The 72089-nt window shown below is 34.3% G+C and overlaps 2 protein-coding genes and 1 long non-coding RNA gene across 5 annotated transcripts; all 3 read left to right on the forward strand.

Annotated features, from left to right (window-relative positions):
- The first annotated feature begins 16732 nt into the window (after positions 1-16732).
- LOC148780138 (uncharacterized) lies at positions 16733-18093 on the forward strand. 3 transcript variants are annotated; one of them, XR_016042588.1, is made up of 2 exons: positions 16733-16819; positions 17588-18093. XR_016042588.1 is itself a non-coding variant. In XM_088849534.1 (2 exons), exons 1-2 carry the CDS (start codon positions 17235-17237, stop codon positions 17899-17901), a joined length of 330 nt encoding a protein of 109 aa, XP_088705660.1. In that variant the 5' UTR covers positions 16733-17234; the 3' UTR covers positions 17902-18093. The 3 variants fall into 3 exon arrangements, 2 of the variants coding, with proteins under 2 accessions (XP_088705660.1, XP_088705659.1); XM_088849534.1 differs by having other exon boundaries at positions 16733-17250; XM_088849533.1 differs by having other exon boundaries at positions 16733-16989.
- Positions 18094-37098: 19005 nt separating this feature from the next.
- On the forward strand, positions 37099-38313 carry LOC148780139 (uncharacterized). The gene is made up of 2 exons (XR_016042590.1): positions 37099-37260; positions 37857-38313. It is a non-coding gene; the product is annotated as an uncharacterized LOC148780139 (long non-coding RNA).
- A 14705-nt stretch (positions 38314-53018) lies between these two features.
- LOC148780140 (uncharacterized) lies at positions 53019-54280 on the forward strand. The gene is made up of 2 exons (XM_088849535.1): positions 53019-53182; positions 53785-54280. The coding sequence occupies exons 1-2, from the start codon at positions 53062-53064 to the stop codon at positions 54084-54086; spliced, it is 423 nt and encodes a 140-aa protein (XP_088705661.1). The 5' UTR covers positions 53019-53061; the 3' UTR covers positions 54087-54280.
- The last annotated feature ends 17809 nt before the right edge of the window (positions 54281-72089 follow it).

The raw sequence follows: 72089 nt of genomic DNA on the forward strand, positions 1-72089 counted from the left end.
AAATTGAGATTTTTTTTATCAGATAAAAAAAAAATTATGAAATTTCCCAAACTACCCCACTTTTTCTTTCTTAGTATTTTCTTTCTTCATATAACCAAAATAAAATCTCAAATTTGGGTACATCCAAACCAACCCTAAACTTATTTAGATAGTTTAGAAAAAACAGGGAAAAAAAAGAAGGCATGATAAGAAATTGAAAATCTACAATCCATTTCATTCCCCCATAGTGATGTAGATTTTTACGATGATGGACACGTGTAATAAAAATATAGAAGAGATTTTTTTTTCTATTGCATGCTAAAAATGGCTTCAAACGTAATTGAGCGATTTACATACAGACACCTTTCTATCCGTATATTACCATTTGATACTATTTCATCCATAAATTATGAGGAGCACCCCCTAGTTGCCCTCTCGTTAGACAATAACAACGCCGGACAGGAGGTGCTATTATTCCGCAAGCCACATGCTCTACCAGATGTTTTTATTATTTACATGTCTGGTGGGGCTGATAGAATATATATATAGAGGAAAACATTACAAACCGCCTATAGGTGACGTTCTACAATACTTCACCTGCAGCTTTATCACCGTTCAAAGTTTATCACACGGTCACAAATGTCTGATAGTATTTTATATTTAATATTTCTTTTACAAATCATAATGATCTAAAATTTTGTAGGTGTATGTGCCTTAGTGAGATGCACATAAATAAAATATAAAACAAATAATTAGAATGATAAAAATTATTTAAAATACCCCTATAAGGTTTCTAAGGTAATTTCATCATTTTATTTTATGACTATTATTTTTTAATATTTCATTTTCATACGACTTGGTTAGATGTACACACATCCCAAATTTTAGATAAATCTGAATATTATAATAATTATAAAAATTCAAATACTACCAGACAACTGTGACCGTGTAATGAACTTTGGACGGTGATGAGAAGTTTGTGAACTACTATAGAACTTTACCTATAGACGTTTTGTAGATGCTTCCATATATATATATAGATATAGAAAATACTATGCAACCCCTATAGGCGAAATGAACAGTGATTTCGTCTACCTCCATCACCGTCCAAAGTTCATCCCGTGGTCACAATTATTTGTTAGTGTTTTATTTTTTATTTTATTTTTACGAATCAAAATGATATGAAATTTAGAGTGTGTATTCAATAAAAATAATGGAATCTTCTAAAATTAAAAAAAAAAATATTTTACATGGAAAACATTGACCAAAATACCCCCAAAAACGTTCGGAGGTATTTTGGTAAATTTATGGTTTGCAGATAATTTTTTTTTTATTTTTATTAGATGCGCCTCAATAAGATATAGATACCCGTCAAATTTCAGATCATTTCGATTTCTAGAAAACAAATTAAAAATAAAACAGTACCGAAAAATTGTGACCGCACGATGAAATTTGGACGGTGATGAAGGTAGACGAAATCACTATTCATTTTTGCCTATAAGTATTGGAAAGACTTTTCCATATATATATATATATATATAATCTTTGGGGTAGCTCTAGCAGCATATGCAAGGTCTTGCTAGTTGATTGTGCTTAATAGTGGGACTTTGCACCAAAGGCATGAACAATAACTTGATAACTAGGAATAATAAGTCATGTTTCCATATCCCGAATCACTGATGATTAGTAGCACTGGTCAGTAAGGTTGTGAGAAATATATGATTTGAGATGTTTTGGAGGCTCGAATATCTTGAACTTTGAAGATTCAAGAGAGTGCGAGATACACGATACACAAAATTTTAATGCATAGCCTTGTGTGAAAATCGTATATATCGAGGTTGTTTACAAGGATTTCACTTCCTTTCAGTATATTCAGCAAATGATCTGATAGCCAACCTCCTTAGAGGAGAAAAGCTAGTTGGAACGACTTACGATATGTAGCCTCACAAATCAGGTACCAACTTGGTCAATAGGAAGTACTAAATAGCATGAGTCCCATTGAGAAAGGAAACAGAGCCCAAGGTCCTTTGTGGGATGGAGGTATGATAAACATGGCTTAAGAATGATCATTTTGCATAATTCACAATATGCAAAGTGCCATGAGCAATGATTAGTTGGGCAATTTGAAAGTTATCCAATATCCAGGTAGATGAGGCAGGCCTTGAAGCTCCAATTCACTAGCACCTCAACTACAAGTTACACATACTCATGTTGGCATTTGACATGAACTAAAACGTCCCCATGACTGAGCATTTTGAGAGAATTCCATGTGTGATTTATGACCTAAGTGCTGCTAGCGATGATTTGAGTGGTGCACAACAGATTTTCATTGATCTTCAGTCACCTCCTCCCTATGAACAGATGAAGATAATGTTGGCCCACAAGAGGTATGCAACAACCTTTTCTAATATCTTCAGTTGGAGGCAAAGTACCACTCTGCTAATTACAACAACACAGCTATGTTTGACAGGCATGGAAGGCCCCAAAGTTAGTAGTAAACCCAAGGGCAACATTCACCAGAAGAAAAAGGAAATGAAGGCTCAAGGTGCCAAAAGGGGATGGAGGCAAGAAAAGCACTATGCTTTAAGAGATGGGAGACTCTTAATCTACTTTGACTGCAGGAAGACAGACCATTTTCCTTATAAGTGCACTAAGCCAAAGCAAGAACAAATGCTTGATCTCATTGTGTTTGCTAATGTATGCATAAGGGTGGAAGTTGCTCACCCGCTTTTTCGAAAGTTGGATTATGTATTTGGGAGCATCAGATCACATAGCAAAGGATTCAAACTGGTCTGTTTGCTTCATCTAGTTACGGTGGGAGGCATGAGCACTTTATAGGAACAACATCATCAAAGATATGGTGGGCATGTGATCCTATTGATCCTTGTTTTGATTTGGTTAGACCATATTACATCATTATATGTTCTATGCTCCTATATGAGGAGGAGCTCACTCCATGTCAAGACTATCTTCTAGGGGATATTTCAATTTGTACCTTAGAGGATTGGGTTCAAACAAACCTTGTGGATGGTCCATTTGTTGGACTTCTTATGTATGAATTATTTACTTTGGTCCTAGTGCTTTATTTTCTGCACTTCCCTCTCTTCTGCTCTATTACACATTCTTTCTTTGTTTGCTCTTTATTTTCAGATGATATTTTCGATTTCTTTTGCATCTAAGTAAGTGCCATATCAGAGAGAGAGAGGAAGTCTAAATTAGAGAAGATATTTTGGAAACATTAACAAAAGCAAAACATAACACATGTGAATATTAATTAATGTGAAATCCAGTACCCTTTCCTAAGGCTAAAAGATTAAATTCCTTCTAAGTTATCATTTTCCAGATACAGGTAACCCTCACAGTGCGAAGGCATGCAACGAACTACAGTCAAATTACACGCGCTGTGGATATGTGTACTGAATTCCACATAAATCTTAGCAGTTGAATAGAGATTTCTGTTGGAGACTGAAAACCGAAGTCTAAAACCGAATTAACTTTCTTAGAATTAAAAGGGCGAGTGCATCTCAATACTATTCATGAATTTCTTTGATGACCATGGAATTCGTCAACAAAAAATAATATCATATGGTGTTGTAGAGAATAGGATCCGTACTTTATTGGACATTGTGAGATCCATGATGGCATATGCAATTTCCCATTGAGCTCTTGGAGAGCTATGACTGTTGTGTGCATTTTGAATAGGGTGCCTTTGAAGATCTATGCTCAAACCCCTTCTAAGTTCTATCCCTTTTGAATCTGTGGGAGTCACTTGTTTTTGTTATCCTAACTAACTATTATACTAGATATAAGTTCCATGGAATCCGTCTTTATTAGAATTGCTGATAACTCTAAAAAGGGTATTTCTTATGAATGTGTATGACGAGAATTGTTTGAGAGAAGTTGAACCCTGCAATGTGGTTTTGATCGACTCGAAGGTACTGAGCAAGAAGAGATCAATGTTGACTTTAGATCCACATGATATATCTAGATCTTAAATTGAAAATGTTGAGGAGATTCCAGCACTAGAGAACAATAGTATTAGTAGTCATATAGCCATCAAAGTCTATAGTCACCACTATTTATTCCTGAATCTCATAGGAGTACACATGGACCATTTTAGCAAAAGATAACGAATATGATTCAAATTGGTGCGAAATCTTTTTTTGAGAATTTTTTTTCTTCGTGCACGGGTCTAGCTCGAAATGCTAGGCGCCAAACTCTATAGTGCAAATCCAAATGATCTGAAGATGAGATTCGACCAGTTCTGAAAAATAAACTTATTTTTTTAAAAGTGATAGAGATTAGGACAATGGTCCCCTATCCAAAATCCAAAGCTTCTCTCTAGGACACTTCTCTCACTCATCAATTAAACTCTCTCTCTCTCTCTCTCTCTCTCTCTCTCTCTCTCTCTCTCTCTCTCTCTCTCTCTCTCTCTCTCTCTCTCAATGGAATGTATTTTACTTTCAATTGATATTTTATCCCAAAAAAAAATCTAAAAAATTCATAAAAAATAAGTAACTTTTAGGTCTCAACCCTAAGATTTCAAATCTTGCTTAGAACTTCTACAACTAATTACACACATATCTAGAACTTCCTAAGCTTCGAGCATATTATCAAATACACATACTTAGAACTTCTTTAATATTACTGCAGGTTGTTAAATACAAACACCTAGAGCTTCTTTGTCATTCCAGCAGGTTATCGAACACTGAAACTCAAAACTTCTTACCGTAACTTATTTCTTCCTGACAAAAAAGAACTTCAAATTTTTAGGAAACATTTACCTTCTAGTTATCAAACAGACCCTTAAAGAGAGAAAGTCACTCGATTACTTTCAAGGTGCTCTCTTTGGTATCGGTATAGCGATAGAAATATGAGGTTGATCGACAGTATTGCTCAATGGGAAGAGCAAGCTTATAAGGGAAAATATGTGAGGCTGGTACTTATTTTTAGAGAAAAGTATTATCTGTTGCAACACAAACTTGTAATTTTCATTGTGAAGGTGGATTTCTATTTGCCAAAGCCGTAAACGTAATCCTACAGGACAAACCACACAAATTGCATGTCCTTATAGTGTGCTTTTTGTTTTTGTTTTATTTTTTGCACTCGATTTATATTTATATTCGCATATTTTCCATTTACACAACTATGTACCTGCTCTTAGGTGGGAGCCCAAAATTTGGGATTCCAAATTCCATAAGCGAGGGATTCCCGGGGACCCTACACAAGCCAACTTCCATTCATGACTATGCACGTGTGCATGTTGAGTGAGCGAGGGACAAAGTCAAATGGGAATTAGTTCCTTGTCAAGTTAGGAAAAAAGGAACCTCAAAAACACAGGAAAAGGTTGGTCGAACACCAGAATACCTTCATTTGATCATCTCGAATTCAATATGCAAGAAAAAAAAAAGGAAAAAAACAATTTCAAATCCTAAAAATAATTTATCTTGTACGACAGAATCTAAATTGTCCATTTTAATAATTCTTTGGTTATCTATAAATACGCTCAACCCATATTATTTTTAGAATTTATCACAATTAGAAATAAAAATAGAATGAAAATTTACGAATAGACTAGGTTTTAGTGCCGTTATAATGAAATGGCCCGAAAATGACTCGTTATTATCTGGAAGGGTGGATCCCCAATTTTTTTTTTTTTTTTAAGTTTGCCCCTGGTCCGATATTGTAAATATCACATCGTTTGGTAACCCCTATATTATCTAACATCATACCGCCTTTTGTTGATTTTGTTTTAGTAAACTAAACGGTCCGATGTTTGAATCATCGGACCGCATTCTATTATTTTTTTTTGGTGAACCATGTGTTCCGATGTTTGAAACATCGGACCACCTTCAGGTGATAGTGAACTAACTAGTCCGATGTTAGAATCGTCAGACCACATTCTACAGATTTTTTTTTTTGAACCATGTGGTCCAATGTATGAAACATCAGACTTCCTTTGTATTGATTTTTTTTGGTGAACCATGCGGTTTCATGTTTGAAACGTCAAACCGTTTTTTGTTGATTTTGTTTGAAATGAACTGAACGGTCAGATGTTAGAACCATCGGACCGCATGTTGTTGATTTTTTTTGGTGAACCAAACAATCGGATGTTTTCAACATATAAGTCTTAGAAGAAGTTTAGCGTTGCAGAACAAGGCATGACTTCACCCTGAATACAATGAAAACTCATGAATGCATCCCGATAGTTTCACAAATGCAAACAAACTCATCGGAGCTCATTTGTTTCTAAACAATGTTCCATTAACTAAAAGGATTTAATACATCAAACTGCATGAATGCAGATATGCATAGGCCCAAAAGCAAACACAAACAAATATTTCCTAGTTCTCAACATGCACCCATTCCAGGACCATTGCCTGGAGATAACAATTAGAATTTACCCAAAAGTCATTCTAGCCTTATCAAATGAATCCAATCCCACATAAAACAATCATCCAATCCCACATAAAACCATATATACAGCATATGATTAGTGACCAAATAAACTGGTAGAGAGACATACATATGTCTCTTAATGGGGAGAGAGAGAGGGGTTTACGGAGGTAAAGCGAGGGAAAGAAAAGGAAATTTTCAGAGAGAAAGAGGGGGAAGGAAATTTATAGAGAGAGAGAGCGAGAGGGAAAAGAAATTTACAGAGAGAGAAGATTGGGGCAGGAAATTCACAGAGAGAGAGAGAGCGAGAGGGGCAGGAAAATTACGCCAAGAGAGAGTGAGACCTAGAGGCAAAGGGCCTTTGGAGAGAAAAAGGTTGGCCAAACTTGGGGGGTTTTGGGCTAAAGAGCAGACGGAGGATAAACTTAAATAAAAAATAGGGGATTCATCATTACAAGTAATAACGATCTATTTTTAGGTCATTTCGTTATAACAGGACTAAAAGCCGGTACATAAATTTCCCAAAATAGAATCATCTTATAAATTCCCAACAAACTAAACAGAAAGGATTTAGATGTGCCCTAAGTATTTGTTAACCTACAAAGTGATATACACATAGAAAACAAGCTTAATCCCCGAATCAGTTTTCCTTGTGCGAAACAAGGTCGTACTGCATTATTGCTTTAAACCCTCTGGAACGCAAACATGTGACAAGCAGTCTCTCTTGTAGGGGCTATTTCAAATATAGGTAAGTGTCCAATAAGTCAAAGGCTAGGCACAATATCAAATATAGGTGGTTGTTACATTTTGGCTCTGCTTTAATAAATATCAGTGCCTACTTTTCTTCGTACTTGTGTCTTGCTCTATCTATGCCAGAAGGTTCTATTTTTACCAACTTCTTTTCGTTTTGTGTCTAATGAATAACAAAACTACAACTAAGTGGACCCTCACACCAAGAAATTGAAGCTTAGAGGATCTCTCTCTCATTTATCAAGACAACAGTATGTCTACCAATATGAACCAAGTGAAAAAAATTTCTCAATAATGTCATTTAGATTGCTCTTCAATAATGTCAAGGTGCATGCCAGGAAAGCTGTTGGGCCCTTGTGCTCTTCTACTTTATCCGATATTGACATCACCAATGACGAACATTGGCTTTGCCAAGTTATCCACACCCACATGTTATGTGACTTTTACTGAAATTTCCTGGTCACAAAGGAACAAGTGCACTGAGATAGTGCCCAAAAAATACAGGGATGGTGTAGGTTTTATGAAACAAAATATCCTTATATCACCATGGATGCATGCATGCATGCATGCACGTCAGTTAATGCACAAATTGTCTAGTTCCTCTTAACGAACCCACCCTTCACTGATGCATGCATGAAAGCTTTTAATATAGGACCCGGTTTCTATGCGACCAAGCCCGCATAGGTAGAAATGTGGGGCTATTAATAAATCTATTTTTAAGATAGATATTTGGGCTTAATTTTTAAGTACATGTAATCTCTAACATTGAGGTCGTGAATATGAAAAAATAAATAAAATTTAAAAACTAAAACCAATAATTCTAATAAGAAAACATTTGAACTGTTAGTTTCTGTTGTTTTTAAATGGAACACCTACTTGAATCCTGTTGTTTTTAAATGGAACACCTACTTGAATCCATATTTAAGATGGATGCTTTACACTTTGTTTTTTACGTATAGTGCATGTGGGTATTATCCATATTAAATGTGGGTTTTATCTTAATATGGAATGGCCAACTCAATGCGCAGAGAAACTATTTGAGTCTAGAGCAACACATTCGTAAGGTAGGGAAATTTGGTTGTGATAATAGCCGAGGAAAAAGAAGAGCGATTTATGTATGGATCTTAAAAAAAACATTTACAATACGAAATGTTTCATTTATATTTATTGGTGAAAATTACAAAGAATATGTCAACCTATGATATTTTAATTTTTCCAGAATTATCTTTTGGTTCGAGGATCCTCGGACCAAATTTCAAGGTTTTTTTTTTAGTTGTTTCGTTAGTTACCGTTTTAATTTTACGTTTTCTACTAACTAAAAAAATAAAAATTCAGTCTACAGATGGAATCCTCCATCCGAGAGGTAATTTTGAAAAAAAAAATTAAGGTTGACCGATCTATGTAATTTTCACCATAAATCGAGTATTTTTGTATTTTAGAAAAAAAATTTAAAGTCCGTATGTAAATCACTCAAACTCAAAAACAAATGTAAGATTGGGATTTGGGTCGAGAGAAGAGTTTTGGAGTTTAGAACTAGTGGTTGTACGAACTGAGAGAATAAAATAAAATATATGGATTTTTTTCCGACAATAGTGACCACAGGCAGAAAATAAAATATATGGATTTTCTGCCGACAATAGTGAACCACAGGCAGAAAATAAAATATATGGATTTTTTGCCGACAATAGTGAACCACAGGCAGATCTTCGAAGCCAAATATCATTAAAACCCCACTTTTAAGTTTTGCTAAAAAGGCGTCAGTAATTTTACGCATCTTTTGTGGCTAGTTTGGAAATTTTTACTTTTACTTATTATTCGTAAAATAATTTTGGATTACAATTCTAGAAAATTTAGATTGGGTGGAAGATCAATAACTTTTTAGTTGGGGGAAAAGATGGGATTAGCCCACTAACTCATATGAACATATAAGCCCAACGTCCCAGATTGATTCTGAGCAGATCTGACGATTACGGATGTCCAGTAGTGTTTGGATTGTAGTTTTTTTTTCTACAAATTTAAATCACTATAAATTTTAAACATGTGTTCATAAAAAATAATTGAATATTGGAAAAATATCAAAAAAATATTTTACATGAAATAAATTGACCAAAATACCCCCCAAAATTTTTTGGGGGTATTTTGGTCATTTTGTTCTTCACGAATAATTTTTTATATATTTTTATTAGGTGCGCCTTAATGAGAAGAACACACAGCTAAAATTTTAAGTGATTTGGAGTTGTAGAAAAAAAAACTAAAATTTAAATACTATCGGACATCCGTAATCATCAGATCGGCCGAGAATCAATTTGGAACATTGGACTCATATGTTCATATAAACTACTGGACTAATATCATCTTTTCCCTTTAGTTGGGTAAATATAATATTTTTTTTGTCTCTATTCTTCCCCACTGGGATTTTTTTTGGATTTGTGTCTTATTGTCTCTATCTTTCCTTATTGGGATTTGTTTGGATTTATGTCTATAAATTACTTAGGCTATAACTGGCTTGGTGATTAAAAAAAAAAAAGGTGTAACTAGATGTCAACTAGATGTCAATCCCGGGATTTGTTCAGATTTGGGTTTCTTACTTAGACAGGAGTATCATTAGCTTGGTGAACAAGTAAGACCTAAATTGAATCACAGTCTTTGTTTATAAAATTTAGGGTGTCCTAAGTGTGACTTTTTACAGGATTAGTGAGATGCACCTCCTTTGTAAGTCCTATAAAACAGTTATATAAATAACATAAAATTGATAGCTATAATTTAAAAAATAATATAGTGAATGAGAATATGGCTATGCTCACTTCGAACAATGTTAGACGTATGCCTAGTGAAATGAGTAAATTATGTATGTGATATTTAAATATAACAAATAAAATGTAACACGTTAAATTGAGTAACACGAAGAGAGCATCAGTGCGAACATAATTATTTAAAATATACCTATATTTATTAGTCAAGAAATAAATTAATTAGTGAAGAGTCACAAAAGATGATAGGTTGTAATCATAGAAAGAGATAGTCACCATATAGTGTACCCATCTATCATTCATAATTAATTAGTGAAGAGTCACAATAAATGATAGGTTATAATCATAAGTAATGAGTGAAGAGTCATTATTGTGAGTCCAAGAATTCTAAGGAGGTGTCTTTTGAGTAAGGGAACAAAATTATATATCTCTGTACCCTACAATCTCTCTATAGTTATATTTGTTAATGTTCTAATACAATATAATATGCTTTATCATCATCATCATCATCATCTAATTATAAAATTGTAGCTATATAATATACTTATAGTATTTAATTAGGATTCTACTTATTTGTGCAATTATTATGATATTCATTAGAATATTACAATGTATTATTAGTATCATTAATGGTATCTATAGCAATCACAATTTTTAATTTTATTTAATTACTAATACAAATAATTATTATATTCAAAATTATTAATTATAACAATTTAAACAATTATAAGTAGAGTAGGATGGAGCACCCTCAAATATGCATCCTCTCATTGTATCTTTTCACTTATAAGTAATCAGTGAAGAGTCATGATATATATGGAGAGTCACTATGGATCAAAATTATTAATTATAACAATTTAAACAATTATAAGTAGAGTAGGATGGAGCACCACTCAAATATGCATCCTCTCATTATACCTTTTCAGTTATAAGTAGTTAGTGAAGAGTCATGATATATATGGAAAGTCACTATGGATGAAATGTTGTATCCTTTATGTAATTAGTGAAGAGCCACCATAAAAGGGGTACCCATATATATTTCAAAAAAAATAGCTAAGAGTCATGATAGAAATGAATGAAAGGCTGTAACCATAAATAATTAGTGGAGGATCAGTATTTTGGATCCCAGATTTGCATGGTGATTTCTTTTGAGTATGTCCTATTAGAAAAGAGCCTACACTAACTCAATATAGGGCCAAGGCCCAAACTACTATTGAAGTTGTTTGGTTTTAATGGTTGCTCCATGGGTGTTACTGCTACCACTCCCACACCATTTTATTGTAATAATAAGAAGAGGATCATCAATATTTTAAAGAATGCAGAGTTCATAGATGCACCAACTCACTTTGTACAATTTCTCTTTCATAGATTGCCTGGTCTGAGCAGCTCGTCGACGTCTTCAACACGAGTATAAATATATGGTAACATATATATGTTATATAATATTTTTGATCCTTTGCGGCATCTAGATACTAGGAAGGTGATTCATCCTGTACATTTCTTTGTAACAACCTGTACAATCTGTACAGGGTTTTGTAACCCTACAAAATTAAAGCCTTAACACAAATTTTTCATAGTCTGAAATGTGGATATTTTTCTCGCTGTACTTTCTTTTCAGACAGGTTTTTCAGGTTTCCATTTGCTTTATATCGTAAATCGTCAACTTTTTTCATCCTAAATGGAATTTGCAATGATATGTTTATAGAATCGCCATCTTTTGAAAGTTTGGCCAGAAAACTAATTGGATTTTTAATTACAAGAGAATGAAAATTGTCTAGAGATCTATAAGAAACCTGCTAAATTTAGGTTCTACTTATTTAAAACAAATTCAGAGATGGAGTAAGAGCGTATACAAGTGTTCATTGTGTTTGGCTTTATGAGAATTACGGCTTTCATCATGCCCGGCCCGAAGCCTGATAAAAGGTTATGATGATAGTGATGATGATGAATTAGATGTCAAATTGAATAGTTAAAAGTTTGTTACGAAATTCGAGATTTTTTATTTTTTTTAAAAGTAACATATCACAACCACTTAATTTTGAAATCTGAAAGACAATAATGATTCGGACCTCCTTTAGCTATCCCTATTTTAGGCTATTAGCTCCCAAGGGTTGCAGGGTACATTAATAATGACGCATACACATGAAATTCAAACAATTGACCAAATGCCCACACACCTATTTCTAGGTAAAACTTTATCTAACTCATAAATGATGTGAACACGTCAATTGTATTCATTGACCATGCCAAGCTTTGGATTGCACTCAAGCCTCATATTTATCAAATGCATTATTGTACGTACCGAACAACACGTTTTAGATATCTATCTCTTATATTGTTGTTGTTGGATTTGATGCTATCCAAAATCACCCACATAAAAAAATCTCATATTTTGTAGGATTGAGATGTTTTTATATTTTGTAGGATTGAAATATTGCCATATTTTGTGAGATTGAGATTTATATTCATAAGTTTCATAAAAGAAATAGAAATCTAAAAAGATTAGGACTCGTGGATTTATCTCTAGGTCTTTTGAGATATATGTAATACAAAGTTTCCTATTTAATATGAATTCTTAATTATATATATGGGATGAAAGTGTAGAGAATTTGTTTACCCAATTTGGGTCACCATATGGGAATGGTGATTCATCTAGAGAGAGTGGGAGGTAGAGCTGCATAAGATGCGATTTCCTCACAGAGAATAAAGTTTCTTTTGGACAAAAATATTGGGATAGTGCATCTTTTAGACTCCCAAAGATTGAGAGGCTTGTTTGTTTCTTGTAGATAAGCGGTTCCCATAGAGATTTTGAGTTGTTTCCTTTTTAGTTAGAGAGAAAGTAAATTTCTCGTTGCTCTCGTATCTCTATCTGGTATTGTTGGTAATGGTTGCCAGAAGTAAAGAGAAGAAATGGAGAGTTGTGATGGTTTGCTTGGCTTGGGGTTTTTTGTCAAGGTTTATTCCAAAATCTTTGATGTAACTTTCATTAGTATATTGGATTTCAATTTGTCCTGCCCGTAGATGTAGCCTTTTAGGGTGAACCACATAAATCATTGTGTTCTTATTGTAAGTGTTTCATGGTTTATTTTTCATGCTGGATTTGCCAAATATTGACCCATCGGGTTTATTGCTTTCGCACGTACAACAAGTGGTATCAGAGCGAGGTTGAACCAAGTAGCCCGGTTTAGGGTTTTCAGTAAGGCAATAAAGGTTTCTATGCAAGGTTCGAGGTAGATAAATTTGATGAATATCATTACTTTTCAACAAGAATGATGAAGAAATTTTATTTGGTAGAAGATGAAGAATCCATGAAGCTATCCAATACATGTTGGCATGGTGAGCAGGTGATTTTGATACCAAGGTAGAGATTGTTAGATTTGAGGCTATCCAAAATCACCCCACATAAGGAAATCTCATACTTTTGGAGTATTGATTGAGATTGATCTATATTATGTGAGATTGAGATATTCCCATATTTGGGATATTCTCATATTTTGTGGGATTGAGCTATTGCCTTATTACTTAGGATTGAGATTGATATTAATAAGTTTCCTAAGGAAAATAGAAATCCAAAAAGATTACGACTCTTAGATTTATCTAATGGTCTTTTGAGTTATATGTTACATCAATAGGAATTTTCTTTTTTTGGGTAGATTCCTAATTATATTTATGGGATGAAAGTGCAGAGATTTCGGTGTGCCCAATTTGGATCACCATAGGGGAATGGTGATTCCCCTAGAGAGATAGGGAGGTAGAGCCTCATGTACATAAGATACGATTTCCTCCTAAAGAATAGAGCTTCCTTTTGACAGAAACATTATGATGGTGCCTCTTTTAGACTCCCGAAGATTGAGATGCTTATTTCTTGTAGAGTAGCGGATCCCATTAAGATTTTTGGGTGGTTTCCTTTTTAGTGAGATAAAGTCTTGTTTGCTCTGATATTTCTCTTCCTTGACAATGGTCTAGTTATTTAATAGAGATAAGAGATCGGCAGTGGTGCCATTTGGGAGAGCAGGTTTAAAAGGGTTTGCTCGACTGTGTTTTTGTTAAGGTTTGTTTCAAAATCTTTGATGTAACTTTCATTGGTATAGTGGATTTATGTTTGTCGTGGTCGTAGATATAACCCTCTTGGGTGAACCACGTAAATCTTTGTGTTCTTGTTGGATGTGTTTCATGCTTTATTTCTTATACTTTATTTGTCAAATATTAACCCATCGAGTTTACAACAAGTGGTATTAGAGCACAACACTTGTATAATATTACTGGCAATGATTTCATGCAATGGTGGTAAAATAGTATAATACAACCACACTTCCTAGAAATCATGTTGTTTGGTATTTGTATGACCCAAAATTTACACACACACTCTCTTCATCTCAATAATAAATCTAAAAAAAATAAAAGTTTGATTTGAACCCTAGATATGGTCAAAATGAGTCCCCCTCCAACAACGAATCTAGACTATTCATTCGGTGAATTTCAAGATCTTAGCCTTTACAAACTCAAAATCATTTTTTTCTTCTTTAAAATTGTTCATCTAATGATAATAAACTTATCTAAAAAAATTAGAAAAGAAAAAAATCCTTCTAAGGCCTAGGTCTAAGCATCTTATCAAAATGGACAGTCTATGTTTACTTAGGCTAAAAAAATATTTTCCAGGTTGTGCTTTCAAAATTTAATTTTTTGTGATTGTTCATTAGAATGAAAAGAGCGTATATTTTAAAATTTGGATCAAAATATTGTTTTTGAAGATTGTTGCATTATACTATGATACAACCATTGCATGAGATTACTACCCTAATATTACATGTTAAATTTTTTTTGGTGAACCCTTCATATATTGTAGAAGTAGCATCTCTAAATTTTGTATGGCGAACTAGTTGTAGTATCAAAAACTTTATGATGGCTTGAAAATCAATTTTCATCCACCTTCAAATATTGAAAATACAGTGTCCAAATAGCCTGTTACAAATCTATTATTTTGAGAACTTGAGATTATTATTTTTTCATATCAATAGATCTTGAGGTCAAGATGATGAATTAGACGGTTTTCCATCATTTGAAAGCTCTCTTCTAGAAGATTTTTAAAATGCACCTTACTTCAATAGTATAAAGTGAACACCTTATATGAACTTCTTCCTTAAAGATATAGTAATAGAGAAATTTTTGTCTCGTAGGACCAAATCATAGATTTAGTCCCATGAGTAAAATACCATGCCGGGAGAATTAGTTTGATCCAAAAATTTTGGATCATCCTTCACTAATGTGAACCTAAAAAGAATATTCTTGATTTGCATTACAGCAAAATTCTCCAATCAATTCTAGCAGTATTCATTTGATGGATGATCACATATAGGGTTTCAAGAGTTCATAGTAGTTTTTCTTTTGTGCTTCATCTTAAAAGTGATCACAAGTAGGGATGGCAATGGGCCGGTCCTGTATAGGCCCCTGTCCCGATGGGGCCAACCGAGGCCTGGCTCGGCATGGACCACTAGACTAAAGAGGCCCTCTCCAAAATAAAATAGGATTTCTCTTGGCCACCATTGTTGAGGTTCTCGAACCCCAACAAATTTTGGATCCAAAATCCAAATTTGAAAATACATTTTGATACAAAATAAAAAATTATAGAAATTTTTGGATCAAAAACCAAAATCCATCTCTAAGATGATTTTTGTAGAAAGGACTGTCTAACCCTATTTTCCAGAAGGAATTTTCGTTTTCTCTCTCATCTCATATCTCGTGTAGTCCTTCCCATGACTTATCTAATCTCACTTTGACTCCTGTACTTGTAATTAACAGGGTTCTACACTTCTAGATGTGATTTTAATTGGGAAGGGACCTAACTTCTTGGAACAATTTCCACTTGTGGTTAATATCTACCATGTAAATGGAGGTTTTGGATTTTATATGGCCTCTCACAGTGTAGTAAGTTGTAGTGTAGTGGCTCTAGGAACCAATATTACTGCTGTTTTCTTAAGGATATAGAAGGGCCCATCACATGAGTTTGGCCCAATTAAGACCACCACCCAACTGCACCACTTGGATATGTAATGCATTAAATGTACATTGTCCCACCCCCTTCCACAATTAGGTGTGGCAACAGGTCGGATCGGGTCGGACCAGACCAGACCTAGACTTGATAGGACCTGAACAGAAAAATAATAAAAAATATAAATTTAAATACTATGTTAAATACACACATGTATTATTTAAAGGGTGCGGTTTGTATAGAGCCTACGCTCTAAACAATCAAATTAGGGCTTACCTTCAAATATTGTCAAAAAATGTGCTTTCAATGCTAAAAATCTTTATGATTGTCTTAAAATATATTTTCATCTTTATTTATAAATTTTAAAGTTTCAAAAATAGTGTAGATTGATAGATCTATGAAATCTTGAAAATTGACGATTCAAAAATGCATTACAAAATACCCTATTTCCAAAACTTGAAATCTATTTTTTTTTCTCATGTCCATGCAACTTGATGTCGAGGTTATCAATTTGAGGATATTTGGGTATCAAAACAACCTCTTCTAGTGAAATTTGTGAGGTAGGCTCTAATTTGATTGTTTAGAGCCTCCGATCTATATAAACTTTTCCCTTATTTAATTATTATAACCAAAATATATAATCATATTTATTTAAATATTTTATATTTAGATACTATGAATAATAACACTATTCGGGTTTGGTACGGATCGGTACCACATGAACCCAGACCCAAAGAGTGTTCTCGTCCAATATTTGGACCAAGACCTGATCCGTGGGGTCCAAATTTTGGACCCATACCCAGACCCATGTTGGGTCCAGGTCCATTCCAGCCCCTATCCATAAGCTTCAATGGATAAGCACGGCTCCTTGCCCTTGTGATCTCACTCGCTCTCTCTCTCAAGTCTCAACGCACCCTCCATCCTCTCCCACTCCTATAAACAGGGGTGATTCTAGGTGATATTCTCATCCTTCTCTTTTATCAAGTGCTTCTTGCTCATTGAAAATGGCTTCTAAGACTCTTTTCATCCTATTCACACTCTTGATTGCCTTCCTCCTCACCTCTTCTGAGGTTTGTGCTAAGGCGGTCAATGAAAATAAGCCAGAGAAGAAAGAAGTTGACGCTGGCAAGTGGTGTCATTGCATTTACAAACACTTTAGTTGTGTATATGCAGTGTTTTCCAATAACTTTTGCATAGCTAGTTAGATATGGAAATGCATTAGATGATGACTGTGAAGGTTTCACATCCTCTACTCAAAGTCCACAAACACAAAATGTGAATGTCTTTGTTTGGAAGAACTACGCCTTCCAGCCGTCCGCTGCGATATCAGACGGCTGGGGCGATGTGAAGTTTCCTACAGAAGATTAACAATGTTTAGTTGTATAGGTAAATACATTGACTCACCATGAATGCTATATAAGAACTCCAGAAATAATTGTTAAATTTCTTTTTAAATTTTGCCATTATTTTTCTGACCATTTGAAGATCTGTGCATGCCGTAGTGGCCTAACTATTCTTCTTTGTATCATTCCGAGTTCATCAGATGTCTGGGATTGCATCACTAAATCAAATATTAGCAATTAAATGAGGGATAAATATACATTATGTTCATAAAAACACGCCATAATTGTTCACGATGAAGATTTTTCAATGACTCCAAAAATCTTATTCTCATTTTTTTCTCGCTAAAAAATGACCAGTCACGCATGTTTCACTGTTGCAGAGGAAGTTGTAGATACGGAAGCTGCACAAACAGAGCAATACGGTGGTGGATACGGCCCCGGCTCTGGTGATCGCGGTGGTGGAGGCTATGGTGGGCGTGGTGGTGGATACGGCGGTGGGCCTGGCTATGGTGGGCGTGGTGGTGGATACGGCGGCGGGCGTGGTGGTGGATATGGCGGCGGCGGGCGTGGTGGTGGTGGATGCGGCTACAGACGCCAATGCTGTGGCTATAGGGGGTGCTATTGTTGCTCCCAAGCTGAGTTCGACGCCCTCGCCAAAGCACAAGTGACCACTGTGGCCAAGCCCCATAACTAGACTTTCAGTCTAATGTGGCCTGTGTGTTTGTTTACAAGTCATGTACTTATTATACAGTATCTGCAGTGAATAAAGGGCACTTTGAGCTTGCCCTACCTTAAGGTTATCTATGCATAACCTTGTGCTATGTGGATTTTATATGTAGCCCTTTTGTGAATGGTTTATAAGTATCTTACCTTGTGTCATTGATGATATGAGTCTGATGTTATTTTTCTTTTTTCTTTTTCTTTTTTTTTTGTTATTGCCTATTTATTTTCTGGTTGGAAAAGAGGTATTGCTTTAGTCATGATAAGTAGAGAAAAGTAGTATTTCTTTTGGTTAAATACTTATATTTGGTCTCGTATTTTGGATAAAGTTGATGGAGAATGCGGCAAGTAGCAACTAGCTAATGGCTTCAGTTTATCAGTTTAAGAAATGATATCATTTCAAACTGGAAATTTTTTGTTCATTTGTATCTAATTTATGCTATAATAAAATAATTGGATTTTCAATTATTTCAACAAATGTCATATTTTATAACAAAAATGTTGATAATGAATATTCTTCATTATATTCATTCCTTAAATTGTGAATATTCTTTGTTTCAAAATCCCTAATGAAAATTTAGGATCAGATATTTCAATTTTAAGAAAGGAGTTTGCCGTCTCACTTTATCTTTAGTTTTGACTTTTGAGAAACAGAATCTAGGAAATTGCTCGAGATAAACAATTATGTACTTAATATGCTTAGAGATAGAGATTGAAAGAAGAATATGATGATCTGTGATTTCTTAAGAGCCAGTTTGGATGTTAAATATAAAGAACCTTCACATTAAAAAAGTTGTAAGCTTGATTGAAATATCTTCTTGCTTTATTTTATTATGTACTAGATTTTTTGGATGTCTTTAAAAATATTAGAAGCAGAGTTTATTCATTAACTGTCCTTATTGAACTTCACTCCTTAATAAAAGGGTGCAGTTTGTATTGAGCCTAAGCTCTAAACAATCAAATTAGAGCCTACCCTCAAATAGTATCGAGAAATGTGGTTTCAGTACCGGAAATCTTTGTGATAGCCTTAATATATTTATAAAGTTTTAAACTTTAAAAATAGTGTCGATCAATAGATCTTTGAAAACTTGAAAATCTTGAAACTGACGGTCAAAAAATGCATAACAAAATACACTAATTCCAAAATTGTTTAGATCCTTTATATAAACGTTTCCCTTAATAAAAATTTCTACCAACCTTGCTAACTTTTTTATGTACGGGTCTGTCAAAGAAATGTTGTAGAAAAGAAATGTAGTTATTCACAATGCATAGAGAAATTGGAAAATAAAGACAGATGATTGTAAATAAAGATTTTATCACGAAGAAAAGTATAATGGGATTGAGACTGTTTACCTTTTGTACAAAGTGGCCACAATTAATCCTAACCATTGATTGTGAAATTGGGAGGCTGCATTACGCCATTGACAAAATTCAAAGTTCAAAAGAAATCTCCTTATTATAATACCAGCTTCGTAGCTTCAAATTCAATTTCAAGTTTAAAAACAAAGAAAACAAAAAGAAATCCTATGCATTTAATATAACAAGAGTCAAAACCCAATCCATAGTTAACATTCCCAAAGTATAAAATGGATAGCATAGAACACTTCTCTAATCTTTGAGAGTTTGCAATAGCAATCATTTTGTTTCTCTACGAAGCTTTGGAACTTTATAGGGAGAGAAATAGAAGAAATAAATCATTTTCTCGCAGACAACCAATTTGGTTCTACATTTTTTTCTTCACCTACCATGTAGGAAATAGAAGAAAAAAAATGTGGAACCACAACGGTTGTTTGTTTGCAAGAAGGAACTCCAGTAGTTTTCGTTTGCAGTCTCGTACAAACCCTTTACAAAGGGCGTGCTCTGCCCTTCAAAAATCTCAAGCGTGTTTTGCCCTCCAAATCTCTATCAAAATTTGACTTGCAAAATTTCTGCAAAGCCGCAAACTTGCAAAGAAAAAACCTTTTGTGCAAATCAAATATCTGTGCAATTCTAGAGTCAGAAATTATTAAGAACACCACACCTAATCAAGAAATACCTCAACTTATACCGAAAGAATCCATTCTTGAAACCCAAGAAAACTTCAATGAGGAGGAAAACTTAAATGAACATCAAGAGAAAATTCTTCCTCGTGACTTCCAGCCAGGACGATATTGTCATATTGCTCGACCTCCCTCTAGTTTAAAGGATTATTATACTTATTATGCCAAGAAAAACAATCACAAAATACGGTATCCCATTGAAAAACAGATGGATTTTAAGAAATTATCTCCTAAGTATAGTACATTTTTTACCAAAATTTCCTCAATTAAAGAACTTATTAGTGTCGAGGAAGCTAATTCTCATGCAATATGGAGAACTGCTATGAAAGAGGAATTTGTTGCTTTAAAAAAAAATCATACTTGAGATGTTGTTACTCTTCCTAAAGAGAAAAAACCTGTTGGCTGCAAGTGGGTCTATAAAACGAAATACAAAAGTGATGAAACTATTGAGAGATACAAGGCGAGACTTGTTGCAAAGGGATTCACCCAAATCTATGGTATTGACTACAATGAAACATTTGCTCATGTGGTCAAAATGAATACTATGAAGGTTTTACGTTCTATTGTTGCCAACAATGACTAGCCTTTATATTAACTAGATATTAAAAATGCTTTCTTACACGGAGATTTGGAAGAAGAAGTTTACATGAAACTTCCTCTTGGTCATCCTCAAAAAGGTAACAAAACTTTAGCTTGCAGGCTCAATGAAATAATCTATGGGCTTAAACAGTCTCCCAGGACCTGGTTTGCAAAGTTAAGTCAAGCTCTCCTTGATATAGGGTTTTCTCAGAGTATTGTTGATTCATCGATGTTTGTAAAAATAAAGCAATCTGGGATTGTTATTGTCCTTATCTATGCTGTTGACATTGTTATAATAGGAAGCGATTCAAATGGTATAACAAAAATGAAAGATTACCTTCATACGAAGTTCGATATTAAAGATTTGGGAAAACTCAAATATTTTATCATAATTGAGGTTTTTACTCTCACAAAGGAATTTTTATTTCCCAAAGAAAATATGTGTTAGACCTTTTGCATGAAATTGGCAAGATAGGGTGTATTAATACTCCAATTGAGACAAATTATAAAGCCAACATACACTCAAGCAAAGCTTTGGAAAATATTGGGATGTTCCAATGTTTGGTTAGTCGACTTATATATAGACCAGATATTGCTTTTGATATCAGTATGGTAAGTCAATTCATGCATTCTCTAAAAACTGCTCATCTTGAAGTTGTCAATCGAATTTTAAGGTACCTTAAGTCATCTCCTGGAAAAGGAATTTTAATGAAGAGAATGGTCATACAAATATTATTGCATTTTCTTATGCTGATTGGGCAGGTAGACCAACACATAGAAGACCGACCACAGGGTATTGTACATTTTAGGGGGTAACCTTGTAACTTGAAAAAGTAAGAAACAGTCAGTGGTTGCTTGATCTAGTGCAGAGGTCGAATACATAGCCATCGCAACTACAACCTGCAAATTAATTTGGCTAAAACTTCTTCTCAAAGATATGGGTTTCATCCAATAGTTATGAATTGCGACAACCAAGTTTCTATACATATTGCATCAAAAACGGCATTTCTTGAACAGACTAACCACATAGAAACAGATTTTCATTGTGAGAGAGAAAGTTCAAGCCAAAGAAATTACTACTCCATTTGTTAAAAGCAAAAATCAATTGGTTGATATCCTTACAAAGGCCACAAGCAAAGTACAGTTTCAAGAAACATTAAGCAAGTTGGGCTGGATAGATATCAGTGCACCAACTTGAGGGGGAGTACGGAAATGATATTCCAATATGGTACATGGATGATATGGTTATCCATATCCCATAGTTTTAGTGATTGAATATAAGGATATCTTGGTGATAAGTTAGTGATATAATCAAGAGATATTTGGGGAATCGTTTTTTATTTTGTTGTAATCTTGTAAAGGTCTATTTAATACTGGGTGAATGAAATAATGGGTGCAAGTGAATAGCCCTTCAACCATGGATGTAGGTCAAAAAGACCGAACCACGTAAAGCTGTATTTTCTTCTTCTTCTCTTCTTGCATCTTCCCAATTTTTTCTTTTTAGTATCATGTGTAATATAAATTTGATAGACTTACCATTCCTATTTAGATTATTTTACATGGAGAATTATAGCAGTAGAGTTCTACTACCTCAAGAAATTTCACATTCTACGTAATAGTCCCATTCGCCGATAAATTTACTCCAAGAACAATTTCTTCCTATCAGAAAAAATCCAATCATAACGAACTTATCTATGTCTTGACTCCTATAGGATCAAGTAGAAAGAATTTATATCCTTACCAAATTCTATTGTTACTGTATGTGAGGGACAGTGTTGAAGGTTATAGCAGCTGGAAGCCAGTGGCGATAGGGATATTTCTAATCCAAATAGAGAAGAACAGCAAAAAAAGTCACAGAGAACTAAGTTGCCTTTCTCACCCCACCTCGATTCTCGGACGGGATGAAAACCATTGTACGAGCTACCAATACATTAACAAAGATGATGGGTTAAAAATATATTGGTCTTTCTCTCTCTATCAACGGCTAGGAATATATCGGCCTGCTCTAATACCATGTTGAAGTTGCAATAGACAAAATAGGGAGGTGAGAAAATAGATCAAGATAACTTATACGTGGCTCAACAATGGTGCCAACATCCGTGAAGGATAAACTAGTAATTCATTCATAGGACTACTTTGGTTTATCAGAGATATATAGGGCTACAACTCTTACTTAATCTCATTACAATTGTAATCCCAGTAAATAGGAAGCTCTCAATATAGGAAAATCAATATCTTGTAATCCATAAGATAGAAAACTTAATATCCTACTGCTATAACCTTCAAGAGAGAGAGATTATATAGAATCGTCTTTTTCCACATGAATTTTTTTAAAAAAAAAAAAAAAGGACTGCACTTTTATTTAACACTTCTCTATGACATTAAAATAAAGATAACACATAGTAATGTACCTACATAGGCTCTGGTTTCATGGCTTGAACATTTAGGAACAATAAAAGGAGCCTCAAACCATTTCTTCGTGTTTTAGAATACAAGTATGAAACTCTCGATCCTCAAAATAGAGTACTTATTGTGCTCAAGAAAGTGATGATTCACAGAAAAAGGTGTTCAGGTTCAAAATAGGTATGTAACCTCTCTTGAATTCTCGTGTTTTATGATTGTTTGTGTTTCTGTTGTATTATGAGTGGTCCTTGAGTCCAAAAGGAACATAAAAGGAAAAAGTTAAAGAAAAAGAGGGAGAAAGACAGAAACAAAGCACAAATTTTCTCATTAAAAGCAATGTTAGGAAACATCCACACCACCCAAAAAAAGAATTGCAACATTAAATTGTATATTTATAATGACCAAAATAGAATATCTCGCTCAAATGGATCATACAAAAAAGGTCAATTCAATAATTCAGAAAAATAAAAAAATTATATTATAGAGATTACAAAAAAACTCATGACTAAACTTTCTTTACATTCTTCCCCACCCACTTTTTTTACTACGACTTTTACCCCAAAATTAATTTTACAGCAACGACCCCCGAAGTAAAAAAGTAATATTTTGGAGGACAAAAATACGCTTGTTGGACCGAGAGGCACTACTGCCGGACTGCTTGGTCTATGTGCCGGACCGCATTTACAATATGTGGGACCACTTGGTCTATGTGTTGGACAGCCACAATTCAATGCCAGACAACAAGGGTATTTTCATCCTCCAAACTATGACTTTTTTACTTAGAGGAGTCTTTGTTGTAAAAGTTAGTTCTGGGGAAAAAGTTGCAGTAAAAAATGTTGGGTCGGGAGAAAATGTAAAGAAAATGGGGATTTTTGTAATTTTTCCTATATTATATGACTCTCAACTCTTGACCTTAAACAAAATTGCCAACAAAATCAGCTAGTCATAACCTAAAACCCAAACCAAAACCCTAAGAATGATGGAAAACTTATTGCAGAGATGTTGAAAAATCGTTTCGGAGGAAAGGGGCAAAAAGATATTACAAATAAAGAAAAATAGAAGCTCGAATCTTTCTTGTTTTCGAGCACATAGGAGTACTATCTCAAGATGATATCTGCCTCTCTTTGATATTGCAATAGGTGTGCATAATATAGAAAGGCCTCTTTTTATGTTTGAAGGGCAACTCGTCCATATTGGTGAAAAAAATAAAAAATAAATAAATAAATAGGGGCAACTCGTCCATAGGATACAGAAAAATAGAAAGGTCTATTTTTATGCTTCAAATTTCTATGTACCAGAGCTTAAAGGCCGCAGTAGAAACTAGAGCCTTGTGTTTTTTAAAAAGAGAAAAAAACGAGTAAAGAGAGAGATGAGTTTTTGGTTATGCTCTCTAGAATTTTGCAAAGAATGGTGTAAAAAAAAAGTGTGTTCGTAGTCATTTTCGTATGGAAAAAAAGGACCATTTTTTATAGAGCTCTTATATGCTGCCTTGCCCATTTATTGTAGGAATGGTTACATACACCACCAACAGTCACAAGTTACATACACGTCCTTAATCTTGATTGTTGTTGTTACAAGCCTCCACCTCTTCAACGGCTAGTGCCCATTGGATATCCTACACGACTCATGCTTACAAAGAGATAACGTCGCCCGTACTCAAGCACATGCATCGTCCCACCTCTTCAACGGCTAGTGACCGTTGGATGTCCTACACGAGCCATGCTCACAAAAAGTGACCGTTGGATGTCGTACACAAGCCATGCTCACAAAAAGATAACTTGACTTGTACTCAAGTGCATGCCGATGCAAGTGCAAAGCGTGTCATCAAGCTCCTTTGTGCCCATGCCCACGCATACAATCACATGCTCTGCGCAAGCACAATCACTCTCACTTTTGTAGTAAAAGTTTAAGATATGAGAATAACTACACTTAAATACTATTTAATCTACATTCTCCTCTTCAATGGGGACTACAAACCCACAGTTTTCTCTCTCTACAAAATATAGCTTAGAAAAACCACGCAAAACCATATTGTTATTTGAAATACACAGAAGTGTAAGCCTTGAGCTTAAAGAGAAAGACCGTACTTAAGAGAGAGATAGATCCTTTGCATGGAGAAAGAGAGACTTAGGAAGGAGATACAAGGAAGATGGGAAAGAAACAATTAAAATAAAAATAGTAATAAAAGATTAGATAATATAGACGTTCAGAGAGGGAGTCTACCCCAAAGATCTTTATATAAATTTCAAAAGCCAATTGTTCTTCTTTTCTCCATTTTTTTTTTTCTTTCTCTCTCTATTTCCTTCAAGCTCTCCATCTTACCTAAATCTCTATGTCTTCTTGTATCGTCTTTTAACATATCCTAACAACTTCATCTTCAAAATAAATACAATTTCAAATCTACGTATCATCTCTACAACTAATAAAGACAAAACTAACCCTAAAGAAAACTAAAAACCTAAATAACACCAAACTAAAATCCAGAAAATATAAAAAAAAAATGAAAAAAATCATTGCATTAGGACATTATAGACTTAGGATCTTGAGGCAGAAAGGCCCTAGTGATTCCAAGCAAAAAACATTCAAGCCAAAAGAATTTAATTCCACGTCTAATTTGGGTTCTAGGGGTAAATTGAGATTTTTTTTATCAGATAAAAAAACATTATGAGATTTCCCAAACTACCCCACTTTTTCTTTCTTAGTATTTTCTTTCTTCAAATAACCAAAAAAAAATCTCAAATTTGGGTACATCCAAACCAACCCTAAACTTATTTAGATAGTTTAGAAAAAACAGGGAAAAAAAAGAAGCCATAATAAGAAATTGAAAATCTACAATCCATTTCATTCCCCCATAGTAATGTAGATTTTTACAATGATGGACACGTGTAATAAAAATATAGAAGAGATTTTTTTTTCTATTGCATGCTAAAAATGGCTTCAAAACGTAATTGAGCGATTTACATACAGACACCTTTTTATCCGTATATTACCATTTGATACTATTTCATCCATAAATTACGAGGAGCACCCCCTAGTTGCCCTCTCGTTAGACAATAACAACGCCGGACAGGAGGTGCAATTATTCCGCAAGCCACATGCTCTGCCAGATGTTTTTATTATTTATATGTCTGGTGGTGCTGATAGAATATATATATTGAGGAAAACATTACAACCCGCTTATAGGTAACGTTCTACAATACTTCACCTACAGCTTTATCACCTTTCAAAGTTTATCACACGGTCACAAATGTCTGATAGTATTTTAAGTTTAATATGTCTTTTACAAATCATAATGATCTAAAATTTTGTAGGTGTATGTGCCTTAGTGAGATGCACATAAATAAAATATAAAACAAATAATTAGAATGATAAAAATTATTTAAAATACCCCTATAAGGTTTCTGGGGTAATTTCATCATTTTATTTTATGACTATTATTTTTTAATATTTTATTTTCGTACGACTTGGTTAGATGTACACACATCCCAAATTTTAGATAAATCTGAATATTATAATAATTATAAAAATTCAAATACTACCAGACAACTGTGACCGTGTGACGAACTTTAGACGGTGATGAGGAGTATGTGAAGTACTATAGAACTTTACCTATAGACGTTTTGTAGATACTTCCATATATATATATATATATATATATATATATATATATATATATATATATATATATATATAAAATACTACGCAACCTCTATAGGCGAAAATGAACAGTGATTTCGTCAACCTCCATCACCGTCCAAAGTTCATCCCGCGGTCACGATTATTTGGTAGTATTTTATTTTTTTTTTATTTTTACTAATCAAAATGATATGAAATTTAGAATGTGTATTCATTAAAAATAGGGGAATCTTGGAAAATTAAAAAAATATATATTTTACATGGAAAACATTGACCAAAATACCCCCAAAAACGTTCGAAGGTATGTTGGTCAATTTATGTTCGGCAAATAATTTTTTTTATATTTTTGTTAGATGCGCCTCAATAAGATATAGATACCCGTCAAATTTCAGATAATTTCAATTTCTAAAAAACAAATTAAAAATAAAACAGTACCGGAAAATTGTGATCGCACGATGAAATTTGGACGGTGATGAAGGTAGACGAAATCACTATTCATTTTTGCCTATAAGTGTTAGAAAGACTTTTCCATATATATATATATATATATATATATATATATATATATATATATAATCTTTGGGGTAGCTCTAGCAGCATATGCAAGGTCTTGCTAGTTGATTGTGCTTAATAGTGGGACTTTGCACCGAAGGCATGAACAATAACTTGATAACTAGGAATAATAAGTCATGTTTCCATATCCTGAATCACTGATGATTAGTAGCACTGGCCAGTAAGGTTGTGAGAAATATATGATTTGAGATGTTTTGGAGGCTCGAATATCTTGAACTTTGAAGATTCAAGAGAGTGCGAGGTACACGATACACAAAATTTTAATGCATAGCCTTGTGTGAAAATCCTATATATCGAGGTTGTTTACAAGGATTTCACTTCCTTTCAGTATATAGCTTGTAATGTCAGCAAATGATCTGATAGCCAACCTCCTTAGAGGAGAAAAGCTAGTTGGAACGAATTACGATATGTAGCCTCACAAATCAGGTACCAACTTGGTCAATAGGAAGTACTAAATAGCATGAGTCCCATTGAGAAAGGAAACAGAGCCCAAGGTCCTTTGTGGGATGGAGTTATGATAAACATGGCTTAAGAATGATCATTTTGCATAATTCACAATATGCAAAGTGCCATGAGCAATGATTAGTTGGGCAATTTGAAAGTTATCCAATATCCAGGTAGATGAGGCAGGCCTTGAAGCTCCAATTCACTAGCACCTCAACTACAAGTTACACATACTCATGTTGGCATTTGACATGAACTAAAACGTCCCCATGACGGAGCATTTTGAGAGAATTCCATGTGTGATTTATGACCTAAGTGCTGCTAGCGATGATTTGAGTGGTGCACAACAGATTTTCATAGATCTTCAGTCACCTCCTCCTTATGAACAGATGAAGATAATGATGGCCCACAAGAGGTGTGCAACAACCTTTTCTAATATCTTCAGTTGGAGGCAAAGTACCACTCTGCTAGTTACAACAACACAGCTATGTTTGACAGGCATGGAAGGCCCCAAAGTTGGTAGTAAACCCAAGGGCAACCATAAGGGCTACATTCACCAGAAGAAAAAGGAAATGAAGGCTCAAGGTGCCAAAAGGGGATGGAGGCAAGAAAAGCACTATGCTTTAAGAGATGGGAGACTCTTAATCTACTTTGACTGCAGGAAGACAGACCATTTTCCTTATAAGTGCACTAAGCCAAAGCAAGAACAAATGCTTGATCTCATTGTGTTTGCTAATGTATGCATAAGGGTGGAAGTTGCTCACCCGCTTTTTCGAAAGTTGGATTATGTATTCGGGAGCATCAGGTCACATAGCAAAGGATTCAAACTGGTCTGTTCGCTTCATCTAGTTACGGTGGGAGGCATGAGCACTTTATAGGGAACAACATCACCAAAGATATGGTGGGCATGTGATCCTATTGATCCTTGTTTTGATTTGGTTAGACCATATTACATCATTATATGTTCTATGCTCCTATATGAGGAGGAGCTCAGTCAATGTCAAGACTATCTTCTAGGGGATATTTCAATTTGTACCTTAGAGGATTGGAAACATACCTTGTGGATGGTCCATTTGTTGGACTTCTTATGCATGAATTATTTACTTTGGTCCTAGTGCTTTATTTTCTACACTTCCCTCTCTTCCGTTCTATTGCACAATCTTTCTTCGTTTGCTCTTTATTTTCAGATGATATTTTCGATTTCTTTTGCATCTAAGTAAGTGCCATATCAGAGAGAGAGAGGAAGTCTAAATTAGAGAAGATTTTTTGGAAACATTAACAAAAGCAAAACATAACACATGTGAATATTAATTAATGTGAAATCCAGTGCCCTTTCCTAAAGCTAAAAGATTAAATTCCTTAAAAGTTATCATTTTCCAGATACAGATAACCCGTACAGTGCGAAGACATGCAACGAACTACAGTCAGATTACACGCGCTGTGGATATGTGTACTGAATTCCACATAAATCTTAGCAGTTGAATAAAGATTTCTGTTGGAGACTGAGAACCGATGTCTAAAACCGAATTCACTTTCTTAGAACTAAAAGGGCGAGTGCATCTCAATACTATTCATGAATTTCTTTGATGACCATGGAATTCGTCAACAAAAAATAATATCATATGGTGTTGTAGAGAATAGGATTCGTACTTTATTGGACATTGTGAGATCCATGATGGCATATGCAATTTCCCATTGAGCTCTTGGAGAGCTATGACTGTTGAGTGCATTTTGAATAGGGTGCCTTTGAAGATCTATGCTACAAACCCCTTCTAAGTTCTATCCCTTTTGAATCCGTGGGAGTCACTTGTTTTTGTTATCCTAACTAACTATTATACTAGATATAAGTTCCATGGATTCCGTCTTTATTAGAATTGCTGATAACTCTAAAAAGGGTATTTCTTATGAATGTGTATGACAAGAATGGTCTGAGAGAAGTTGAACCCTGCAATGTGGTTTTGATCGACTCGAAGGTCCTGAGCAAGAAGAGATCAATGTTGACTTTAGATCCACATGATATATCTAGATCTTAAATTGAAAATGTTGAGGAGATTCCAGCACTAGAGAACAATAGTATTAGTAGTCATATAGCCATCAAAGTCTACAGTCACCACTATTTATTCCTGAATCTCATAGGAGTACACATGGACCATTTCCTCCAAAGCAATTTGATATGAAAGGAAGATGTTTGACATGTATCTATATAGATAAGTATGAATTGGATCCATAGCAGCAAATGTTGAGAACACTTGCTACAGGCAATTGGAATATCAACATGGATGAAGCAGTTCCATAGAGAATGCAACTCGCAGATCTAAACAAGTGGGTCCCGAAAATTAAGAGAAATGTTGATGCACTATAAATCATAATATCCTTTGATTGATTATAAAAGGTTTCACCCAATTGAGAGTGTGTTGCCCTTTTTTTAGAGAAAGGTTTCTATACTTCCCCTACAGCATAAAAGATTTATGCTTCCCATACTATCCAGCCATCCAATTTTAATCAAGAGAGCCACTCACGGTTTGATCTTAGATCTGACGTTTCAAAGTACTTTATTTTTAGTTTTTTATACAAATTGTATGAATATGAAATTTGGTACATGTGATCTTATCATTGGGCCGCACCTATAACAAATATTAAAAATAAATTTTCAATAAAATATACTATCCCAAATACCCCTTGAAATCAAGGTTATTTTGATCATTTTATTTTATTGAAAATATTTTTTTTATATTTTTCTCTAGTGAGAATTTAATAGAAGATTGGACGTCAAAAATTTGGTGTCAAAATAGTTTATAGAAAAAAATTAAGAATAAAATAGTGTAGAGACGTGACATTGTGATTGGGGCAATCTTAGCCCTCCATTCAAAATAGACAGTTGGATAAGAGGAAGTATATAAGTTTTATGTTGTAAGGGAAGCATAGAAAGCTTGCCCCTTTTCTTATAGTGAGAATTGTCTCTATTTGTGTCACAATTGCCACCACAATAACTTTCCACTAAATGTTGAGACAACTTACTAAATAAAGACTTATCACCAAGAACAACAAGACTTCCATGATGTTGAGATCCTATTTGCAATAAAATGGCAAAAATATGACTGATGCCACTTGGGAATTGTTTTTTGGTAAGAAAACGATAAGTCAGTGGGAATTTGAGCCCCTAACCTATGGTGAGAATGAAGTCAAAGACTTCATCATAAGGTTCGTTAGTACGCCACTTGGGAATGGTTGCCCATCATTTTTTGTGTGAACCATTATGGGCTTGATACAAGCACGGTCATTCTAAACGGCTCATAGTTTATCTATAGAAGAAAAATGTCCCCAGATTGCCCACCATTAGAGCTTGATACAAGCACTACTTTCTATATGCTTGAAAAAAGATTTCAAACTGACCCCAAAACCAGCACTAAACACTTTCTGACTGAGATGTATTGAAATTCATGCTCTTTTCTTTATCAATTCGAGAGAGAGAGAGAGAGAGACCCGGCTCATGAAGGGCATAAAGGGGTAGAGTGATAGAAAGGGCTCACAGGAGAGAAAATAAGATAAGGGTAAGTACTTAGATTAGTACATGCAACATTTAGATATGGAAAAAGTTTATACAAGGATGCTACCTTATAATGGAGAACTACGGATGCACCTCAAAAATCCATCGGAAAAGGCAGTTTAAATGTTGGAATAACCTTTGATTGATCATCTCGACATCGAGATGTATGACCATGAAAAATAAAAAGATTTTAAGTCTCAGATATAGTGCATTTTGCAACATAGTATCTACACCGTCCATTTTCAAGATTTTCATATGTTTATAGATCTACTTGATTTTAACCATTTTTTAAATTTAGAATTTTATAGTTAGATGTAAAAATAAATTTTGAGATAATCCTAAAAACATTTTACATCAAAATTATATACCATGATAAAATTTGAAGGTGCACAAAACAACGGATGCATCCATATGCCCCATTAGATATTGAATATTGTAGGTAAAATAACTTTTATGTACAGGAAAAGAGGAAAATAAGCTTTCAAGGGATCCCCGGGATTTTGTAAACAAAACTTAGTGAGAAAGTAACGAATTCAGTTTCCCTGTATGTTACAGGAGTATGGAGTTTTGGTGCATTAGCCAACTCACCCTATTCATGTGCAGTTTCCTTCCAATCTATCTCATCTTAAATATGGATTTGGATCTAAAATTTAAAGGGTTCATGATCTCAGCCACCACTATTTTGAATCTAAAAAAAACAAAAAACACTTGATTTTAACTTCGTTTTTGTACCGGTCATCTTAAGTCTTGTATAATAATATAGTTTCAAATTCTGTTTATTTTTCGAATAATTGACTGCTGAAATTTAAATAGAAATTCCATCTCTAAGATGGACTTTGAAAGGGGAGTACACTGTAAAAAATTTCCAATCACAAATTTTAAAACAAAAACAGACTTTAAATACTAAACTAGACTAGTATAAAAATTAGAGAAAATATCTCCATACTTCCCATTTTTAAATTTTATATCTCATTAGATCCAAAGTTTCAAAACGTATCTTGGATCATAGAAATTCTAAGTCTTGTATCTTTTAACCCCCTAAACAAACTCTATCCCCTTTAAACTTATTATTTTGCCCAAACAAATATAATAAAAGTATATCATTTCGAAACACCATCATTTCTCTCTTTATGTGATTTTCTCCTAAATCTCTCTCAACGACTTTTTCCAAACCCTCTCTCTCTCTATTTTCCCACTCTCTTTCTCTCAATGGTTTATTTTTCTTTATATATTTGCTTAATTTCTATAGATTTTTACAATTAATTGATTGGATATTATTCGCATGGATGATTACCTGTATGTAGATTGTGCCTGTTTTTGGAACCCAAAATACGAGATAGGGGTTTCAAGAAACACAAGGTAAAGAGAGAGCGAGAGACCTAGATAAAGTAGGGAAAATTACATAGAGAGAGAAGGGGTTTGAAAGAATCTCAAAGAAGAGAGGAAAATTTTTGAGGGGAAATACATTACGTAAAGAGAAAAGATTTAGAATTAGCACGTCTTTTTTATATTTATTAGGACGAAAAAAATAGTTAAAAGTGGTCAAAATTAATCAAAAATTAGGAGATATATTTTAAATATTTTGTTCTATTCACATATGAAAATAAAAAATTGGGTGCACAGGGATATTTCCCCAACAATGAACATTCCAAAAACCAAAATAGAAAATTTCAGATTGCTCATTTTTTAACTTTTTTTGTTTTGTTTTTCATATTTATGATTACACCACCAAAACCCCGACCATGTTATATAGGTCCTGAAATTCCAAAGACAAGCACTTCGTGCTGAAGCTCGCCATAAACCAATTTCACTACTCGAATTGAGAAACACCACCTCACAATCAAATTGCAGAAAAAATTAGTCCTATATTTTTCACAGGCCATACAAACGGTATACCCTTTTTAGGCTGGAGGCCCTCAAGAAAGCACACACCCCAAAACTAATTTGCCCACCCCGTGCCTCTCTCTCTCTCTCTCTCTCTCTGGATTTACAAGCAATGGTACAAAAGGAATTCCTGTGCAGCCGCACAGCGTGCCTCCTCTCTCTCCTCTCTCACTCTCAGAGCGGCCCCAAAAATGCCATAAAAGGAGGGCATCGAAAAAAACCAGACCATTCTGGTTCCATGTAATAGGAAAATTCAAACGAGCCATTACACTAATCGTCAGGATCCATCTCGTCATCCTGTTCGGATGACCGGCCAGAAAACGCCTCATCAGATTCTGGTGAACCTTCTTCGCTTTCTTGATTTTCCAGTGACTCTCCCTCATCAGAGCCATCTTCATCGGTGACAGTCACTTTTGACTGAGTTTTGACAAGTTCTTGTATCCAAAGGGGACATTCGTCCTCAACACTATGCAACAGACTGCTACTCTCCATGTCGGTAAAATTTCCAGCAGTTTCTCAAGTACGTTTTCCAGAAGTTTTAGATGCTCGACATAAGCATTCTGGTAAGGGGTGGGCAAGGAATGAAAAGCGTTTGAAAAGCTGAGATTCTCTAATGAAACCTTTCTCACCCGCGCTCTCATTGAGATGCTGACGTATCGAGACTGTCCAATTGTGCCTTGGAGTGTATACATGGTCACGGATACCCTCAAATAGCTCCACCAGAAGTTTCCTGCAGAAGAAAATAAGATATGTAAAGCTATATAGCTACTAAATCAAGCAGGTTGGAAAAAATATGTCGACCCAAGTTTAACTTTGTTCAATCACACACACAGGGGTAGAGAGAGACTTTGAGAGAGCTCTCTCTCTCTCTCTCTCTGTCTCTCTCTCTTCTCACTTATGAGATGAGAAGGACGAAAACATTGATTCTGCACAGGACGTCTAAATTTTCCAGAGCCCATTGCAAGGAATGAGCATATCTGCTGATAAAATAATGGTTCACAAGGAAACTAAGTCCCCTAACATTTGAGGCTAAAATAAGTCCTTCAGGTTTAAGCTAACTTGATGCATAGAGTTCAAATTGACTTGGTCGCTATTATCATATAGAAAGACTTGCCTAGGAGCCCTTCAAGAGTTCAGTTATAAGAACCAGTGAAGAGTCATGATAAATATGGAGGATCACTATGGACTCATATGTTATTAGTGAAGAGTCACCATAAAAGAGGTACCCATATGTAACTCACAATTAATTAGTGAAGAGCTATATTTCCAAAAAAATAGGTAAGAGTCATGATAGAAATGAATGAAAGGGTCTAACCATAAATAATTAGTGGAGGGTCGTTATTTTAGATCCTGGATTTGTAGGGTGATTTCTTTTGAGTATGTTCTATTAGAAAAGAGCCTACACTAAGCTCAATATAGGGCCATGATCCAAACTACCACTGAAGTTGTTTGGTCTTATTGGTTGTTCGCTGACATGGGTGTTACTATCACCACTCCCACACCATTTTATTGTAAGAATAAGAGGGTCATCTATATTTAAAAAAATGCACAGTTCCATAGATGCACCAAGCATATTGAAGTGACTCTCACTTTGTATGCCATGAATTTTGGTAGGCACAATTTCCCTTTCATAAATTGCCTCCTCTAAGCAGCTCGCGGACGTCTTCAACACAACATATACTGCAACTCAATTCTCTTAATTTCTCTCTAAAAATCTCCATAATTTCTTTGAAACCATCTCAAGTTTGAGTGGAAGTGTAAATATATGGTGATATAAATGTATTATTCTATCTAATATTTTTGTTACTTTTCTGCATGTATATACTAGGAAGGTGATTCATCTTGAACCTTTCTTTGCAACAACCTGCACAGGGTTTTGTAACCCTATAAAATTAAAGCCTTACACAATTTTTCATAGTCTGAAATATGAATATTTTTTTCACTAAACTATCATTTGAGACAGGTTTTTCAAGTTTCCAATTGCTTTTTTATCGTAAATCAACTTTTTTCATGCTAAATGGCATTTGCAATGATAAATTTATAGAATCGTTATCTTTAGAAAGTTTGGCCGGAAAACTAATTTGGTTTTTAATTACAAGCGAATGAAATTGTCCAGAAAACTACAAGAAACCAACAAAATTTTGGTTCTACTTATTTAAAACCAATCCAGAAATGGAGTGAAAACATATACAAGTGGAAATTGTATTTGGCTTTATAAGAATTAAGGCAGCCACAGGGCCTGGCCATGTCCGTCCCAGCCCAAAGCCCGAAAATAAGGTTTCATGATGATGACGATTAATTAGATGACAAATTGAGTGACTGAGGATGTGTCGCAAAGTTCAAGATTTTTTTTTTTTTTTTTTTTTTGAGAACTTTGAAAGACAATAATGATTCTTGCACATAATTTTAGGTAAAAGTGGCTCAGCCCGACTCTTGGGCCACAATTTATGGCCCCGCCCCTAACCCCTCTTACTATGTATCTGGCCCTTGGTATCCAATGTACTATTTGATCACACAGACCTGACATATGAACGTGTAAGAGATGATAATGTCAGGGAAATGTATTTTATGCGTCTTAGGACCTAGTTTCTTAACTATATCCATTTTAATGTAAAAATCTTAACCAAAAAACAAATAGATGGTAAATTTATTAAAAAGGTATTATTTTTATTTTTACAGTTTAGGGGAATTCGCTAAAAAATCATATTTAGTTTCCTGAAATTAAATACTTGAATATATTTCATAATTCCCACTCAAGTTACACTTTTTGAAAGCATGAAGTTTGTTCTAATTTTATCTATTTTTTTATACATCGGATCAAGCTCAAATTTAGTATGTTTGTGTTTCTCATCATCATAACACCAATAAAATATTTAAAAATCATAAATAACCAAAATACCTTGTAATATTCAAAGATATTTAGGTAATTTTATTTATTTTAAATTAATTGTTAAATATATGTGTATATATATGATGATGAAAAGCAAGATAATACTAAATTTGAGCTTGATCAGATGTACAAAAAAAGAGATAAAATTAAAATGCACTTCATGCATTCAAAGGTGGAACTTCAATATGGGATAGTTAATATATGAAATTATTTTTAAATTTCAAAAATAAAATAGGATTTCCCTTGGCCACCATAGTTGAGATTCTCGACCCCAACTTTGGACCCAAAATCCAAATCCAAAAATAAATTTTTGATACAAAATACAAAATAATAGATATTTTGGAAAAAGGACTGGGTAACCCTATTTTCAGGAAGGAAATTTCATTTTCTATCTATCTCATCTCATCTCATCTCTCGTGTAGTCCTTCCCATGAAATATCCAATCTCACTTCAATAAGTTACTCCCCATCCACCCACTGTGCTTGTAATCAACGTGGTTCTGCAGTTCTAGGTGTGATTTTAATTGGGAAGGGACCCAACTTCTTGGAATAATTTCCATTTGTGGTTAACATCTAGCATGTAAGTGGAGGTTTTGGACTCTCACAGTGTAGCAACTTGCACTGTAGTGGCTTAGGATCCAATAGTGGCTGGCTAAGGTACTGCTATTTTTCTCAGGGATATAAAAGGACCAACCACATGAGGTTGCCCCAATTAAGACTACCATCCCACCCCATTCCACAATTAGGTGTGGCAACGGGTCAAGTCGGGCCGGGCCGGGCCGACCCTGGACCCAAAAATAACAAGAAGTATATATTTAAATACTACGTCAAATATTATAACTACAATATATAGTTATGTTTATTTAAATATTTTTAAAATATTATATATTTAGATATTATTTGAATTATAGTACTATTCAGATTTGGTACGGGTCGGGTCCACATAGATTTGGACTCGGACCCGTATATTATTTGGGTCCAATATTTGGACCCGGACCTGATCCGCCAGATACAATTTTTGGACCCATACGGTCGGGTCCAGGTCTATTGCCACCCCTGTCGACAATCTTTAATGGATAAGAAGGGCTCCTTGTCATCTCTCTGTCTCTCTCAAAAGTCTCAACACACCCTCCACCCTCTCCCACTCCTATAAATAGGGGTGACTCTTGGTGATCTTCACATCCTACTCTTTTATTAAGTGCTACTTGCTCATTGAAAATTGCTTCTAAGACTCTTTTCATCCTAGGCATACTCTTAATATCCGCCCTCCTCATCTCTTCTGAAGTTTGTGCTAAGGAGGTCAATGAAAATAAGCCAGAGAAGAAAGAAGTTGATGCTGGTAAGGAGTGTCATTCCATTTACAAACACGTTGCTTAGTTGTGTATATGTATTGTTTTTCAATAACTTTTGCATATTTAGTTAGATATGGAAATTCATTAGATGATGAATGTGAAGGTTTCACATCCTCCACTCAAAGTCCCCAAAATGTGAAAGTCTTTGTTTGGAAGAACTACGCCTTCCAGCCGTCCGCCGTGTTATCAGACGGCTGGGGCGATGCGAAGTTTCCTACAGAAGATTCACAATGCTTATTTGTATAGGTAAATACATGGACTCACTATGAATGCTATATAAGAACTCCAGAAATAATTGTTAAATTTCTTTTAAAATTTTGCCATTTTTTTTCAGACCACATGAAGATTTGTGCATGCCGTAGCGGCCTTAATATTATTCTTTGTATCGTTCCAAGTTCATCAGATGTCTCGGATTGCATCACTAAATCAAATATTAGCAAATAAATGAGGGATAAATATACATTATGTTATTAAAAACACGCTCTAATTGTTCACGATGAAGATTTTTCTGTAACTCCAAAAATCTTATTCTCGTTTTTTTCTCACTAAAAAATGACCAGTCGCGCTTGTTTCGCTGTGGCAGAGGAAGTTGTAGATAAGGAAGCTGCACAAACAGAGCACTACGGCAGTGGATACAGCCCTGGCTATGGTGGGCACGGTGGTGGATACGGCGGCGAGCATGGTGGTGGATATGGCGGCGGGCATGGTGGTGGATGTCGCCACAGATGCTGTGGCCATAGGGGGTGCTATTGTTGCTCCCAAACTGAATTTGACGCCCTCGCCAAAGCAGAGGTGAACACTGAGGCCAAGCCCCATAACTAGACTTTGAGTCTAATGTGGCCTGTGTGTTTGGTTACAAGTCATGTACTTATTATCCAGTATCTGCAGTAAATAAAGGGAACTTTGAGCTTGCCCTTCCTTAAGGTTAGCTATGCACAACCTTGTGCAATGTGGATTTTATATGTAGCCCTTTTGTGAATGGTTTATAAGTACCTTCCTTGTGTCATTGATGATATGAGTATGATGTTCCCTTTGATTTCTTTCTTTTTTCTTTTTTTTTTTTATGTTATTGCCTATTCATTTTCTGGTTCCAAAGTATTGCTTTAGTCTTGATAAGTAGATAAAGTTATTATTTCTTCTGGTTAAATACTTGTATTTGGTCTCATATTTTGGGCAAAGTTGATGGAGAATGTAGCAAGTAGAAACTAGCTAATGGCTTTAATTTAAGAAATGGTACCATTTCAAACTGGAAACCTTTTGTTCATTTGTATCTAATTTATGCTATAATAAAAAAATTGGATTTTCAATTATCTTAACAAATGTCATATTGATAGAGCGATATAAGTAGGGATCTTAAAAAATTTCCTAAACTATAAAATGCTCCACTTATAGGTGGAAATTATAAATAAGGTCGATCAACCTACATTTTTTCTATATTTTCAAAATTTCCTCTAGGTCCAAGAACATCCTCTGACCGACTTTTAATATATTTTTTTAGTGTTTCTATTAGTTGAGCACTATCCTAAAGCTTGGAGCAATACCCTACTAACAAAAAAATCAAAAAAAATAAAATAAAAACAAGAAAACAAACAACAAATTTGGACCTAGGATTCAATCCTCAGACCGAAAGGCAATCTTGAAAAAAATAAATAGAGCCATGATGACCGACCTTCTTAGTTATTTCTACCTATAAATGAAGCATTTTGTATTTTAGAAAACACTTTAGGGTCCGTATGTAAATCACTCTATTTTATAACAACAATGTTGATTCTGAAGATTCTTCATTATAAATTCATACTTTAAATTGTAAATATTCTTTGTTTTAAAATCATTAATCAAAATTAAAATTAGATATTTGAATTTTAGGAAAGACATGAGTTTGGAGTCTCACTTTGTCTTCAGTTTTGAGAAAGAGAATCCAGGAAATTGATCGAGATAAACATTTATGTATGGGTGTGGTTTCCATAAGGTTGCAACCTTAAACAATCCAATTAAGGTGCACCTCCAAATTTTATTATGGCATATAATTTTGATATAATTTTTTTTTTAAAATTATCTCAAAATCTATTTTCATAACTAATTGTAAAATTTTAAACTCCAAAAACGGTTAAAATCAAGTAGATCAATAAACATGAGGAAATCTTGAAAATGGACGGTCTAGATAAATTGTTGTAAGATGCACTATTTTTAGGATTCAAAATTCTTTTTATTTTTTATAGTCATATATCTCCATGTCGAGATGATCAATTAGAGTGTTTTTAAACATTAAAACAACATTTTTCGATAGATTTTTAAGGTGCATCAGTAGTTCTACATTTTAAGGCTGCAACCTTATATAAACTTTTTCCTTTATGTATTTAATATGCTTAGATATAGAGATTGAGAAGAGAATACGCAGGGAGAGATGATCAATGACTCCGTAAGAGCTAGTTTGAATGTCAGATTTAAAGGACCTGCACATTGAAAACGTTGTAAGTTTGATTGAAGACCTGCACATTGAAAAAGTTGTAAGTTTGATTGAAAAATCATGTTATTTTAGTTTATTATGTACTAGATTTTTTGGATGTCAAAGTTATTTTATTTTATTATGAACTAGATTTTTTGGATGTCTTTTAAGTTATTTTATTTTATTATGTACTAGATGTTTTGGATGTCTTTTAAAGTATTAGAAATTTGAGTTGTTCCTCAAGTGAAATAACCTTTTTCTTTTTAGTTTAATATAATTTTAATAAACTTATGAACCCTATGTTATTTATTTGGGAAAGGCTTCTATGCTTCCTTTATAGCATAGAAGTTCTATCCTTCCCGACCATCCAGCCGTCCAATTTTGATCAAGAGCGCCACTCACCGTTTGATCTTAAATCCAACGTCTCAAAGCATTTTTTTTAAAAAAATTTTTAATACAAATTTGATGAACATGAAATTTGGTACATGCCATTTTCTCATTGGGGCGCAGCTTTAAAAAAAAATTAAAAATAACTTTTTCATAAAATATAATGACTAAAATATCCCTTGAGTCTTTCAGAGGAATTTTGATCATTTTATTTTATTGAAAATATTATTTTTATATTTTTTGCTAGTGCGAGTTTAATAGAAGATTGGATGTCCAAAATTTGGTGTCAAAATACTTTATAGAAAAAAATTAAAACTAAAATAGTGTAGAGACTTGACATAGTGATTGGGGCAATCTTAACCATCCAGTCAACATGGACTGTTGGATATGGGGGAGGACAGAAATTCTATGTTGTAGGAGAAGTATAGAAAACTTGCCCTAATTATTTTTCATGTAGAATTATAGTGGTGGAGTTCTACTACCTCGAGAAATTTCACATTCCGCGTAATAGCGCCATTCCTCAAGAAATTTACTGCAACAAAAATTTCCTCCTATCAGAGGAAATTACTTTAGTAAAAGATCCAGTCATAATGAACTTATTGATGTCTTGGATCCTATTGGAATATATATATATATATATATATATACCGATTTCTATTTTTACTATGTGTGTGTAAGAGAAAGAGATTATATAGAATTTTTTTAAAAAAATGGAAATTTAAAAAAAAAATGATCGCACTTCTATGTAACCCTTCTCTATAACATTAAAATAAAGAAAACACATTGTAATGTTCCACAATAGGCTCTGGTTTCGTGGCTTGAACATTCAGGAATAATGAAAGGAGCCTCAAACTATTTCTATATTTGGTTTGGGAGGTCTACCCCTATCTGCTTCATTGTTTTCATAGGGCATATATTTAAGGATGTCACATTGTCAATGAGCACCCTCCCTATCTCATATCCTTCGATGAAAACGGTGATATACAGTGGTTGGACGTGAAAGCGGTTAAAGCTAGTTGGGATGTTGTCGTCCGTGAGCACAATTGGCATTGGTGTTGTCAACTAGTTGATCAACCCACTTAGCTCTTCTGGTTGGATGTGCGTCTTGGCGAGGACCTTCTCGATCTAGGTCCTATGTGTTGGTGAGTTGGCGAGCAACTCCAAGATGGAGATATGAGCTTGGATCTTGCCAAGATGAGCTAGCAAATCATAAGTGCTCGAGTTTACTCCTGACTCCTTTTGGGGTTCTTGATTTATGGTAATCGCTAGTTGCTTGGGCTCGTAGGTTGTCCCTATTCTTTCTTTGAGGGTATCAGCCATCAAACGGATGGGCTTGAATACTCGGCCTCTTCGAGTCAAGTTGTCACCTGGTTGAAGCTCGATAGGGTCGGCCTTTGCGAGAGTGATGGGGTACTTTGGAGTGTTGGCCCCTCGAATGGAGGATGATCCCTTCTCATTAATCTAGACCACATCGATTTCTAACATATCGTCTTCATCATATTGGTCTCACTTAGGTGGATTGTCGAGGCTTTGAGGCGAAGGGTCACTTTTAGAAGATCCAATTGGTCCTCTTGGGGTTCTTGAAGGTGGTGACCACAAGGGAGTATGAATTGAGTCGGGACTTTTTTTTTGTCTCCATTCTCGATCATGTGAATGACAACATTTCCTTTTGGGTTGTCCTGAGTTTTTTTCTTTCCGGCTATTGTGGCCGTATTTTTCAAAAGAGGGTTTGTGAACATACCCATGTTTTGATTAGGCTCTTCAACAGGCTAATTTTTCAGTAGGACATGATGTCCCCCGCTATCGATCAACACTTGAATAACCCGTTTCGAATGATAGCAATTTTAGTTGTCATGTGCATGATTTCATTGCCATTTGCACCACTTTCTCTTGTCCGTGACTTGGAATGGTGACTCGGATGGTGCTGGGAGGTAAACCATGTCTTTAGATAGGAGCAATTCCCGTACTTTTTCTAATGGGTCTTTGAGAGGAGTGAAATTACCCACTCTCATTTGGTTATTATTTTGAGTGTTGACTCTAGGCCGACCCTTTTGGTTTTGATTCTGATTCCTTCGTTGAATGAAAAAACCTCGAGCCGGCCCGTTAATGGCAATTTCATTAACCTGGCCGGAAGGATTCCCCTTGTTGTTGTTATTGTTGTTTTTATTTATCTTGTTTTGAGGAGTGGTTATAGGTTTGTTCCCAAGTCTAGTGTTGAGAGGTGTTCCTCTGACCCTTTCGTGATGTGCCACCCGCTCAGTCAAGGAGTAGAAAGAGTAAGGGATAAGACCTTGGCTGAAGAATGTCCTATATTCAGAAGTGGCCTTTTCTAAGGCCATGGAGATCTTGGTCAGGTTTGTGAGTGGACATTCAATGGCCCGTATGACCACCTTGTGGAATCAATTGATGAAGTTTTCAAAGGATTCTCCTGGATTTTGTTTTGTTGCACTGAGTTCACCCAATCAGAGAGGCCTTGGTGTCAATCCACGAAAATGAGAAACGAATAAATTGAACATTTCATCTGGAGTGATGTACGGTTGATTACACATCATTCTTCGATGCCAGTTCAAAGCTTGGCTAGAAAACGTTTTCAAAAATATGGCCTTCAATTGATTTGGCCTATCTCACAAAGCTCGATCGGAGAGAAGGTAGGCGTTAACGTGGGTATCTGAATCTCTCTTCCCGTCGAACTTGTTTCGAATTTCTAGGATGATGAATCCAAAGGGAAGGTCCTCCATGCCTCCTAAGGTCACATGAACCAGGGCCTTTTGGGGTAAAACATCGTGAATGCCCAGTCTCATAAGCATGTCTTACATTGCTTTCATGATTCCTTCGTATTAGGCATTCGGCATGATGGTAGGCCCACTAACTGGTAGGTTCCCAAGTGTAGACTAATGAGTCAAGTCTTGGGATATGTATTGGACATATGGACCTGAGGTTAATGAGCCACAGTCATCGGGGTGGTTTGGTATACGTGGGCTTGAGGGATGTATTGTGCCATAGGTGTCGCAAACGGCTAAAGGAATTGTACGGTATGTTGGACCAGATGGATTGCAAGGACCGATTGAAGAATTGGTTGACTTGATTGTCCTATAGTAATAAGTTGGTTTGGGACCGACACATGTGTTGGGGCTTGAATAATCTAGCCTCGGTCAACTAAACTTTGGAGGGCAGCTTAGATACCTACATCCCCTAGGGGTCGGTTCAGGTCGATACCTTTGTTTCGTACAATGTTCAAGTTATCATGAGTTGTACTATGGTGGCTTGAGGCTAGGTTAGATCCCCTAGAACTAAGTGGGTCCTGGTTATTAGGGTTTTGAGGTTGTCGTGGCTCAAAATTTTCTTGATTTGAGTTAGGGAATGAGCATTTGACACTACATGAACCTTCTCCTTCACTCTATTCTTACTTTGGGTGCCTAAGAGCCCTTGAAGGATGACCCCAGGTCGAACCCCTTGATCATTCAAAGTTTTTTGGGTTGAGCTAGCTTAAAAGCAACATATATTTCAAGATCTAGAACCGATCCATTAGACTCTTCCTCTAATTGAAGACTTGGGCACCAAAAAATGGACAAACCCGGGTTGTGGCCATAATCCCAAGGGATTGCGGCATACTGGTCCCTAGGTTTGGGAACGCTAGGTTTGGAGTCGGTAGTGGAGCAATCATCATAGTCGCCTTGGGTGGCCGACATGACGACTTCTCCCTATTTGAACTTAGTCTCAGAACATGATCTAGACTCGATGGACTAGGACCTGATCTAGACTTGGGCCTTGCTAGATTTGATAGCCTAGGTTGGGGCCTTGTGCTAAGGTGAGCCGAGTCTAATTCCAGCCACAAACCCTAAACTAAGACCAAGGCTAGGGCTGGACCAGATGGACCTTGCTAGACTCGATAGGCTTCGGTTTAAACCCTGAGCTAAGACGAACATAGTCTAGTTCTAGAGGCAACTCTATACATTGATCTAGGCTAGGATCTAGATTGAGATCTAGACTAGATGGGTACGAGTCTTGGTTCGGACCAAGAGGGGACTTAGGTTCGGACCTGGGCGTGAACCTGGTTCGCACCTGGGCGTGAACCTGGTTTGCACCTAAGCTAGGCTGAGCACAAGCCTGGGCTTTACCTAGAAGGATTGGATATCAGAACGTGTGTTAACCCCGACTGGATCAAGGTTGCGTTTGGCACAAGCCCTTGGCTCAGACCATAAGGGGGACTAGGTTCGAACCTAGGTGTAAACCTGGTTCAGACTTGGGCTAGGCTGAGCACAAGCTTGGACCTGGACCCAGAAGGTTTCAAATTTAGATCGAATATAGACCTGGACTAAGGTCTAGGTGAGATTTGGCGTGAACCTTGGCTCAGACCAGAAAGGGGCCTAGGTTCAGATCTGGGTATAACCTTGGTTCGGACATGGGCTAGACCGGGTACAAGCCTAGACTTAGACTCAGAAGGTTTCAACTTCGACCAAAAGTGGATCCGAGCAGAGATCTAAGACTAATCAATTGTAATAAGCAAACAAAACACTCGAATTTTTTTCCCTAAACTGTGGATAGGCTAGGTTTGAGTAGGTCCCTAACTATAGAAATGCGGCTAGGTTTTTAAAATTGCTATCGGAGAATGAGGAGGAGGAAAAAAGTGCGGGACTTGTGCATGAAAGCAAAGACCGGACTTTTTGTACTTCCCCATAAAAAGGATTTTCCTGAAAATTCTCTGATGAAAACTGTTTTGAAAAGAGATTTTAGCAAAAGATAACGAATATGATTCAAATTGGTGCGAAATCTTTTTTTGAGGATTTTTTTTCTTCATGCACGGGTCTAGCTCGAAATGCCAGGCGCCAAACTCTATAGTGCAAATCCAAATGATCTGAAGATGAGATTCGACCAGTTCTGAAAAATAAACTTATTTTTTTAAAAGTGATAGAGATTAGGACAATGGTCCCCTATCCAAAATCCAAAGCTTCTCTGTAGGACACTTCTCTCACTCATCAATTAAATTCTCTCTCTCTCTCTCTCTCTCTCTCTCTCTCTCTCTCTCTCTCTCTCTCTCTCTCTCTCTCTCTCTCTCTCTCTCTCTCTCTCTCTCTCTCTCTCTCTCTCTCTCTCAATGAAATGTATTTTCCTTTCAATTGATATTTTATCCCAAAAAAAAATCTAAAAAATTAATAAAAAATAAGTAACTTTTAGGTCTCAACCTTAAGATTTCAAATCTTGCTTAGAACTTCTACAGCTAATTACACACATATCTAGAACTTCCTAAGCTTCGAGCACATTATCAAACACACATACTTAGAACTTCTTTAATATTACTGCAGGTTGTTAAATACAGACACCTAGAGCTTCTTTGTGATTCCAGCAGGTTATCGAACACTGAAACTCAAAACTTCTTACCGTAACTTCTTTCTTCCTGACAAAAAAGAACTTCCAATTTTTAGGGAACATTTACCTTCTAGTTATCAAACAGACCCTTAAAGAGAGAAAGTCACTCGATTACTTTCAAGGTGCTTTTTTGGGGGTATTTTGGTCATTTTGTTCGTCACGAATAATTTTTTATATATTTTTATTAGGTGCGCCTTAATGAGAAAAGCACACAGCTAAAATTTTAAGTGATTTGAAGTTGTAGAAAGAAAAACTAAAATTTAACTACCGGACATCCGGAATCATCAGATCGGCCGAGAATCAATTTGAAACATTGTACTCATATGTTCATATGAACTAGTGGACTAATCTCATCTTTTCCCTTTAGTTGGATAAATATAAGAATTTTTTTGTCTCTATTCTTCCCCACTAGGATTTTTTTGGATTTGTGTCTTATTGTCTCTATCTTTCCTTATTGGGATTTGTTTGGATTTGTGTTTATAAATTACTTAGGCTATAACTGGCTTGGTGATTAAAAAAAAAAGGTCTAACTAGATGTCAATCCCGGGATTTGTTCAGATTAGGGTTTCTTACTTAGACAGGAGTATCATTAGCTTGGTGAACAAGTAAGACCTAAATTGAATCACAGTCTTTGTTTATAAAATTTAGGGTGTCCTAAGTGTGACTTTTTACAAGATTAGTGAGAAGCACCTCCTTTGTAAGTCCTATCAAACAGTTATATAAATAACATAAAATTGATAGCTATAATTTAAAAAATAATATAGTGAATGAGAATATGGCAATGCTCACTTCGAACCATGTTAGACGTATGCCTAGTGAAATGAGTAAATTATGTATGTGATATTTAAATATAACAAATAAAATGTAACACGTTAAATTGAGTAACACGAATAGAGCATCAATGCGAACATAATTATTAAAAATATAGCTATATTTATTAGTCAAGAAATAAATTAATTAGTGAAAAGTCACAACAGATGATAGGTTGTAATCATAGAAAGAGATAGTCACCATATAGTGTACCCATCTATCATTCATAAATAATTAGTGAGGAGCCACAATAAATGATAGGTTATAATCATAAGTAACGAGTGAAGAGTCATTATTGTGAGTTCAAGAATTCTAAGGAGGTGTCTTTTGAGTAAGGGAACAAAATTATATATCTCTGTACCCTACAATCTCTCTATAGTTATATTTGTTAATGTTCTAATACAATATAATATACATTATCATCATCATCATCATCTAATTATAAAATTGTAGCTATATAATATACTTATAGTATTTAATTAGGATTCTACTTATTTGTGCAATTATTATGATATTCATTAGAATAATACAATTGTATTATTAGTATCATTAATGGTATCTATAGCAATCACAATTTTTAATTTTATTTAATTACTAAAACTAATAATTATTATATTCAAAATTATTAATTATAACAATTTAAACAATTATAAGTAGAGTAGGATGGAGCACGACTCAAATATGCATCCTCTCATTGTACCTTTTCACTTATAAGTAATCAGTGAACAGTTATGATATATATGGAGAGTCACTATGGATAAAATGTTGTATCCTATATGTAATTAGTGAAGAGCCACCATAGAAGGGGTACCCATATGTAACTCATAATTAATTAGTGAAAAGCTATATTTCAAAAAAAATAGCGAAGAGTCATGATAGAAATGAATGAAAGGCTGTAGTGATAAATAATTAGTGGAGGGTCAGTATTTTGGATCCCAGATTTGCATGGTGATTTCTTTTGAGTATGTCCTATTAGAAAAGAGCCTACACTAAGCTCAATATAGGGCCATGGCCCAAACTACTACTGAAGTTGTTTGGTTTTAATGGTTGCTCCATGGGTGTTACTGCTACCACTCCCACACCATTTTATTGTAATAATAAGAAGAGGATCATCTATATTTTAAAGAATGCAGGGTTCATAGATGCACCAACTCACTTTGTACAATTTCTCTTTCATAGATTGCCTGGTCTGAGCAGCTCACAGACGTCTTCAACACGAGTATAAATATATGGTAACATATATGTATTCTATATAATTTTTTTGATCCTTTTCGGCTTCTAGATACTAGGAAAGTTATTCATCCTGTACATTTCTGTGTAACAACCTGTACAATCTGTACGGGGTTTTGTAACCCTATAAAATTAAAGCCTTAACACAAATTTTTCATAGTCTGAAATGTGGATATTTTTTTCGCTGTAATTTCTTTTCAGACAGGTTTTTCAGGTTTCCATTTGCTTTATATCGTAAATCGTCAACTTTTTTCATCCTAAATGGAATTTGCAATGATATGTTTATAGAATCGCCATCTTTAGAAAGTTTGGCCGGAAAACTAATTGGATTTTTAATTACAAGAGAATGAAAATTGTCTAGAGATCTATAAGAAACCTGCTAAATTTAGGTTCTACTTATTTAAAACAAATCCAAAGATGGAGTAAGAGCGTATACAAGTGGACATTGTGTTTGGCTTTATGAGAATTATGGCTTTCATCATGTCCGGCTCGAAGCCCGATAAAACGTTATGATGAAAGTGATGATGATGAATTAGATGTCAAATTGAATGGCTAAAGGTTTGTTACGAAGTTCAAAATTTTTTCTTTTTTTTTAAAAGCCTTTAAATATAGTCAATAACATATCACAACCACTTAATTTTGAAATCTAAATGACAATAATGATCCGGACCTCCTTGAACTATCCCTATTTTGAGCTATTAGCTCCCAAGGGTTGCAGGGTACATTAATAATGATGCATACACATGAAATTCAAACAGTTGACCAAATGCCCACACACCTATTTTTAGATAAAACTTTATCGAATTAATAAATGATGTGAACACGTCAATTGTATTCATTGACCATGCCAAGCTTTGGATTGCACTCAAGCCTCATATTTATCAAATGCATTATTGTACGTACCTAACAACACGTTTTAGATACCTATCTCTTATGTTGTTGTTGGATTTGTTTCTATCCAAAATCACCTACATAAAAAAATCTCATATTTTGTAGGATTGAGATGTTTTTATATTTTGTAGGATTGAAATATTGCCATATTTTGTGAGATTGAGATTTATATTCATAAGTTTCATAAAAGAAATAGAAATCTAAAAAGATTAGGACTCGTGGATTTATCTCTAGGTCTTTTGAGATATATGTAATACAAAGTTTCCTATTTTGTGTGAATTCCTAATTATATATATGGGATGAAAGTGCAGAGAATTTGTTTACCCAATTTGGGTCACCATATGGAAATGGTGATTCCTCTAGAGAGAGTGGGAGGTAGAGCTGCATAAGATGCGATTTCCTCACCGAGAATAAAGTTTCTTTTGGACAAAAACATTGGGATAGTGCATCTTTTAGACTCCCAAAGATTGAAAGGCTTATTTGTTTCTTGTAGATAAGCAGTTCCCATAGAGATTTTGAGTTGTTCCCTTTTTAGTTAGAGAAAAAGTAAGTTTCTCGTTGCTCTCGTATCTCTATCTGGTATTGTTGGTAATGGTTACCAGAAGTAAAGAGAAGAAATGGAGAGTTGTTTAAAATGGTTTGCTTGGCTTGGGGTTTTTTGTCAAGGTTTGTTCCAAAATCTTTGATGTAACTTTCATTAGTATATTGGATTTCAATTTGTCGTGCCCGTAGATGTAGCCTTTTAGGGTGAACCACATAAATCTTTGTGTTCTTATTGTATGTGTTTCATGGTTTATTTTTCATGCTGCATTTGCCAAATATTGACCCATCGGGTTTATTGCTTTCGCACGCATAACAAGTGGTATCAGAGCGAGGTTGAGCCAAGTAGCCCGATTTAGGGTTTCAACGCAAGGTTCGAGGTGGAGAATTTGATGAAAAGCATTACTTTTCAGCAAGAATAATGAAGAAATTTTATTTGGTAAAAGTTGAAGAATCCATGATGCTATCCAATAGATGTTGGCGTGGTGAGCAGGTGATTTTGATACCAAGGTAGAGATTGTTGGATTTGATGCTATCCAAAATCAACCCACATAAGAAAATCTCATATTTTGGGGTATTGATTGAGATTGATCCATATTATGTGAGATTGAGATATTCCCATATTTGAGATATTATCATATTTTGTGAGATTGAGATATTGCCATATTACTTGGGATTGAGATTGATATTAATAAGTTTCTTAAGGAAAATAGAAATCCAAAAAGATTAGGACTCTTAGATTTATCTCTTGGTCTCTTAAGATATACGTTATATCAATAGGAAGTTTTCTATTTTAGGTAGATTCCTAATTATATTTATGGGATGAAAGTGCAGAGATTTTAGTGTGCCCAATTTGGATCACCATAGGGGAATGGTGATTCCCCTAGAGAGATAGGGAGGTAGAGCCTCATGCGTATAAGATGCGATTTCCTCCTAGAGAATAGAGTTTCCTTTGGATAGAACATTATGATGGTGTCTCGTTTAGACTCCCGAAGATTGAGATGCTTATTTCTTGTAGAGAAGCGGGTCCCATTAAGATTTTGGATGGTTTCCTTTTTAGTGAGATAAAGTCTCGTTTGTTCTCAAATTTCTCTTCCTTTACAATGGTCTAGTTATGAAATAGAGATGAGAGATCGGCAGTGGTGCCGTTTGGGAGAGCGGGTTTAAAAGGGTTGCTCGACTATGTTTTTGTTGAAGTTTGTTCCAAAATCTTTGATGTAACTTTCATTGGTATAGTGGATTGATGTTTGCCGTGGTCATGGATATAGCCCTCTTGGGGAACCACATAAATCTTTGAATTCTTGTTGAATGTGTTTCATGCTTTATTTCTCATACTTTATTTGCCAAATATTAACCCATCAGGTTTTTTTACTTCCACGCGCACAACAAGTAGTATCAGAGCACAACACTTGTATAATATTACGGGCGGTGATTTCATGCAATGGTGGTAATATAGTATAATGCAACCACACTTCCTATAAATCATGTTTTTTGGTATTTATATGACCTAAAATTTTACACACACACTCTCTTCATCTCAATAATAAATCTCAAAAAAAAAAAGTTTGATTTGAACTCTAGATATGGTCAAAAGGAGTCCCCCTCCAACAACGAATCTAGACTATTCATTGGTGAATTTCAAGATCTTAGCCTTTACAAACTCAAAATCATTTTTTTCTTCTTTAACATTGTTCATTTAATGATAATAAAGCTATCAAAAAAAATTAAAAAAGAAAAAAATCCTTCTAAGGCTTAGGTCTAAGCATCTTATCAAAATGGACAGTCTATATTACTATTTGTGATTGTTCATTACAATGAAAAGAGTGTATATTTTAAATTTTGGATCAAACATTGTTTTTGAAGATGATTTCATTATACTATGATACAACCATTGCATGAGATCACTACCCTTATATTACATGTTGAATTTTTTTTGGTGAACCCTTCATATATTGTAGAAGTAGTATCTCTAAATTTTGTATGGCGAACTAGTCGTAGTATCAAAAACCTTATGATGGCTTGAAAATCAATTTCCGTCCACCTTCAAATATTGAAAAGACAATGTCCAAATACCTCGTTACAAATCTATTATTTTGAGAACTTGAGATTATTATTTTTTCATATCAATAGATCTTGAGGTCAAGATAATAAATTAGAAAGTTTTCCATCAATTGAAAGCTCTCTTCTAAAATATTTTTAAAATGCACCTTACTTCAATAGTATAAAGTGAACACCTTATATAAACTTCTTCCTTAAAGATATAGTAATAGAGGAATTTTTGTCTCGTAGGACCAAATCATAGATTTAGTCCCATGATTAAAATACCATGCCGGGAGAATTAGTTTGATCCAAAAATTTTGGATCATCCTTCACTAATGTGAACCTAAAAAGAATATTCTTGATTTGCATTACAGCAAAATTCTCCAATCAATTCTAGCTTCAAGAATAACTATCGAGTATTCATTTGATGGCTGATCACATATAGGGTTTCAAGAGTTCAAAGTAGTTTTTCTTTTGTGCTTCATCTTAAAAGTGATCACAAGTAGGGATGGCAATGGGCCGGTCCTGTATAGGCCCCTGTCCCGATGGGGCCAACCAAGGCCTGGCTCGGCATGGACCACTAGACTAAAGAGGCCCTCTCCAAAATAAAATAGGATTTCTCTTGGCCACCATTGTTGAGGTTCTCGAACCCCAACAAATTGAATCCAAAATCCAAATCTGAAAATACATTTTGATACAAAATAAAAATTATAGAAATTTTTGGATCAAAAACCAAAATCCATCTCTAAGATGATTTTTGTAGAAAGGACTGTCTAACCCTATTTTCAAGAAGGAATTTTCGTTTTCTCTCTCATCTCATATCTCGTGTAGTCCTTCCCATGACTTATCTAATCTCACTTTGACTCCTGTACTTGTAATTAACAGGGTTCTACACTTCTAGATGTGATTTTAATTGGGAAGGGACCTAACTTCTTGGAACAATTTCCATTTGTGGTTAATATCTACCATGTAAATGGAGGTTTTGGATTTTATATGGCCTCTCACAGTGTAGTAAGTTGTAGTGTAGTGGCTCTAGGAACCAATATTACTGCTGTTTTCTTAAGGATATAGAAGGGCCCATCACATGAGTTTGGCCCAATTAAGACCACCACCCAACTGCACCACTTGGATATGTAATGCATTAAATGTACATTGTCCCACCCCCTTCCACAATTAGGTGTGGCAACAGGTCGGATCGGGTCGGACCAGACCGAACCCAGACTTGATAGGACCTGAACAGAAAAATAATAAAAAATATGAATTTAAATACTATGTTAAATACACACATGTATTATTTAAAGGGTGCGGTTTGTATAGAGCCTACGCTCTAAACAATAAAATTAGGGCTTACCTTCAAATATTATCAAAAAATGTGCTTTCAATGCTAAAAATCTTTATGATTGTCTTAAAATATATTTTCATCTTTATTTATAAATTTTAAAGCTTCAAAAATAGTGTAGATTGACAGATCTATGAAATCTTGAAAATTGACGATTCAAAAGTGCATTACAAAATACCCTTTTCCAAAACTTGAAATCTATTTTTTTTCTCATGTCCATGCAGCTTGATGTCGAGGTTATCAATTTGAGGATATTTGGGTATCAAAACAACCTCTTCTAGTGAAATTTGTGAGGTAGGCTCTAATTTGATTGTTTAGAGCCTCGGCTCTATATAAACTTTTCCCTTATTTAAATATTATAACCAAAATATATAATCATATTTATTTAAATATTTTATATTTAGATACTATGAATAATAACACTATTCGGGTTTGGTACGGATCGGTACCACATGAACCCAGACCCAAAGAGTGTTCTCGTCCAATATTTGGACCAAGACCTGATCCGTGGGGTCCAAATTTTGGACCCATACTCGGACCCATGTTGAGTCCAGGTCCATTCCAGCCCCTATCCATAAGCTTCAATGGATAATAACGGCTCCTTGCCCTTGTGATCTCTCTCGCTCTCTCTCTCAAGTCTCAACGCACCCTCCATCCTCTCCCACTCCTATAAATAGGGGTGATTCTAGGTGATATTCTCATCCTTCTCTTTTATCAAGTGCTTCTTGCTCATTGAAAATGGCTTCTAAGACTCTTTTCATCCTATTAACACTCTTGATTGCCTTCCTCCTCACCTCTTCTGACGTTTGTGCTAAGGCGGTCAATGAAAATAAGCCAGAGAAGAAAGAAGTTGATGCTGGTAAGTGGTGTCATTGCATTTACAAACACGTAGTTTAGTTGTGTATATGCAGTGTTTTCCAATAACTTTTGCATATTTAGTTAGATATGGAAATGCATTAGATGATGACTGTGAAGGTTTCACATCCTCTACTCAAAGTCCACAAACACAAAATGTGAATGTCTTTGTTTGGAAGAACTACGCCTTCCAGCCGTCCGCTGCGATATCAGACGGATGGGGCGATGTGAAGTTTCCTACAGAAGATTAACAATGCTTAGTTGTATAGGTAAATACATTGACTCACCATGAATGCTATATAAGAACTCCAGAAATAATTGTTAAATTTCATTTTAAATTTTGCCATTATTTTTCTGACCATTTGAAGATTTGTGCATGCCGTAGCGGCCTAACTATTCTTCTTTGTATCATTCCGAGTTCATCAGATGTCTAGGATTGCATCACTAAATCAAATATTAGCAATTAAATGAGGGATAAATATACATTATGTTCATAAAAACACGTCCTAATTGTCCACGATGAAGAATTTTCAATGACTCCAAAAATCTTATTCTCATTTTTTTCTCGCTAAAAAATGACCAGTCACGCATGTTTCACTGTTGCAGAGGAAGTTGTAGATACGGAAGCTGCACAAACAGAGCAATACGGTGGTGGATACGGCCCCGGCTATGGTGGGCGCGGTGGTGGAGGCTATGGTGGGCGTGGTGGTGGATACGGCGGTGGGCCTGGCTATGGTGGGCGTGGTGGTGGATACGGCGGCGGGCGTGGTGGTGGATATGGCGGCGGTGGTGGATGCGGCTACAGACGCCAATGCTGTGGCTATAGGGGGTGCTATTGTTGCTCCCAAGCTGAGTTCGACGCCCTCGCCAAAGCACAAGTGAGCACTCTGGCCAAGCCCCATAACTAGACTTTCAGTCTAATGGGGCCTGTGTGTTTGTTTACAAGTCATGTACTTATTATACAGTATCTGCAGTGAATAAAGGGCACTTTGAGCTTGCCCTACCTTAAGGTTATCTATGCATAACCTTGTGCTATGTGGATTTTATATGTAGCCCTTTTGTGAATGGTTTATAAGTATCTTACCTTGTGTCATTGATGATATGAGTCTGATGTTATTTTTCTTTTTTCTTTTTCTTTTTTTTTTTTGTTATTGCCTATTTATTTTCTGGTTGGAAAAGAGGTATTGCTTTAGTCATGATAAGTAGAGAAAAGTAGTATTTCTTTTGGTTAAATACTTATATTTGGTCTCATATTTTGGATAAAGTTGATGGAGAATGCGGCAAGTAGCAACTAGCTAATGGCTTCAGTTTATCAGTTTAAGAAATGATATCATTTCAAACTGGAAATTTTTTGTTCATTTGTATCTAATTTATGCTATAATAAAATAATTGGATTTTCAATTATTTCAACAAATGTCATATTTTATAACAAAAATGTTGATAATGAATATTCTTCATTATATTCATTCCTTAAATTGTGAATATTCTTTGTTTCAAAATCCCTAATGAAAATTTAGGATCAGATATTTCAATTTTAAGAAAGGAGTTTGCCGTCTCACTTTATCTTTAGTTTTGACTTTTGAGAAACAGAATCTAGGAAATTGCTCGAGATAAACAATTATGTACTTAATATGCTTAGAGATAGAGATTGAAAGAAGAATATGATGATCTGTGATTTCTTAAGAGCCAGTTTGGATGTTAAATATAAAGAACCTTCACATTAAAAATTTGTAAGCTTGATTGAAATATCTTCTTGCTTTATTTTATTATGTACTAGATTTTTTGGATGTCTTTAAAAATATTAGAAGCAGATTTTATTCATTAATTGTCCTTATTGAACTTCACTCCTTAATAAAAGGGTGCAGTTTGTATTGAGCCTAAGCTCTAAACAATCAAATTAGAGCCTACCCTCAAATAGTATCGAGAAATGTGGTTTCAGTACCGGAAATCTTTGTGATAGCCTTAATATATAAATAAAGTTTTAAACTTTAAAAATAGTGTCGATCAATAGATCTTTGAAAACTTGAAAATCTTGCAAATTAACGGTCAAAAAATGCGTAACAAAATACACTAATTCCAAAATTGTTTAGATCCTTTATATAAACGTTTCCCTTAATAAAAATTTCTACCAACCTTGCTAACTTTTTTATGTACGGGTCTATCAAAGAAATGTTGTAGAAAAGAAATGTAGTTATTCACAATGCATAGAGAAATGGGAAAATAAAGACAGATGATTGTAAATAAAGATTTTATCACAAAGAAAAGTACAATGGGATTGAGACTGTTTACCTTTTGTACAAAGTGGCCACAATTAATCCTAACCATTGAATGTGAAATTGGGAAGCTGCATTACGCCATTTACAAAATTCAAAGTTCAAAAGAAATCTTCTTATTATAATACCAGCTTCGTAGCTTCAAATTCAATTTCAAGTTAAAAAACAAAGAGAACTTTAATATAACAAGAGTCAAAACCCAATCCATAGTTAACATTCCCAAAGTATAAAATCATTGACGAAATTTTACCCTATATCATCATATTGACTAAAAGTAAGTTATAAAATATCACATCCAAAATTATTGGTAATTTGATTGTTAGCCACACAATTGTATTACGGTAAATAGAATTATAAGTAATTATGCCCTTTTGTTTTGGCGATCATAGTCATCCCAAAGTGTATTAGCAATGCATTCTTGCTACTCCATGTTATCTCTCTATCGGTCTGATGATCTACACTACCACACTGAATTGATTTGAAATTATTTGTTTCTTCAATTGATTTAAATTAATGATCCTTAACATCCTCGTTGTAGAGCCAGCCATGGCAACTTATTACAATTCAAATATGATCATATAAAGTGCAAACAACAATGACTCCTCTGACTTGTTTATAAACAACAATAACTCCTTGCCTACAAAGGCTCCAGAGAAAAGGAAACCAAGAGTCATGGACTCATAGAACACTTCTCTAATCTTTGAGAGTTTGCAATAGCAATCATTTTGTTTCTCTACAAACCCTTTACAAAGGGCGTGCTCTGCCCTCCAAAAATCTCAAGCGTGTTTTGCCCTCCAAATCTCTATCAAAATTTGACTTGCAAAATTTCTGCAAAGCCGCAAACTTGCAAAGAAACAACCTTTTGTGCAAATCAAATATCTGTGCAAGCTTCTTATGATGCGGTGAGCGTGGAAGAACATACGATCTTCATATTGCAGCAATTTTCAAAGTAAATCTCAGTTTGCACCAATTTGAAACCGGCCCTTTGCTGCAGCATCTAGTCTTTCTAAACTGGGGAAATCTTTACCTTAAATTAAGTAATCTCTAAGTTTTTTTCTCTAAAATGGGGATTAAAATTTCGATTCAAACATTGTAATGCAACCAAATTGGAAAGACGAACATTATTTCCTCTTATGAGATACCACCTACTACTCAAGGTAATTTTACTGCTCACATATCCTCTACTAATTGTCAATCCTATGTCATTGGCCGATGGGACTATGCTACCAGTTTGTGGAGTAGGAAATATTAGCCTTTTTTCTAAAGACAAGCCATCTGAAGTTTTATATACGGTTGCAGTTGGCATATGGATGCATTCGTAGCTGTAGAGGCAAGGTGCACCTTCAAATTTATCATAGTATATAACTTTGATGTAAAATGTTCTTAGGATTATTTCAAAATCTATTTTTATATCCAATTATAAAATTTTAAATTTCAAAAATGGTTAAAATCAAGTAGATCTATAAACATATGAGAATCTTGAAAATGGATGGTGTAGATAATATGTTGTAAAATGCACTATTTCTGATACTCAAAATCTTTTATTTTTCATGATTATACATCTCGATGTCGCGATGATCACTCAAACGGTTTTTCAACTTTAAAACTACCTTTTTCGATGGATTTATGAGGTGCATCCGTAGTTCTACATTACAAGGTTGCATCCTTATATAAACTTTTTCTTTTATATATTCCTTCTTCCATTCGAATACTTTGTCAGTTAGTCAAATCACAAAAGCCTATAATTGCTTGGCTGTTTTTTCTACTGACACAGTTGTTTTTGAAGATCGGGTATCTAGGAAGAAGATTGGTGAGGGTAACCAATCACATGAGTTGTACCTATTGGATCAAACCTCAAAAAAAAAAAAAAAACCAGGAAAAGTGCAATCCGAGGACAATACATGGTATTGCAGATTGGGACAACCCTCTGATAGAATTATGAAACAAGTGGTCTCTAGTATCGATACATCATTTGCATCTTGTGAGGTATGTCGGTATGCAAAACAAACCAGATTTCCATTTCCAAATTCCGATAAAATCAGCAAAAATGACTTTGATATTATTCATTCAGACTTTTGGGAAATGCTCCAGTTGATTCCTTTTTTGATTTTGGATATGTGATTTCTTTTATCAATGATAGAACTCGTTATGTTAAGATTTATTTGCTGAAGTTCAAGAGTGATGCATTCATTGCCTTTAAGGAATTTCATGCCATGGTCAACAATCAATTTAATGCTAAGGTGAAAATTTTCAGAACTGATAATGGTACTGCATATACAAATAGACTTTTTCTTCATATTTGATTGATCATGGGATCATTCACTAGATGTCATCTTTAGAGACTTAATGGAATTGCTAAGAGAAAAAACAGGAACCTTCTTGAAGGAACACGTGTTTTACTATTCCAAAATCATATTGGCCTGAGGGTATATTTAATGCTTGTCATCTGATAAATCGACTACCGACTAGAATCTTGGATAACAAAAGCGCCTATGAAGTGTTGCATGGTTGTCCTCCTATTGTTCATCATTTAAAGATATTTGGTTGTGAATGCTTTGTGCACTTGTCAAAAAATCATAGAGATAAACTTTCTAAGTGATCCATTAAATGTATATTCATAGGATATTCACCTACCAAAAGGAGTTAAAAATGCTATGAACTAAAAACTAGGTGAATGTATGTTTCGCGAAATGTTGAATTCAATGAACAGACATCTTATTTTCAAACTGATAAGCCTCAGGGGGAGAATAGCAAAACAACCTCTATCCAAAATCTCCCAAAAATAAGTGATCACAATTCTAGAGTCATAAATCATTAAGAACACCACCCCTAATCGAGAACTACCTCAACTTCTATCGGAAGAATCCATTCTTGAAACCCAAGAAAACTTCAACGAGGAGGAAAATTTAAATGAACATCAGGAGAAAATTCTTCCTCGTGACTTCCAGCCAGGACGATATGGTCATACTACTCGACCTCCCTCTAGTTTAAAGGATTATTATACTTATTATGCCAAGAAAAACAATCACAAAATACGTTATCCCATTGAAAAACAGATGGATTTTAAGAAATTATCTCCTAAGTATAGTACATTTTTTACCAAAATTTCCTCAATTAAAGAACTTATTAGTGTCGAGGAAGCTAATTCTCATGCAATATGGAGAACTGTTATGAAAGAGGAATTTGTTGCTTTAAAAAAAAATCATACTTGAGATGTTGTGACTCTTCCTAAAGAGAAAAAACCTGTTGGCTGCAAGTGGGTCTATAAAACGAAATACAAAAGTGATGAAACTATCGAGAGATACAAGGCGAGACTTGTTGCAAAGGGATTCACCCAAACCTATGGTATTGACTACAATGAAACATTTGCTCATGTGGTCAAAATGAATACAATGAAGGTTTTACTTTCTATTGCTGTCAACAATGACTGGCCTTTATATTAACTAGATGTTAAAAATGCCTTCTTACATGGAGATTTGGAAGAAAAAGTTTACATGAAACTTCCTCTTGGTCATCCTCAAGAAGGTAACAAAACTTTAGCTTGCAGGCTCAGAGAAATAATCTATGGGCTTAAACAGTCTCCCATGACCTGGTTTGCAAAGTTAAGTCAAGCTCTCCTTGATATAGGGTTTTCTCAGAGTATTGTTGATTCATCCATGTTTGTAAAAATAAAGCAATCTGGGAATGTTATTGTCCTTATCTATGTTGTTGACATTGTTATAATAGGAAGCAATTTAAATGGTATAACAAAATTGGAAGATTACCTTCATACGAAGTTTGATATTAAATATTTGAGAAAACTCAAATATTTTATTGTAATTGAGGTTTTTACTCTCAGAAAGGAATTTTTATTTCCCAAAGGAAATATGTGTTAGACCTTTTGCATGAAACTGGCAAGATAGGGTATATTAATACTCCAATTGAGACAAATTATAAAGCCAACATACACTCAGGCAAAGCTTTAGAAAATATTGGGATGTTCCAATGTTTGGTTGGTCGACTTATACATCTCACTGTCACTAGACAAGATATTGCTTATGCTATCAGTAAGGTAAGTCAATTCATGCATTCTCCAAAAACTGCTCATCTTGAAGCTGCAATCGAATTTTAAGGTACCTTAAGTTATCTCCTAGAAAAGGAATTTTAATGAAGAGAATGGTCATACAAATATTATTGCATTTTCTAATGCTGATTGGGCAGGTAGTCTTACACATAGAAGATCGGCCACAGGGTATTGTACATTTGTAGGGAGTAACCTTGAAACTTGAAAAAGTAAGAAACAGTCAGTGGTTGCTTGATCTAGTGCAGAGGCCGAATACATAGCCATCGCAACTACAACCTGCGAATTAATTTGGCTAAAATTTCTTCTCAAAGATATGGGTTTCATCCAATAGTTATGAATTGCGACAACCAAGTTTCTATACATATTGCATCAAACACCGTATTTCATGAATGGACTAACCACATAGAAACAGATTGTCGTTGTGAGAGAGAAAGTTCAAGCCAAAGAAATTACTACTCGATTTGTTAAAAGAAAAAATCAATTGGTTGATATCCTTACAAAGGCCACAAGCAAAGTAAACTTTCAAGAAACATTAAGCAAGTTGGGTTGCATAGATATCAGTGCACCAACTTGAAGGGGAGTATTGAAATGATATTCCAATATGGTACATGGATGAGATGGTTATCAATATCCCATATTTGTTGGTGACTGAATATAAGGAATATCTTTGTGATAAGTTAGTCATATATTTGGGGAATCATTTTTTATTTTGTTGTAATCTTGTAAAGTTCTATTTAATACTGGGTGAATGAAATAATCGGTGCAAGTGAATAGCCTTTCAACCATGGATGTAGGTCAAAAAGACCAAATCATGTAAAGCTGTATTTTCTACTTCTTTTCTTCTTGCATCTTCTCAAGTTTTTATACATTTGTTCTTTTTAGTATCATGTGTGATATAAATTTGATATACTTACCATTCCTATTTTGATTATTTTACATGTAGAATTATAGCGGTAGAGTTCTACTACCTCAAGAAATTTCACATTCTACGTAATAGTCCCATTTCCCTATAAATTTACTCCAACAACAATTTCCTCCTATCAAAAAAAATCCAATCATAATGAACTTATTTATGTCTTGAATCCTATAGGATCAAGTAGAAAGAATTTATATCCTTACCAACTTCTACTGCTACAGTGTGTGAGGGACAGTGTTGAAGGTTATAGCAGCAGGAAGCCAGTGGGGATGGGTATATTTCTTATCCAAATAGAGAAGAACAGCAAAAAAATTCACAGAGAACTAAGTTGCCTCTCTCACCCCACCTCGATTCTCGGACGGGATGAAAACCATCGTACGAGCTACCAATACATTAACAAAGATGATGGGTTAAGAATATATTGGTCTTTCTCTCTCTATCAACGGCCAGCAATAGATCTGCCTGGTCTGATACCATGTTGAAGTTGCAATAGACACAGTAGAGAAGTGAGAAAATCGATCAAGACAACTTATACGTGGCACAACAATGGTGCCAACGTCCATGAAGGATAAACTAGTATTTCATTCATAGGACTACTTTGGTTTATCAGAGATTTATAGAGCTACAACTCTTACTTTTTAGGTAACAAATCTCATTACAATTGTAATCCCACAAAATAAAAAACTGTCAATATAGAAAAATCATTATCTTGTAATCCATAAGATAGAAAACTTAATATCCTACTGCTATAACCTTCAAGAGAGAGAGATTATATAGAATCATCTTTTTCCACATGAATTTAAAAAAAAAAACAAAAGGAGGACTGCACTTCTACTTAACACTTCTCTATGACATTAAAATAAAGATAACACATTGCAATGTTCCTACATAGGCTCTGGTTTCGTGGCTTGAACATTTAGGAACAATAAAAGGAGCCTCAAACCATTTCTTCGTGTTTTAGAATACAAGTATGAAACTCTCGGTCCTCAAAATGGAGTACTTATTGTGCTCAAGAAAGAGATGATTCACAGAAAACGGTGTTCAGATTCAAAATAGGTATGTAACCTCTCTCGAATTCGCATGTTTTATGATTAATTGTGTTTCTGCTGTATTATGAGTGGTCCTCGAGTCCAAAAGGAACATAAAAGGAAAAAGTTAAAGAAAAAAAGGGAGAAAGACAGAAACAAAGCACAAATTTTCTCATTAAAAGCAATGTTCGGAAACATCCACGCCACCCAAAAAAAGAATTGCAACATTAAATTGTATATTTATAATGACCCAAATAGAATATCTCGCTCAAATGGATCATACAAAAAAGGTCAATTCAATAATTCAGAAAATAAAAAATTATATTATAGGGATTACAAAAAAACTCATGACTCAACTCTCTTTACATTCTTCCCCACCCACTTTTTTTATCACGACTTTTAGCCCAAAATTAATTTTTATAGCAAAGACCCCCTAAGTAAAAAAGTAATATTTTAGAGGACAAAAATACCCTTGTTGGACCGAGAGCCACTACTGCCGGATTGCTTACAATATGCGGGACCACTTGGTCTATGTGTTGGACCGCCACAATTTAATGCCGGATAGTATAGGTATTTTCATCCTCCAAACTATGACTTTTTTACTTAGAGGAGTCTTTGTTGTAAAAGTTAGCTCTGGGGAAAAAGTTTTCATAAAAAATGTTGGGTCGGGAGAAAATGTAAAGAAAATGGGGATTTTTGTAATTTTCCGTATATTATATCACTCTCAACTCTTGACCTTAAACAAAATTGTAGAGATGTTGAAAAATCGTTTCGGAGGAAACGGGGCAAAAAGATATTACAAATAAAGAATAATAGAAGCTCGAATCCTTCTTGTTTTCGAGCACGTAGGAGTACTATCTCAAGATGATATCTGCCTCTCTTCGATATTGCAATAGGTGTGCATAATATAGAAAGGTCTATTTTTATGTTTGAAGGGCAACTCATCCATATTGGTAAAAAAAAAACAACAAAATAAAAAATAAAAAAAAATAGGGGCAACTCGTCAATAGGATACAGAAAAATAGAAAGTCTATTTTTATGCTTCAAAGTTCTATGTACCCGAGCTTAAAGGCCGCACTAGACACCAGAGCCTTGTGTTTTTTAGAGAGAGAGAAAAACGAGTAAAGAGAGAGATGAGTTTTTTGTTATGCTCTCTAGAATTTTGCAAAGAAGGGTGTAAGAAAAAAGTGTGTTCGTAGTCATTTTCGTATGGAAAAAAAGGACCATTTTTTATAGAGCTCTTGATGCTGCCCTGCCCATATACTGTAGGATTGGTTATATACACCACCAACAGTCACAAGTTACATGCACGCCCTTAATCTTGATTGTTGTTGTTCCAAGCCTCCACCTCTTCAACGGCTAGTAACCATTGCATGTCCTACACGAGTCATGCTCACAAAAAGATAATGTGGCCTGTACTCAAGCACATGCATCGTCCCACCTCTTCAACGGCTAGTGACCGTTGGATGTCCTACACTAGTCATGCTCACAAAAAATGACCTTTGGATGTCGTACACGAGCCATGCTCACCAAACGATAACCTGACCTATACTCTTGTGCATGCCGATGCAAGTGCAAAGTGTGTCATCAAGCTCCCTTGTGCTCATGCCCATGCATACGTTCACATGCTCTGCACATTCACAATCACTCTCACTTTTGTAGTAAAAGTATAAGGTATAAGAATAACTACACTTAAATACTATTCAATCTATATTCTCCTCTTCAATGGGGACTACAAACCCACAGTTTTCTCTCTCTACAAAATATAGCTTAGAAAAACCACGCAAAACCATATTGTTATTTTGAAATACACAGAAGTGTAATCTTTAAACTTAAAGAGAAAGGCCGTACTTAAGAGAGAGATAGATCCTTCGCATGGAGAAAGAGAGACTTAGGAGGGCGATGTAAGGAAGATGGGAAAGAAACAATTAAAATAAAAATAGTAATAAAAGATTAGAGAATATAGACGTTCAGGGAAGGAGTCTACCCCAAAGATCTTTATATAAATTTCAAAAGCCAATTGTTCTTCTTTTCTCCATATTTTTTCAAAAGCCAATTGTTCTTCTTTTCTCCATATTTTTTCTCTCTATCTCTGTATTTCCTTCAAGCTCTCCATCTTACCTAAATCTCTAGGTCTTCTTCTATCGTCTTTTAACATATCCTAACAACTTCATCTTCAAAATAAATACAATTTCAAATCAACCTATCTTCTCTACAACTAATAAAGACAAAACTAGCCCTACAAAAAACTAAAAACCTAAATAACACCAAACTAAAATCCAAAAAATATAAAAAAAAATTAAAAAAAATCATTGCATTAGGACATTATAGACTTAGGATCTTGAGGCAGAAAGCCCCTAGTGATTCCAACCAAGAAAAATTCAAGCCAAAAGAATTTAATTCCAGGTCTAATTTGGGTTCTAGCCGTAAATTGAGATTTTTTTGGATCAGATAAAAAACATTATGAGATTTCCCAAACTACACTACTTTCTCTTTCTTAGTAACGTAGATTTTTACGATGATGGACACGTGTAATAAAAATCTAGAAGAGACTTTTTTTTCAATTGCATGCTAAAAATGGCTTAAAAACGTAATTGAGCGATTTACATACAGACACCTTTCCATCTGTATATTACCATTTGATACTATTTCATCCATAAATTACGAGGAGCACCCCCTAGTTGCCCTCCCGTTGGACAATAACAACGCCGGACAGGAGGCGCTATTATTCCGCAAGCCACATGCTCAGTCAGATGTTTTTATTATTTACATGTCTGGTGGTATTGATAGTATATATATATATAAGAAAACATTACAAAACGCCTATAGGTGAAGTTTTACAGTACTTCACCTACGGCTTTATCACCGTTCAAAGTTTATCACACGGTCATAGGTGTCTGATAGTATTTTAATTTTAATATTTTTTTTACAAATCATAATGATCTAAAATTTTGTAGGTGTATACGCCTTAGTGAGATGCACATAAATAAAATATAAAAAAAATACTTTGAATGATAAAAATTATATAAAATACCCTTATAAGGTTTCTGGGGTAATTTCATCATTTTATTTTATGACTATTATTTTTTAAATATTTTATTTTGGTACGACTTGGTTATATGTACATACGTCCCAAATTTTAGATAAATCTGATTAGTATAATAATTATAAAAATTCAAATACTAACAGACAACTGTGACCATGTAATGAACTTTGGACGGTGATGAGGTGTATGTGAAGTACTATAGAACTTTACCTATAGGTGTTTTGTAGATGCTTCCATATATATATATATATATATATATATATATATATATATATATATATATATATATATATATATATATATATATATATATATATATATATATATATATATATATATATATATATATATAAAATACTATGCAAAGCCCATAGGTGAAAATGAACAGTGATTTCGTCTACCTCCATCACCGTCCAAAGTACATCGCGCGGTCACGATTTTTCAGTAGTATTTCTTTTTTTATTTTTTTTTACAAATGGGAATAACCTGAAATTTAAAGTGTGTATTCATTAAAAATAGGGGAATCTTGGAAAATAAAAAAAAAAAATATTTTACGTGAAAAACATTAACCAAAATTCCCCCAAAACTTTTCGGAGATATTTTGGCCAATTTATATTTTACAGATAATTTTTTTATATATTTTTATTAGATTCGTCTCAATAATATGTACATACCCTCCAAATTTTAGATCATTGCAATCTGTAGAAAAAAAATTAAATATAAAACACTACTGAAAAATAGTGACCGCGCGATGAAATTTAGATGGTGATGAAGGTAGATGAAATCACTATTCATTTTTGCCTATAGGTGTTGGAAAGACTTTTCCATATACATATACATATACATATACATATACATATACATATACATATACATATATATATATATATATATATATATATATATATATATATATATATATATATATATATATATATATATATATATATATATATATATAGGTGTTGGAAAGACTTTTCCATATATATATATATTACATATACATATACATATACATATACATATACATATACATAATCTGAAGATTTGTTATCTAATTTAAGATGTCCAACCCTATCTCATTATAAATAGTACAAAGATGTTTTCTTTTCCAGACTATTGAGTAGAGAAGATAGCCAGCAAGACCATTGGAAAGAAAAATTTATTGCTGGATTACCATATCTATTTGCAGAAAAGGTAAAAACTCAATTAAAAAATAAAAATGGAGGAATAATATCATATTCTGTTTATACATTGGGATAACTATCTGCAGAAATATGTGCAAAAGGATTAGCTCTATGCACAGACATGAAATTAAAGAAACAATTAGATAAACAAAAAATGACTGGTAAAAAAGAATTAAGAGATTTCTGTGAACAATTTGGATATCATATAGAAAAAACTAGAGATAAATTTCATAAAAAGAAAAGGTATAAGACAGAGAAAAAAGAACAAAAATCTTATAAAAAACATAAAAAAGAAAAATTTATAAAAAGATTCTCTCCAAAATACAAATATCATAAAGGTAAAAGAAAATTACCTGTATGTTATAAATGTGGAAAAGTTGGCCATTATAAAAGCCAATGTAAAATAAAAAAGAAAATAGATACTATAATCTTAGAAGAATCCATTAAAAATAAACTATATGATATAATACAAATATATGATGATAATTCTTCTGAATCTTCCACTGATACTACAATGGTAGGACAAATAGAAGGTGAAGATTATTTCATGTCCTCAACAGAACAATTTGAATCTGAACAGAATATAGAAGAATGTTCCTGTAATATGCTATCCAAAGAAGATACATTAATATTAGACCTTATAGAAAAAATAAATGATCCCGAAGAAACAAGAGAAATTATTATCCAATTTATCACATTAACAAAAGCAAAAAATAAACCAGTTCCATTATTCAAACCACCACAGGATTACAATTTTGCTGAAATACTCAAACGAATTAATAAAAAAGATATACTTCAAAGAGAAACCACAATATCTGAATTAAAAAAAAGAAGTAAATGAAATAAAAACAGAAGTAGGGCAATTAAAAACTAGAATCAAAATATTAGAATTACAAAATGACATATCAGGAACTGTAACTGATACAGATGATGTCGAATTTGATCAACTAGCAGATCCTAGTTATATAGAACCAGAAACCTCCGGAACCAAAGAAGTCGAAGAAAATATATCTGTAAACTTAGTAAATAAAATTATTTCCCAAAAATGGTTTATATTAGTAAAAATTATTATCGAAGAAGAATATAATTTCCAAACATTAGCTTTAGTAGATTTAGGTGCAGATTTAAATTGTATTAATGAAGGTCTAGTTCCATCAAAATATTTTGATAAAACTACTCAAATACTTAATACTATTGATGGTAGTAGATTATTTATTAAATATAAATTATCAAATGTCATGATATGCAATAATGGACACTGTTTTCCAACACCTTTTATTATGGTAAAAAATTTAAGTCAGGCAGTCATACTTGGAATTCCATTTCTACCCTTACTTTATCTAATAATACAGGAATAGAAACATCTAGAGTAGAACAAACAATTAAGTTTGAATTTTTAGAAAAACCAAAACTTAAAGAAATAAATAGAGTCAAAGACAAAATAGATAATAAAGAAAAGTTTCTATGTTCCCTTAAAATAGAAATAAAATATAAACAAATAGAAGAAGACTTAGAAAACCCTGAGATAATAACAAAAATTAATAATCTTCGGACTCAAATAGAAACAGAAATTTGTAGTGACCTTCCCAATGCATTTTGGGCAAGAAAGAAACATATAGTAGGATTACCTTATGAAAAAGGATTTGATGAAACTAAAATTCCTACAAAAGCTAGACCAGTATGAATACAACCTTATTAGAATTTTGTAAAAAAGAAATTGATGAATTACAAAGAAAAAATCTAATAAGAATAAGTGCATCTCCTTGGAGCTGTGCTGCTTTTTATGTCAATAAAAATGCTGAAAAAGAAAGAGGCGTACCAAGATTAGTAATAAATTATAAACCCTTGAATAAAGTTTTACAATGGATTAGGTATCCAATGCCTAATAGAAAAGACTTACTCGATAGACTTGCTACTGCTACAATCTTTTCTAAATTTGATTTAAAATCTGGTTATTGGCAAATACAAATAAAAGAAGAAGATAAATATAAAACTGCATTTAATGTTCCATTTGGACAATATGAATGGAACGTAATGCCATTCGGACTAAAAAATGCTCCATCAGAATTTCAAAAAATAATGAATGAAGTATTTAATCCATATTATAAATTTATGATAGTATACATTGATGATGTTTTAGTCTTCTCTGATACTATAGAACAACATTTTAAACATATTCATACATTTGTACAAGCAATCAAACATGCAGGTTTAGTAGTATCTGCTAAAAAGATAAATCTTTTTCAAACAAAAATTAGATTTTTAGGTCATCATATTCATTATGGTACGATTATACCAATCGAAAGATCTATTCCATTTGCTGATAAATTTCTTGATATTATCTTAGACAAAATTGAATTACAAAGATTTTTAGGATGTTTAAATTATATGGTAGACTTTTATGAAAATTTGGCCATAGATGCTAAACCATTATATGAACGGCTTAAAAAGCATCCTCCCAAATGGACGGAGGAACATACTCAAGCTATAAAGGAAAATTAAAATTAAAGCTAAAGAATTACCTTGTTTAAATCTAGCCAATCTAATGCTTTCAAAATTATAGAATGTGATGCTTCTGAATTAGGCCTAGGAGGTATTTTAAAACAACGGATAAATTCTAAAGAACAATTAGTCCGCTATACTTCGAAAGCTTGGAATTCTACTCAACGAATTATTCTACTGTGAAAATAGAAATATTTTCCATAGTTCATTGTGTTACGAAATTTCAGAGTGATATTCTTAATACTCATTTTCTTATTAGAACAGATTGCAAAAGCCGTCACTGATATCCTTACTAAGGATGTGCAAAATCTGGTCTCTAAGCAAATCTTTGCTCGATGGCAGGCGATCTTATCATCTTTTGATTTTTCTATAGAACACTTAAAATGTACTACTAACCATCTCCCTGATTTTCTTACTCGTGAATTTTTGCAGGGAGGGCAACACTGATCATTTTGATCCATCAGCTTTATCTTTTCCACTAACTTTGTTTTATGCAAATATGAATAAGAATAATAATACTTCTACTCATGAACAAAGGGGAAAAGCCCCTATGGAAACTTCACTGGATATCATTCCAGTAAATATTACCCAGTCACCAATAAGAATGGAACCTGTTTTATCACCTAATAATAGTCCTATTTCCTATTCCCCAAATATCAATTATCCAGCTTATTCAAGCCAACCTCCAGCTTCTCCTCCAGCTCCAGTTTTCCAAACCTCTACACCAAAGAAACCAACTTTACCTAGTAAATCTCCTTATCTTGAAACCTATTTTGTTGCTGATACAATCATAGAATCCAGACATGTGAATGACAACCTAAATAATGTTGCTAAGTATTACTTATGCAATAATCTTTGTCCATCTGTAGGTACCAAAACAAGAGAATGGTACGAAATGATTCTGTTAGAAACAGAGTCTATTTCCTTGGTACATTATAATCAAAAGAATTCGAAAATAGTAGCATATTCAAAATTACAAATAAGAAAAGTATTATCCTTTGAAGATTGGGGATCAGACCCTTCCAAAGCCAAGAGATTTTATTCCCCAGATTTTTCAAATAAATATTACAGACATGCTAATTACATTGATGCTTGGCATAAAATACTGACACTTCAAAACCCATATAATTCTCACACTTGGTTCTTACAGTTTAAAATGCCTGTAAACACTCCATTTCCAAACTGGTTTTGTAACTGGTTTGCAACATGGGGATCTTTAACCCAAATACTTCCTGAACCTCTGCAACTCTCTCAAAACTGTTTTATTGAATTCAATGGGAGTGATCCCAATATAGATTACCACTTATATTTTATTGCTATATATCAAGTACCATGGATCGTTAAATGGAACTTTGTGATATCCCCAAATAATACAAATACTTTTGAATATATGTCATGTTTAGGCAAACAGATTGCCATAAAATGGTGGGACGTATTTGTCTACCATAATATTGAACCAGGCAATATACAGGTCAAACAAATCCCATTAGCATATGGCTCTCATTCATATTCCAACCCAAATAGTTTGGCAGAATATATTACCATAATGAAAAAGCAAAATCCTAGAGCCACCAAGGAGGAGCTAGAAAAACAATTAATGAAAATATTTGAAGAAGAGGCAGAAACTGCCCAAATTCATGATGCATCCGGCACATCCAGCACTCCCGAAATAGAAATACCACCTGACTCACCAGACCCATCAGGACATGGAATGTCCCAGAAACATACCCTGTATTAACCAATCAAACCAAAATGTACATACCTTCAATAGTATTTATGATATGACAAAAAGCAAGCAGATGCGATATAAAGCAAGAAAAGCAATATAGATATGACTAAAGCAAGGCAGACAAAAGAAGATGTGACAAAAGCAACTTAAAGCCAAAACAGACGGGACTAAAAGATAACCGATGCAACAGCCACTACCTGATGAGACAGCCACCAATTGTACTAAATGACAAATGCCACCTGTAAAACACCACCTACAAAATCAAGAAGCCATCTCATCAAGCATCAACAAAATATCACCTGTGCTAAAAAACAAAAGTCACCCGTCTCATCAAGCTTCTACGAAAAGATTCCCAAATAAAAGCCAACTACTTGGCATCCATCCAGCCTCCAGCATCCCATCAAGCCATATTTTCTCAATAAAGAAAGATTCCTTCATCATGAACCAGGTGGCATCCACCAAGGCTTTTCCCTTCTATAAATGGAAGGAACCATTCCAATCGAAGGCAGAGCGAAAGCGAGCATTTCCCTGATCATCAGAGCATTCTTTTGAAGAACTCCGACTTTCCTCTTTCTTCTTTCCTTTTTTCCCTTTGTAAAAACTACTATCTATGTGTGATTGTAACCACTCGGTATTACCAAGTTACTATCCACTAGAGTGGAAAGATTTCTGCAGTTATTGTTTGTGTGTACTGTAAGTATTCTTTATTTTCATACAGTTTGCTTAAGTCTGTAACAGTCTGCTAATTTATTTCAAGTTTGTTTCAGTTTGCTTCTGTCTGTAACAGTCTGCTAGTTTATTTCAAGTTTGTTTCAGTTTGCTTTAGACTGTAACAGTTTGTAAAAATTGTTTAAGTCTTTATAACAGTTTACAGTTGTTATGATAATACGTGTTGTATGTAGTATAAAAATATATCAAACTACTTATAATACATGGATTACTATTGATATTACTCCTGTATCTCTCATAATTATTATAGTATTAAGTCTCTATTTCGGTTATCTAAGATTGATAGTATAAACATATTATTAGAATATTTATTTCTAGATCAAATGGGAGATCTTGGTTAGAATGGGATGCTGGAGGCTGGATGGATGCCAAGTAGTTGGCCTTTATTTGGGAATCTTTCCGTAGAAGCTTGATGAGACGGGTGACTTAACCCTAAACCTGAAAACCCAAAGATTCGATATGATCCCAGGATCTCAGAATTTAGCCATAGTATATAGAATATATTACAAAGTTATGACCACATTATGCCCCAATGTTTTACAACATGATACAAGAGGAAAAACAATGTTTTTCCAAACCAATATTAAAAAATCTAATACTATCATACCAAAAACCGTAGAATGGTCAGAAATTACCCTACCTGAGTCATGGTCAATCTACAATGAAAATCATCAATACCAAGCCCCAATATATATATATATATATAATCTTTGGGGTAGCTCAAGCAGCATATGCAAGGTCTTGCAATTTTATTGTGCTTAATAGTGGGACTTTGCACCAAAGGCATGAACAATAACTTAGATAACTAGGATTAATAAGTCATGTTTCCATATCCTGAATCACTGATGATTACTAGAACTGGCCAGTAAGGTTGTGAGAAATATATGATTTGAGATGTTTTGGAGGCTCGAATATCTTGAACTTTGAAGATTCAAGAGAGTGCGAGATACACAATACACAAAATTTTAATGCATAGCCTTGTGTGAAAATCCTATGTATCGAGGTTGTTTACAAGGATTTCACTTCCTTTCAGTATATTGCTTGTAATGTCAGCAAATGATCTGATAGCCAACCTCCTTAGAGGGGAAAAGCTAGTTGGAAAGAGTTACGATATGTAGTCTCACAAATCAGGTACCAACTTGGTCAATGGGAAGTACTAAATAACCTGACTCTCAGCATGAGTCCCATTGAGAAAGGAAACAGAGCCCAGAGTCCTTTGTGGGATGGAGGTATGATAAACATGGCTTAAGAATGATCATTTTGTATAATTCACAATATGCAAAGTGCCATGAGCAATGATTAGTTGGGCAATTTGAAAGTTATCCAATATCAAGGTAGATGAGGGAGGCCTTGAAGCTCCAATTCACTAGCACCTCAACTACAAGTTAACACATACTCATGTTGGCATTTGACATGAACTAAAACGTCCCCATGATGG

Source organism: Amborella trichopoda, chromosome 10 (assembly GCF_054954075.1).
Source record: "Amborella trichopoda isolate Santa Cruz 75 chromosome 10, AtrichopodaSantaCruz75HAP2 v2.0, whole genome shotgun sequence".
In the NCBI taxonomy this organism is placed as follows: domain Eukaryota; kingdom Viridiplantae; phylum Streptophyta; class Magnoliopsida; order Amborellales; family Amborellaceae; genus Amborella; species Amborella trichopoda.

Bases quoted from the DNA above. Each gene is read 5' to 3' on its own strand.
- LOC148780138 (XM_088849533.1), top strand. From the start codon at position 16,869: ATGGCTTCTAAGACTCTTTTCATCCTATTCACACTCTTGATTGCCTTC. The intron at 16,990-17,587 runs GCAAGTGGTGTC...TCACTGTTGCAG, and splicing joins GAAGAAAGAAGTTGACGCTG to AGGAAGTTGTAGATACGGAA.
- LOC148780140 (XM_088849535.1), top strand. From the start codon at position 53,062: ATGGCTTCTAAGACTCTTTTCATCCTATTAACACTCTTGATTGCCTTC. The intron at 53,183-53,784 runs GTAAGTGGTGTC...TCACTGTTGCAG, and splicing joins GAAGAAAGAAGTTGATGCTG to AGGAAGTTGTAGATACGGAA.